This window comes from Suncus etruscus, chromosome 9, assembly GCF_024139225.1.
Source record: "Suncus etruscus isolate mSunEtr1 chromosome 9, mSunEtr1.pri.cur, whole genome shotgun sequence".
Lineage (NCBI taxonomy): Eukaryota > Metazoa > Chordata > Mammalia > Eulipotyphla > Soricidae > Suncus > Suncus etruscus.
Window position 1 is genome coordinate 94,735,128 of NC_064856.1, and position 72,089 is coordinate 94,807,216.

General features: G+C 45.3%; 1 protein-coding gene and 1 pseudogene across 1 annotated transcript; one reads left to right on the forward strand and one right to left on the reverse strand.

Annotated features, from left to right (window-relative positions):
- Positions 1–546: 546 nt before the first annotated feature.
- SYT13 (synaptotagmin 13) lies at positions 547–39,937 on the reverse strand. Its single transcript, XM_049779697.1, has 6 exons — positions 39,680–39,937; positions 15,631–15,856; positions 11,038–11,172; positions 9,895–10,196; positions 4,359–4,488; positions 547–1,141 (listed from the first exon to the last, which is right to left on the reverse strand). Exons 1-6 carry the CDS (start codon positions 39,854–39,856, stop codon positions 837–839), a joined length of 1,275 nt encoding a protein of 424 aa, XP_049635654.1. The 5' UTR covers positions 39,857–39,937; the 3' UTR covers positions 547–836.
- A 14,941-nt stretch (positions 39,938–54,878) lies between these two features.
- Positions 54,879–54,960, forward strand: LOC126019973 (uncharacterized; annotated as a pseudogene).
- The last annotated feature ends 17,129 nt before the right edge of the window (positions 54,961–72,089 follow it).

Sequence of the window (72,089 nt, forward strand, 5' to 3'; positions counted from 1 at the left end):
GTAGCAGAGACACCAATCTAGAGATCCAACAGTATGGTGACTCAGTCAAAGCGCACACTTCAGTTTCAGAATCAGAATCTGAAGCAGTATTGACCGAAATATGAAGCATTAAGAGCCTGAACTGAACAGCAACTGCATATTTTACCCTGGTGGCAGAGGATTAATCCTGCATTAGAACTGGCAGCCTCACTGTGTCAGAAATACCAGCAAGGCTGGTGGCAACATGTCTGGAATGTCAGAGAAGAATTCTAACAAGCGTGATGTCCCTACCTCTAACAATACTACTCAGCCCTTGTTCACCGTATGACTTCAGGCTTTCTGCCAAGGATACAGACCAGGAATGTTTGCAGGCTGATCCAGGAATTGCTGGTGATTCTGCCCGTACTAAGGGTTGAGAACTCTGGGTTACTGGGGGTGTGGAACTGGTCGAAGTGGAATTGAATGCTGGTTGAGCTTTCTTCCCATCCCATGGCTAATTCTCTGAGTTGCTCTGGGTTCCTTCAGGCTCCTTTCATCATTTTGGGTCAATGCTTATTTCTTAAATCTTTTTCTGTTCTAACATCACTCATTCCTCCACATCCTCTGCATCCATCTGGAGACCCTGGCACCATGCTGGGTTGGTTGATTCTGTCACTTTAAAGAATTTAGAGGAGCATATGGTGTTACTCCCTGGGACCGAGACCCCGTGCGTCCCACTTTTTTGCATTTCCCTATCCTGGGATAAGAGAGAAACAAGGGGCTGGCTTCTGCCAAGTCTGTGTTCTGAATGAAGATGGATACGAGGTCGCAGAAGATACCCAGGCTGACTGCCAGGGGGCGCTCCTCCACTGGCATGGTTACTGGTGCAGCTGGTGCCACATGGCGATCTGCCTCCGTGGGTTCTTGAGCATCTCCTCCCAGTGGCTGCGTTCGGAGCCCGAGGTGTGCAGACCCAGGCTGCAGCTGCCCAGGGAGCAGCTCTGCCCTGACTCTTCCTGGCTCAGCACTTCCAGCTCCACACTGGAAGCCCGTAGCAGGTCGTCTGGCAGCTCGAACATGATCATCTCGTTCCACACGGGGTTGATCTTGTGCTTGGCCCGTTTTGTCTGCTTCTTCTTCAGCTTCTGAGCTTGGTGCTTTAAGGTGACCTTGACAGAGACATCTGGAGAGGGGTGTAGGAGAGAGAGAAAAGAGTGAGGGTAAGGGAAAGGAAGAGAGAGAGAGAGAAGTAGGGAGGGAGGAAGAGAGGGAGGGAGGGAGAGAGAGAATGAGAGAGGGAGGAAAAGAGAGGGAGGAAGAGAGACAGCAGAGAGAGAGAGAGAGAGAGAGAGAGAGAGAGAGAGAGAGAGAGAGAGAGAGAGAGAGAGAGAGAGAGAGAGAGAGAGTTAGGCACCAAGCTTCCTTTGGGAACTGGAGACAATTTATTCAAGATTGGGGGTTCCCTCCTATTGCCCTTCTTCTGGGAGAAATGCATTCATTCATTCAATACTAAAGATCTACCCCCCTAGACACTGACCTACACATGGGAAACACAAAATAAATTCCTGCCTCATAGAACTTAAGACTCAAGTGTAGGAAATGACAAAAGCACAGCCTCTGAAGTCAATCTCTGATGGGTTCCTGCTAGAATAACCCTTGGTGTGAGTCCTTCTTAATGCCTTCAAGTCCCACATCCAACCAGGACACCGGCTCAGGGATGCTGCCACTTGATCTTCAGTTGATCAAAACGAAACTGCCCTCATCTTTGCTTCAAAGGTTTTCTCTGTTCTTAGCATGACAGGCCTCTGGCTGTGGGGCTGACTTTTCTCCCGCTCAAAAGCTCCAACTTCCTTTGGGAGGGTAAGAACAGAATGCCAAGGACCCCTGGTGAGTTGAGCACTGAGAGCTGTGCCCAACACTCCTCTCCCCTCATCCTTCTCCCCCAGAAAATCCACCAACATAACATCACAGGACTCGGGATCTCCAGATGTTATCTAGAGTCAAGGCATGCAGCCAGTGTTCCAATCATTGCTTCTCTGGGGCGATGACTCTCATTGGCCACTGGACTTGGTAGGATATTACATGAAAGATATGTAAGTGATAAATGCTGGAACAAATAAGAACCATCCCGATGGAACTGATGGAGCTGTCCTGATAGGAACCACTTAAAATGGTTGCACAAGCAACTGTCCAGAGGGAAGACCAAAACCCCTGAATTCTGAACTTTGATTCCGGAATCAGTGCAGGAAAAACTCCTGATTCTCTTTGCCCAAGATATTTTGATCCAAAACTTTGAAAGCAGTGGCAATTTACTTTTTGCATTCCATTAGAAGAAATAACTCCCTCCCTCCCTTATTCCTTTCCTTTCTCTTTCCTTCCCACTATACTATCTGTCTGGCTCAACAATCTGTTTCTTTTTCTTCTGCTTGGTGCCCAAAGCTCCGTCCTGCTTTTAGACCACTCACAACTGGTACATTTTTGCTATGACAAATATGTCCTCCACTTTGGGGTGGGGTATCCAGAAGGGAAAGCTGAGCCTTCCAGAACATGGAAGAGAGGCCTATTTGGGTATATGGGACACAGATGCTTTCTCTCCTCAGCCCAGACACCCACATACCTTCTGGTATCATTCACACTTAGCTGGTGTGGGGCGGTGGTGGAATGGCAAAGGCTGAGAGGAAAGAAGCTGGTGTGGCACAGAGCATGGCGGGAGATGAGATAGGAGGAGGCACAAACCATGGCTTCCCTGACCCCAAGGCTGGAGAGGACAATCCAGACTGGGTGCAAGGCCAGTCAATTTCCTCAAAAATGAGGAATGTCTGAGACCAGAAATATAGCATGGAGGTAGGGTGACTGCCCTGCATGCAGAAGGACAGTGGTTCGAGTCCCGGCATCCCATATGGTCTCCTGTGCCTGCCAAGGGTGATTTCTGAGTGTAGATCCAGGAATAATCCCTGAGTGCTGCCGGGTGTGACCCAAAAACAAAAACAAAAAAAAATGAGGCTTGTCAACAATTGCCACTTTGACAATGCCTCAGCTTCACTACTAATCTATGACTCTCTGCAGACACCCATCTGACCAAAACTCCAGGTATGCCGATATTTGGGCTAATATCACCAGGACTTTTTTTGGAGTGAGTGTGGGACACCCTCCCCCTGCCTTCTTGTACTTCCAGAAGGCCTGGCAGCCAAAACCATGCCCCACAAAAGCCACAGTATCAGCAATAGTGCATGGAATTCCTGACCCACAACTCCAAAATGTTTAATACTGTCATCCCAATAGAAACATATCAATTTAGATGCTAATGTGTATCTGAAGCCACTTAATGTTCAGAAACAAAAGTAGTAACAGAGTGATCAACTAGCATCAGGAGCTTAGTAAACCTGATTATCACTTAATGACTTCCTTGCAAGATACAACAAACAATTTTCACACTTTTTCTTGTTGCTATACATTTTTATTCCTTTATTCTTTCTTTTCTTTTTTTTTAATAATTTCATTCCCACTTACCTGGAAATAAATGTATTAGGATCAAATATGCCAACTATGTGATACATGGTCTTTTAATAAAGATATATATATAATATATATTTAAAAAGAATGAGGTTAGTCAACTTCATGACAACTAGAAACTCTTTGCAAGGCCATTGGCTTAAGGACCCAAGGTTCAGGCTGATTCTATTCCAGGTCTATCTCTCAGACACCAAGAGCCCTATGGATGGGACTGGCCAGTAAAAAATGAAGGAGGCTTAAATTAATGTATTGATCTGGGGAAGCCATACCTCATTAGTGTTTATGCCTAGTTCTGTGCTTAAGAGTTGTTCTCAGAAGTGCTCAGGGGACTATGAGTGGTGAGGACCAAACCTGTGCCTCTTGGATGCAAAGCAAGTATTTCAGCACAGTAAACTATCTCCCGGCACCCACCTTTTTAATTTTTTTTTTAAAGCTTTGTTCCACACTCAGTGGCAGAGGACTTCTCCTAGCCATGCTTGAGGAACCAAGCAGGCAAATGCTCTACCACTGAACCACGTTCCCTGGTCTGGGAAGACTGTACAGCAGGTGGGTAACTTGCCTTTCATATGGCTGTAGTGAGTTTAATCCTCGGGACCCCATTTGAATCCCTGAGCCCCACGTTGAATGATCCTTGAGGGCACAACTAGGAGTAAGCTCTAAACACTGCCAAGTATAGCTTCCAAACAAACAAAAATATTTTGAAGATACTGAACCATCTTTGGAACCCCTGAAGGTATCTTTGAGGAAGTGAGTGTCTTTCAAACTGGTTTGTGAGTTGCAGGTAGTTGAGTAGATGCCTCCAAAGCAGTCACATAGCTCCCCTGTACCCAACTCATGCATGTTCTTCTACATAGATCTAGGTCAAGGTTTTTCTCCTCTTTACTCACCCTTTCCTAGGAGCTCCTTGGACTGGTTGGCGTGAAGGTTCTTGGCTTTAATCAACACGACCAGCAGGCGATTGGCAGCTGGGAGGTAGCTGATGGACAGCAAGACCTCTCCGGTTCCTGTAGATGGTTCCTGTGATACACAACACATAAGGGACGCAGGAGAGAAGTTACACTTGGGGAGTATTCTGGCCCAATAACTTAGCAGAGCCAAGGGTGGGTTATACTAGTTTTGTTCCCTCCCCTTCCCAGACACCCTCCAAACCCATCAAGGTTATTTTCTTTCCATCTTCACAGAAGGCAGAGAATTCTATCTGCTATGGACTGCATAAGAATTGGTGTCCTGGTGCCAGAGTGACAGCAAAGCAAGTAGGATGTTTTCCTTGCACACAGATTCGATCCCAGCATCCCATTTGGTCCCCTAAGCCTACCAGGAGTCATATCTGAACACAGAGCCAAAACTAACCTCTGAATTATGCCCAATGTGGTCAAAAAAGAAAAGAAAAAGAAAAAAAGAATCTGCATCCTTTCCTTCTTCACTGTCTCTTGCCCTAGACTGAAAGGCAGCTCTGTGGATGTTTAGGGCTCTAGGGAACACAGTCTAAGAACCACTACACCGACAGCTCGTATTTCCAGGGCAGCATGAAATTGTCATTCATCATTCACCACTCTAATTACAAAGAGAGTCCCAGCTCTAAAAGGCTGACAGTTAGGCATGGGATGGCAAGGGCTGGACTGGTTAACAGAGATCAAAGCTGGCTCAGAAAGGCAGGAACTGCCCAGCACAGACATATGTGCTGAGCAGGATATATGGTGACTTCCCAGACTAGAGGCAGCATGTAGAGAGATGGAGAAGGAGCCCAGATGCTGCTCTCTATGTCTGTGCCCAAGCCAGTGGTCTTCCTCGTCAAGCTGGGCATGAAAAGTGATTTGACCACAAGGCACTTGATATTTCCTCCTTTGGTCATACGCAGTGACTGTTTATGAGTACTATAGGATCTGTGAGCCCAGAATAGATCCTAGCATGAACATAATATATGTGTTACATGAGTCAATAGATGGTGGTGGGGGATGATCCCAGCTCCACAGTGTATTACTCTATTATTCTCAGACAAAGAAGTCTTCTTCCTCCCTCCACTCCCTTCCTTCTTTTTCCCCCTTCCTCCTTCCCTCTCTCTCTCCCTTCCTTTCTTCCTTCTTTTGCCCTCCCTCTTTCCCTCTTTCTTCCCTCCTTCTGTCTCTCCCTCCCTCCTTTGTTCCCTCCCTCCCTCTTTCCATTCCTTCCTTCCCTCTCTCTCTCTCTCTCCCTCTCCCTCTCCTTATTTTTCCTTCTTTCCTTCTGACTCAGACCTGATTGTGCTCAGGCTATGCTAAGGATGCTTGAGGGTGCTAACCCAGGGATCTAACACAGGTCAGCCATATGCAAGGCAAGTGCTTTCTCACTTTACTATCTCTCCAATTATTTGAGTTATTTTTTAATTGTATATTTGTATTCCTTTGCAAATATAAATATACATTTTATTTGGTTTGTTTTTCTGGGAGGGCCACACCCAGCGATGCTCTGAAGTTACTCCTGGCTCTGCACTCAAGGATTATTTCTGGCATTGCTCAAGGAACCATAAGGATACTTACTGAGAATCGATCCCAGGCTGGCTGTGTGCAAGGCAAATGCGCTACCTACTGTATTATCTCTCTAACTCCCAAATAGACAATTTGATGCCAGATTTCAAATCCAGGAACTTATCCGTTTGAGAGGGTCCCTCCTGGTCAGTCTTAATCAAGTTACGTCTAAGTTGGGGGATTTGGGGTATGTCAGCTCATTCTTCTAAACCTCTTTATCTTTATTTGTATGGACAATAGGAATAACAATAGGGCCACCTGATGTGGACAAGTTGTTTTTCTCTGATGTGAACATGAAAGGACATTAACACTTAACTACTTAGGGTACTGTTTGCTTCCCTCCCTGCTACTAAGGGTGATGAAATGGTCTTCCTTGATCATGACCCTTAGCTCTCCAAGAAACCCAGTAACTGCCCTTGTGAGGAGTGGAAAAGGTCAGTGCTTATGGGGTGTGGGGTGGGGTGGGGGGTTGAGAGCCAATCTAGGCTTTAAAGGTATAGAGGGTCACACCTTTCATCTAGAACTTTTTTCATATCACCCCAACTTTCCAATTAGCCCCATCCTAGGATGAGATGGAGCTGATGAGAACTTGAACAATGACAAGAATATGGCAATGACATGTCACTTCCAGACAAGGACATTTTCATCAGGTGTCTGCACTGTGTAAACATCACAGACCATGTAAATGTGCACAAATATGCCTAGACCAAAGGTGACAGAGTCACTGGGCATGTGGGGTGGGGTGGGACACTGCTGTGTATCAACAGATCCACACAGCCATGGACCTCATAGCATGGACCCGCTCTGTACAATTCACTTTCTATGCTGAGAGGCCATAACTTCCCCAGAGCCAGCCCTGGCACTCAATGGATGCTGGAGAGAAGAAAGATGGTTACTGAACTCTGAACCCAAGAGTCTGTGGTGAGCAAAAATCTTCATGCCCAAGGCTGCCCTTGCCTTAGATGGGAAACAGATTGACAGAGCCTGGATCGGATATGCCCGGGTGCATTACCTATGTCTTTGTCCTTCCCGGACAGTCACTCTATAAACTCTTCCACTATAAAACCACTGATGCCCAGGAACATGCCCAGTACCTCAAAGGCACAGTAACACTGGGATGGATAAAGCTTTCTGAGTCCCAGAGCTGGCCTAGGTTCTAGAGGGTGAGCAGTTTGGCAATCATGGCTCTTCTGAGTTCAGAGGAGAAGCACCTGGCCCATCAGGCCATAAAAGACTCCATAGTTTAAAGTTCCAAGGATCTCCCAAAGCATCTACTCTGCTGCTCCAGCACTAAAGTATATTACTATCTCCCTGGCCCCCAGGTGGGCTGCCAAAAGCACCTGCTGACAAAAAACACCTTCTTCCTTTCTCCTTCCTCTCCCTCCCTCCATCTCTCTTGGGCTCTCCATGACTCATTCCAGCTGTCCTTGGAATGGGGCACTCTGTGGGCCCTGCTGACGCACATGCCACTTTGGGCTGTTTTCGGGTGAGAACTAGGATGCAGCCAGCACCTCTGTTAACCCTTGCTGGCTGGTAGAGGAGAAACAGCAAGGGGTTTCAGCAAACCAAGGCTCTGTCGGCCTCTTTCTTTTTCATTTATTTATTTTTGTTGTTTGTTTTGTTTTGGAGGCACACCTGGTGTGCTAAGGGATTATTCCTGGTTCTGTAATTATAAATCACTCTTGGCAGGCTTGGGGTACCATATGGGATGCTGGGGGATCAAACCCAAGTCTATCCAGGGTCGGCAGCATGCAAGGCAAACATCCTACTGCTGTGATATCACTCCAGCCCCTGCCTGCCTCTTTAAACAGGCCATGAGCTACCTGGGCTCAGAGATTCCCAGGCCTGACCTTGGGATGCTCTCCAGCCCCATGTCTCCAACAGGGCCTTTTTAAGCTGAGTCCTAACTCCAAGATCACTCAAACCAGCAGAAAACAAGTCCACGTGGGTGTGAGCCTACTTCTGATGATGTAATATGAATGGGAGGGTAGTCATATCTCAGCCTCTAGCACAGAGCGGACACCTGGGTTCTCTGGTCCAGGGGTGGAGATGCAGTGGGGCTTGAAATTCCTCTCAGAAAGAACTGGATGCACCCACAGGACTGGTGCCAAAGCCTCTGTGGTGATAACATTTGTGCCCCAAGCTATCATCAGTTTCCTGAGCATGAAACGAGAGAAGCTGGTGTGTGTGTGTGTGTGTGTGTGTGTGTGTGTGTGTGTGTGTGTGTGTGTGTGTAGATTAAAGGGAACACACAGCAGAACCCCACACCTCAGGCCATGTTCTCCAGGTCCACCTAACAGATCTAGCTTCTGTGATTGTGAAAATGGGTGGGGGAGGGTCATATCATTCAGCCACACTGGGGTATAGTGGGTGTGAGTGAGAATCTAGGTGTGGTTTACACAGGCAAATGTTGGGTGGAAAATGCTGGAACTGAGCCTCACTTCAGCTTTTTATTACTGGCAGGTGAAGGGGAGCTTCTGTAAAGGGTCAGGTGCACAGACATGTTCTTCCATTGTGTGGATTCCCCAGAGTCCAGGTGAGGTGAGAGACTGGCAATCCACAAGATTCCTTTAGGCACCATGAAGACAGGCCCTTTGGGATCCTGGCCAGGTCTGTGCTCCCCTTACTGCCCTCTGGCATTCCCAACTCCTTGCTGTCCTGGCCAATGGTGAATGAAGATGTGTTTGTTCCCCAGAAAACCCCTGTGGCTCTAGGCTCTGAGACAAGTCTCCCCAGCAGCACAGGGCCCAGAACGTCACCAGAGTTGATTTTCACAGGGGACCTGGGCTCATCCTCCTTGTCCATCAGAGCTCAGCCAATACTATCCAATGTTCTAGAACTTTCCTCCACTGCACTTGAGCTCTACCATGCCCAGATGTCAGATGTCGGACAGGTTTTCATTGCTATCTGAATAGTTCTAGAACATTTTGATTTGGTCTGATTTGATAGATTAAATTTGGTCTGATTGATGGAGGTAATCCTCCAACTCCACTCCTCCCCATATCAATGATTGGAGCTTTCCCAGACCCAAATCAGACCAACTAGCAATAGTCTACTCTGGACAGGAAAAAATAGTCCACTTTTACTTATCAGGGGAAACTTCCATCTTCATTTTACCCTTTTCAGTGAATCCCTCTGGGGGTTCATTTGGATTCATCTCCTCTGTGGTGCAAAGTAGGTGAATTTATTTATTAATTGTGAGGCATTGGTTGAATCTATATCTATATCTGTACTCAAAGCTTAGTCCTGGCTCTGTGCTCAGGGGTCAGTCTTGGCAATGCTGGGAGGACCAGATGCAATGCAAGGAAGGACTCTAAGGTGTTTGCTCTCTCTCTCTCTCTCTCTCTCTCTCTCTCTCTCTCTCTCTCTCTCTCTCTCTCTCTCTCTCTCTCTGTCTCTCTCTGTCTCTCTGTCTCTCTCTGTCTCTCTGTCTCTCTCTCTCTCTCTCACACACACACACACACATTCTGGGAAGACTTTATTTTTTGGGGGGAGTCACACCTGGCAGTGCTCAGGGATTACTCCTGCTTTATGCTCAGAAATCGCTCCTGGCGGGCTCAGGGATGCCGGGATTCGAACCACTGTCCTTCTGCATGAAAGGCAAATGCCTTACCTCATGCTATCTCTCCAGCCCCTCTGGGAAGACTTTTAAGGCTTGTTCATATACACACATGCTGGGAAGGTCTCTAAGGTTTATACACACATGTGTACACACTTATACATACCCAGGCTGGGAAGGCCTCTAAGGCTTGCACACACACACACACACACACACACACACACACACACACACACACACACACACACACACACACACACACACACACACACACACAATCGGGTGTAAAAGATTTCTCAGGCTAATTCCAGGAGCTCAGTCTTGCCATCTTACACCCATCCTGGAGAGGCCCCCTACTACCTTTCCCGAAGTCTTCAGCTCGCCCCATTGTGGGGTGCGTAGGGGCACGGAGGCCCCGTCCAGGCCCAGGCGCAGCTCCCCGACCACACTGTGTCGGGAGAAGCGGTCACAGGTGCGCAGGGTCAGCGTCAGGATTGCTGAGGGCAGATCCTCCTCAGCCAGGGGGAGCACCAGGCCTTCCTCCCACACGGTGCGCAGCTGCCGCTTCTTTAGTCCTGTCTGGGCCTCCACAGAGCCTGTCCTGTTGGTCACACTGCCCTGAACATAGCAGTCACAGCCGCCCTCATGGTCACTGGTCACAGCTGTAGCCACAAAGAAAGAGAGGTTTAAGGGGTGGTGTCAGGGACTCGGTTGGGAGAGGCTGGGCCAGATTGGATCATGGTCATACCCTAAGTTTGCTGGTTCCCTGTGGCTGAACACCCTGGCTTGGGGGATGCTTCACAGTGGAATTTTCCCCATTAATTTGCCACTGTGATAACTTTGGGATAGGTTTTTCAGCAATTACTAGAGAATTGGTTGCTGAAGTTTCCCAGGGTGAGTAGATGAGTTTCTGAGGCCCACAGTTTTATAGAAAGAGGCCTTCACTGAGCTTCTAGAAACATGAGGGTAGGCCTGTATCTTAGACAAGTCATTTAATGTTGTTAGAACTCACTTTTCTAATGTGTAAAATGGGGCCATTGTGACAATAGCAAAGTCTTAGCTTTGCTTACGGATAGCAAAGGAACAATCAGGGAGTTTGCCCTTGGAGAGACTCTCTATGGAAACATTCTAGACCATGCAGACCACTCTCTGTGTCCAGCACAAAGCCATTTCATAAACACCAGAGGTAGAGAAGGCTTGTTATTAACCAAAACCTATTTATTTTAGCCTGAACACCTATTAGACTACATTTCCCAGAATTCTCTGTCGTTGAGTCATGTGATCAAGTTCCAGCCAATGGGATGTGAGAAGTGTTAACTATCCCTGAGCCCATCAAGGCTTTGAATGGAATTTCTGTATCTTTTCTCTGTTCTTCCTTCTTCTTCCATTTGTAACTTCAGATACCAAAAAAACTTAACTATAATTAAGTTTACTTGTTATACTTTCCCCAGAGGGGGGGAAATATATATATAGAAGCCTGTAGAAGTGAAATCAGAGATGTACCTTCCAGGCGAGTGACAAACAGTTCTGCCTTCTGCTGGTCATAGTCCAGGCAGTACTGGAGTTTGGGGGCCTGGTTCCAGCTGGCAGCCTTCTCTGGATTCCAGGTCTCCATGACACAGACATCCTCCACCACACCTGTTAGGAGAGGGAAGGCCAACCCTAAGTCCTTCTGGACCTGCTTTCAGGATCATGCTGTTCTGTTCCTTTGCCATGTATGCAGATCCTTAGACTTTATTACAGTGACCACCCCAGGGTCATGTTTACATCTCATGGGACTATCCCAACTCAGTGAGCTCTGTTGTCCTTAACCTTGGACAAGTGACCTGAATTTTCTGAACCTTACTGACTTTAGTGTTCTAATGGGAATGAGGAGAGCTGCCCTGGATGAAATAAAGAGCGCCCTAAACCCAAACTGTTGTGGGCTTTCAGGATGAAGAGCTGCCTCTGCCCAGGATGGGGCAGGATACTCAGGAAAATCCTCCACAACTCGTATCCGACCCTGTCTCTCACACTGAATTCAGTTCCAGCTCCCGAGAGTTCATAGCTAGAGATTAATGTCAGGATGAGTCAGGAAATGCTAGGAGCAAGGTCAGGGTAAGTGAGCTTGACTTTGTATTTGTTCAATAAATGCTTTAAAAAAAAATGAATGATTTCGGGGTGGAGTGTAGTACAGCAGTAGGGCGCTTGCCTTGCATGCTGCTGACCCAGGACAAACCTCGGTTTGATCCCCGGTGTCCCATATGGTCCCCCGAACCAGGAGTAATTTCTGAGCACAGAGCCAGGAGTAACCCCTAAGCATCACTAGGTTTGACCTCCCCACAAAAAAAATGAATGAATTCATGGCCTTACCTCAAATCAGAAGTTCCTAAAACCCCCAAATACTGTTCATTCTGCCTCTCACTTGGGCAGGAAACAAACTGGAAGGATCTCATTAGCCACAATCCAGCAGTGAAAGGATTCAACAGCTGCCTCAGACGCCAATAGATGCAAATTGAAATCCAAACAAATTTTGTTTTAAAAAAAATAACCGAGGGCAAAAATAGAAAGGCTTCCTTAATTTTCAAAATGATTCATGACTATGTTTCTGCAAGTAGTGAAATCTCCCTACTGCATCCAAGCAAGGAGCAGACGATTCAGGATGTGAGTGATATGGGAAGTGACATGCTCTCAGGACCAGGTGACCTCCAAGGACACCACAAGGACAAATGTGGAAGGGGCCAGTCTGACATACACAACCCTCAGCCCCTCAGCTCTCTATCATCAAATTCAAAACCACACCAAGTTGGCAGCAGATGGGAATGCAGACACAGTTCAGCTTCCAGAAAGGAAACCTGAGGGCAGGGTAGATAGCTCAGAAGGCTGGAAAATATGTGTGGCATTCTAAAAAAGTCGGATTTGATTCCCAGAACTTGTAGAGTTACTTGAGCACCTCAGGAAAAGGTCCCTGAGCACTAAGAAAGGAGTAGTGCCTGAGTACCATCAGGTGTGTCACCTTCTGCCCCACAACAAGAAAAGTAAATGAGGTTTTACATGACATTACTATGATCAGGGAAAAACAAATCAAAACAACAATGAGATATCACCTCACATAGGTGAAAATAGCCTATATCAAAATAACAAAAAGCACCAAGTGTTGGTGGGTGAGAAAGAAGCCCTCATTCACTTTTGGTGGGAATGAAAACTGGTTTTTTCTCTATGGAAAATAGTACAAAGACTTCTCAAGGATTTCAGAACTCAATAGTTGCCCATAATTCTATTCCTGGACATATATCCAAGAACACAACAGAATTCATTAGAAAAGGTATTTGCATTACTATGTTCACTGCAGTTCTATTTACAATAGCCAAGATCTGGAAACAACCCAAGCTGTCCACAGGTGCATGGATAGACACTGTGGTCTAACGACACAATGGCATACTACTCAGCTCTCAGAAAAGATGAAGTCTTGGGGGTTAGGAATGATAATACAGTAGAAGGCTGCTTGCCTTGCAGGTGGCCAAATTCACATGGTGCCCCTGAGATCACTAGAAGTGATCCCTAAGTGAAGAGTCAGGAGTAGTCCGTGAGAACCTCTTACTCAAAAAAAAAAAACAACAACAGATGAAGTCTTGCAATTCACTATCACTTGGAAGGAATCAGAGAAGATCATGCTAAGCAAAGTGAGTCAAAAGGAGAAAGACAAGCACCAAGATTTCATTCCTGTACGGGAGAGCAACCAAAGGCTCACAATCCCTAAAGCTTAGACAATAGAATAATGATTATCAAACAGTAGGAGAAATTGAAGGGAAGGTTGTTTGAATTTGGTGGAGACATAGTGGCATTTTGGTGGTGCTGTGGTATGGTAACATTATAGTCTTAAAATAAATAGAATTTGGTGCTGAGGCAATAGAACAGTAGGTAGAACCTTTGCCTTGCAAGCGGTAGACCGGGTGTGATCCCCAGCATCCCATATGGTCCCCGAGCCTGCTAGGAGTAATTTCTGAGGGTAAAGCCAGGAATAACCACTGAAAACCAAATATGGCCCCCAAAACAAATATAAATGTCATATTTGTATTTGTAACATATGTATTCTTGTAAACCAATGATACTTCAAGAGGTCATAGAGATAGCGCAAAGGGTGGTGTTTGCTTTGCACATAGCAACCTGAGTTCAATCCTTGGCGCTCTGTATTACTCTAGGAGTAATCTCAGAATGCAAAAACAAGAGAAAAAATTAGCATCACTATATGTGGTTCCCCAAACCAAAAATAATAATAAAATCTAATATATATGTATAATCTAATATATATGTATAATCTAATATATATGTATATGTGTGTATATATACATACATATATACATACATATATGTATATATATAGAGAGAGAGAAGAGAGAGAGAGAGAGAGAGAGAGAGAGAGAGAGAGAGAGAGAGAGAGAGAGAGAGAGAGAGAGAGAGAGAGAGAGAAATGGGGCTTTGAATGCCACAAGGTGCTGGTGAAGATATACATGGGAATGGCCCTGATCTCAGCTCCTGGGAACATGCCCTTCCTCTCACCCCCATCCTTACTGCTGAACCAATCAACTTTGAACAGATTTCTGTAGCCTCTGAGGTAATGCCTCCTGGGACTAGGAAAGGAATGAGGAAGCCTGAGAAGGAGAGAAGGAATTACTGGGTTTTAGAGACTTCATAATTCTAGTCTGGAATTTGCTCTCCTACTTGTCTTGGTGGAGGGTCCAATCCTGGTTTTCTTTGGGTGTTGAGAAATTGGGGGCATCTTAAGGAACTCTTTGGGTCTGCAACATGTAGCCTGCATTTCATGATTATAATAATTCCTACAGGAATCCTCATGCAAATTGTTATCTGTCCGCCACCTTTTTTTTGGGGGGGCCCACACCCGGCGGTGCTCAGGGGTTACTCCTGGCTGTCTGCTCAGAAATAGCTCCTGGCAGGCACGGGGGACCATATGGGATACCGGGATTCGAACCAACCATCTTAGGTCCTGGATTGGCTGCTTGCAAGGCAAACACCACTGTGTTATCTCTCCGGGCCCTGTCCTCCACTTTAAACTCTTAAATATCCAATGGACCTATTTGAAATCTATTATCTATATCAGTATTTTTCAACCTTTTTGTGCAAAGCACACTTTTCATGGAAAAAAATCACGAGGCACACCACCATTAGAAAATGTTAAAATTTGGGGCCGGGGAGATAGCATGGAAGTAGGGAGTTTGCCTTTCATGCAGAAGGTCATTGGTTCGAATCCCGGCATCCCATATGGTTCCCTGAGTCTGCCAGGAGCTATTTCTGAGCATGGAGCCAGGAGTAACCCCTGAGCGCTGTCGGGTGTGACCCCCCCAAAAAAGAAAAGAAAATTTTAAAATTTTCAACTCTATTTCTATATTGATTATATATAAAGTAATTCTATTAAATAGAAATCAAATAAACACAAAGGAATTATTTTATAGTTACTTTATTGTGAAATAATAAATGATGATAATGATTTGGTCTATTTGTGAACCAAAGCCGCATGTTACAGATGAAATTGGAATTTTTTCCACAGCACACCAGACAATATCTTACAACACACTAGTGTGCTGCAGCATAGTTGAAAAACTCTTATCTATATATCTATTTATTGATATATCAATATCTCTATCAATGTATCTTGAGGGATCTCCTAAGATATGCTCAGGTGACCTGGAGTTCATTCTAATGACACTTGGCCAACCAGGCCAGACCCTGTAGTACTTAGTGTACTAGGGGCCACCAAGGCCTGTTCCAGCAGTGTTCAGGGATCCATGCAGTGCTAGGGAATAAACTGAGGTTGTCTACATACAAGGCAAATACCTTAACCTCTGTACTATCTCCCTGGCCTATGTCCAGAATTTTCAACCTGACTCTATGCTCCTCTCTAATTACACACACATCTTGAAGGAATGTCCCGTTCCCCATGGATAGGTCCTTTGGATAAGTGAGGCGCCATGTGAGCAGTAATAAAGGCCACATGCCATGCCCCATGCCTGCCTTCTTGCCCAGTATCAGATGTCATGCACATTGAGGTCCCGCCTCTACCATTCCCCCAATGGGAAAGTGAGGATAGGAGGTCCCTACCGTTCTGAGGAAGAATGAACAGCTCCTCTGTGACCTGCCTCTTAAGACGACTGTCACAAGGGGCTGGGGGACTGGTGGGTGCTGCAGGCTCCTCTGTGGTCCGCAGTGCATAGTCTGCATAGTTGATCACTTCTGGGGCAGTCACGGCTGGTCTGGGACCATAGACATCCGGGAACTGGAGGAGGGTACGGGGTTGCACAGGCTCGGTGGACTTTTTCACATTGAACTGCAAATATAAATCACATAGATTAGTCCCTATGAGGACCATGCAGGGCAAAGCCTTTGACTGAACGATCCCGTTCACCAAGGCAGCTTTGGTTATCTCCCAAATCCATTAGAACCCACACCATATGGGGTGTGCAAGACTTACTGAGAGTTGGTTTTGTTTATACATCCAAAGCATCATCCAAGGCACCAAGGCAGGGGGCTGGCAGGACAGGGAGTGGACAGCGATAACTTTACTCTAGAAACAAAAGTCTGGGGTCCACGCAAGAGATGCACAGACAGAAACTGAAGAATGAGACTTTCAATGATGCCACCCCTGCCCCCAGCATCTCACATGGAGGCAACTCATCTGGCCTCACACTGTGTCCTTCTCACTATCCAGAATCTTTTCAGAGTAAATATCCAGGGCTTTGGAGCTGGTTTCATTATGGAGTTTGTGTGGCCACCTCGGTGGTGATGGTGGTGGGACTATAGGGCCATACCCAGTAGTGCTGGGGTTAGAACTTGGCTTGTTAGAACTTGGCTGCTTTGTACCCCTCACCACATTCCTGCTCTGGGAGCAAAGCTTACTGTGTCATTCAATGACTCTCTAATGCCCAGGGCCACATTTATTCCCAACTTCAGTTTGTGGGTCCTTGAGAAGCTTTGGGAGCTAACACAAGAGCTTTTGGGAGCTTCACATGATGCCCCCAAGCGGCAGGCTGAGGGTGCTATGGTTTATCTTTCAGCCACCCATAGCTTTTGCTTTTTTGCCTTTCTTTCACAGCCTCAGGTTTTTCAGTTCCTCCATTCTCTAGGCAGGAAGGAATTCTGTCTGGTCTCAACCCCCACATACACAGTTCCTAGCATTATCAGAGTTGGCCCCTGGGTCCTGGGATGCCCATATAGAAAGGGAGTGCATTGCTCTACTCCCTGTTGGGCAGGAAGTGGTGGCTCTGTCTTGTGACTGCAAGGTGAATCAAGCTGACGTCAGAGGCAAAGATGTGGGGGGGCTGGTGTAGGAGGGTGCAGAGAGGAGAGGAAAGAAAGGGAAGGAAGGGAAGGAAGGGAAGAAAGGGAAGGAAGGGAAGGAAGGGAAGAAAGGAAGGAAGGGAAGGAAGGAAGGAAGGAAGGAAGGAAGGAAGGAAGGAAGGAAGGAAGGAAGGAAGGAAGGAAGGAAAGAGAAGGAGGAAAGAGAAGGAAGGAAGGAAGGAAGGAAGGAAGGAAGGAAGGAAGGAAGGAAGGAAGGAAGGAAGGAAGGAAGGAAGGAAGGAAGGAAGGAAGGAAAGGGAAGGAGGGAAGGAAGGACGGAAAGAAGGAAGGAAGGAAGGAAAGGAGAAAGGAAAGAAGGGAAAGGAGAGAATGGAAGGAAAGGAAGGAAATGGAGAGAAGGAAGGGAAAGGAGAGAAGGAAAGGAAGTAAGGGAGGGAAGGATGGAAAACAAGCCCTATCTCTGATAAAGGGATCCTGAAGTCACTGCATCAGGCAAGCCTGAAATGCCCTCTGTCTCTGCACCTAAGGAAAGCAATTTACTGTCCTAGTTGTTGAAGCCACTCTAAAGTGAGGTCTGTGTGACTCACAGCTCAGAGCAACCCAAGCCAATGTTCTGCGTTCTCCACTGGAGGCCCTGGACACTGGGGTCAGGCAAGAGGAAAAAGTCCTCCTGTAAGTCATGCCCTGCCCCATCCATGACATGACCACGCCCACGCTTAAATAGCCACGCCCCTTCACCCGCCTCCCTCCATCAGTCTGTGACTCAGGCATCCTTCGGGGCTCCTAGTCCTTGTCAACACCACAGTATTTTCCTTTAGGAGGAAATAATCTATTGCCTTTGACCAGGCCAACGCTTGTCTGATAGTATCTATGTGCCTTTCCTTGTACCACCACATCCCTCAAATACATTTGTATGTCAACAGCTCCAGCATCTCTTCCCAAGGTGCAGAAAGGTTTGGCAATGAAGGGTAAGGAGGCTGAGAAAGGGTGAAAGGTGTCGCAGAAGAGTACCTGGGAAGAAGGAGGGGGTGCAGGGAAGTCAACAGCTAAAGAAGCACATCCCCCCCCCCACTCAGAATACCTGGGGAGAAACAGGGGAGGGGACTGGAGGCAGGATTTCTTAGAGATGCTTCTGAATCCTGGAAATAAAACATGGGGAATAGAGACTGGATGGACGAGGAGGGGGGATGAGGGGAGGGGGGACGAGGCTACTGGGGCTGGCACTGAGAGAATCAGGGAGTCCAGTTGGTTCATGTCTCCACGCGCTGAGGGATCATGAGTTACCCCTAAATGTGACTCTTTGTATTTCCCCATTTTACCTGTTCTGAGGCCTTTGGCCACTGGCTCCTCCCCTGGGTGCCCAGAATTGCCCAGATTCTGTCTGGCTTTCCAGGGTACAGCACCAGAGTATCTCCAACCCTCATCTCCTGGGGCTTCTCAGCGGAAGCGTGAGACAACCAGACTCTTTACCTCTGTGAAAAACTGATGTACAAGAGTGAGGCTAGGAAGATAGCTATAGGGTCGAGGTTGCAGACCCTGAAAAGCAAGGCCCCAAGTTTGATAACAGGATGCACATAAAGCTGAAGCACTGTCAGATGTGGCTGTGGTGGTCCAAACATCCTTGGACTTCATGTTTGGGTGAATGGACTGCTACACCCCCTGTCCCCACTCCCCTGCAATAGGCACCCGAACTTGATGAGAGAATCAACCACACAAGCCAGTCTCCTGACACTGAGTTTTTGCTTCCTGTTACAGAGCTTTTGGTGGTGGTTATTTTTTGTTTTGTTTTAACCCAGAGGTACTCAAGGCTTACTTCCAGCTCTCAGGGATCCCTTCTGGTAGGGATATGAGGTATTGGGGATTGAACCAGGGTCAGTTATGTGCAAGGCAAGTGCCTACCTAAAGTGCTATCACTCTGGTCCTCACCACAGTGCTTCTGGGAAGAGAACCCAGAGAGGAGGAGTTTTCCCAGGGATCCCCATCTCCCACCCTGTCTCTCTGGTTTGCCTACCTGGTGGAGAGGGGAACAGAGGCCTGGGACAGCCCCAACTTCCTACCATCCATGCAAAGACAGATGGTGCATAGTGGGGGGGGAAGCGCTGCCATGGCCTGAACAAATATTTACAAAGCCCTTTAACAGGTCCGGTCCTGCTTGGCACATCAGAAACTCAGAAGGGAGGGACTGACGCAGGACAAACAGAAATTAATTATGTAGCTAACAGGCTACACAAAAAACAGTTTAACCTTATCACAGATGTGAAGCCACATGTTTAATGACGTGATTAATCTTTGCACCAAGGACTATTTATTCATTTTCATTTTGAGGACACAGGAATTGATGTGGGGAACAGGCCTGTAGGGAGAGGGGCAGATGGCTTTGTCCCTTTGATTTGAGTCAAGATTAACAGGAGCAAGATTTGGGCAGAGTCTGGCTCCTGCCAAATCAGGAGCAGGTCCCATGAGAGTGGACCCCCAATGACTTCTATCACGTGCAGGTCCATGGGGGTCACACTGTGTCTTGGGGAGTTGGGTCAATCCTCATGGGGCTCAGGGGCTTTTCCTGGCTCTGTGTGAGATGCCTTCCTGCAGCCTGTGAACAGTCCAGAAAACTCAGTTGCATGCCAATAACCAAGAGCAACTTCCTGGGGAAGGTAAGTCTGGAGCATTATGGTAGAACACTAACCTGGGGACAATCTGGATGAAGCCACAGATAATTCATGTATCTGGGAGAATCATCCAAGAAGGTGTGAAACACTAGAGGTAACATGGGCCAGAGAGGTAAGACAGGGGCTAAGTCACTTGCCTCCATGCAGCCAATCTGGGTTCAATCCCAGCATAATATATGGATGGACCCTGAGCCCCACTAGGAATGATCCCTGAGCACAGCCAAGTGTGGTCCCCAAAACAAAGAAAAAAAATCCAACTATAGACTTCAAAATGGCTAAAATTAAGGGTGAGGATGTGTCCTGGGTAAGTCCCTGCCTCACATACCCAAGTTCCTGGGTATGATCCCCAGCACTACTAGAAGTAAATAATAAAAAAGACAAAAATGAAATAGGACACCAACAGGTGTTGGCAAGACTGTGACATATTGAGGACTTTCAGGTGTGGCCAACAAAAGGTAAACTAGAAACTTTCTTTGGATAACTGGAAGTTTCTTCCAAGTTGGGCCCCTATGTTTCCTCTCACCCAGTGATGCCACTGCTTGGTATTTATCCAAGAGCAGGAATCTATCTGTCTACAGTAGGAATCTCTTATCTTTGAATCCTGAGAGTAACTTTATTCATCAAACCCAGGTAGCTGCCAACAGGCAGGAGGACGAGTCCCTCTGGTAGGTCCTTACAGAGAACCCAAGACCAACTAGGAGGAGCAAAGTCAGGGTCACCTACAGCCACATGTGGCTCTTTACACTTTTAATGTGGCTCTTCTGTGTGCTGGGCAGCCGCTCCAGGAGTCAGGACTCTGCTCCTAGCCTCTGTCAGTGCGCGCCCTGTGTGGCTCTCAAAATAAATTTCAGTCGTGGTTTTGGCAAGATTTGGCTCAGTTGAAAAAAAAGGTTGCCGACCACTGGCCTAGGGCATAAGTACTTTTAGAGCTGATCAAGTTGTCAAAACACAATATGTGCATTTCCATGGATGGCATGAGCACACACACACACACAAACACACACACACACACACACTTTCTCAGATACACTTATTCTCTCCCTCACACTTTCACACACTCATTCTCTCACACATATTCTCAGACACACACACTTTCTTACACATTCAGATACACTCATTCTCTCTCTCTCTCTCTCTCTCTCTCTCTCTCTCTCTCACACACACACACACACACACACACACACACTTTCTGGCAATCATTCTCTCACACATACTCTCAGACAATCTCATTCTCTCTCTCACACTCTCTCTGACATATTCATTGTCTCTCTCTCATATTCAGTCTCTCACACACTCAGCCATACACTCAAATATACTCTCAGACATAGACACTATCATATACACTCACACATACTCGGTCTCTCATACTCATTCTCAAACACAGGCACTCATTTACCACACTCCCACTTACCACACTCATGCATATTTTTCCCCTACCTCGTCTGTACACAGTTAGGATTCTCTCTTCCTATGACTGAGCCACATGAGGCCAAGCTAGAATTTAGCATAAAGGACCACCGTTGGCCTCTAGAAAAGGATCCTCCTACAGACAGAATTTTGGCAGGAGTAGGCTAGGTCTAGATTTTCCCTCTCACCACACACACAGATTCTCTTGGACAGAATTTGAGGTGGAGCTTAAGCCCATTTGTCCCAGCCCTGCCACCAGTCTGCCCTGTAGGTTTTTGCATCAAAGGAGCAGGATTTAAGTGTAAGTCTCTATACAAGAGTGCTCAGGGGCTATTCCTAGTTCTGTACTCAGAAGGAATCAGGGGTGAAACTTAGGGGTACATGCAGTATAGGGAACAGGCAGATTTAAACAGAATCGGCCACAAACAAATCAAGTGACTTAACTCCTGTACAATGTCTCTGCCCGGCCCTTTTGAAGTGTTGGATCTTCCCCTGGGGGAAGGTGACACTGGCATTTCCAGACTCCTCCCCCTGCAGATGGTTGTCTCAGAAATTTCAAGAAATCTCTGGGTGATAGCTGAGGAATCTTCAGATCTATGAATTTCCCCTGTGATGTGATGAGGTTCCTGGGGAAGACCCCAGGAAGGCAGGTCGGGCCCTTGGAGAAATGGCTTCTTGTGTGACAAACTGCTCAGAGGTATCTTCAACTCTTTGGGTTCCCAACCAAATGGCAATTGAGTCTGATGGAACTCCAGTTCCCAGGGGTGCTCCAGAGACCAGGATCTCTACTCCTGGGATGCCTCTGGGTCAGTCCACCAGGTGAGGCCCCTCTCAAGGGAGGGCAGCTTTAAATCTGTAACTCCGAAATTGACTTTGAAGCTGTAGGAGCTCAGCTTCCGGTCCAGGAGCCATGCGGTGTTTCCATGGCAACTCAACCAGACACCTTACACTATCTTTCATTATCCCTTCCCACACCTCCTCTTCTGTTTATAACAAGCTGGTGCCTTCATCCTTTCTCAAATCCCCTTCCCTCAGAAGCACCTCCTGCCAGGTTCTTTCCTCTTCTGTTTGTAGTGGACCCCACAAACTCCCCACCCACTCTCTCCCAGCAATGGAACAGACAAGGTGTGTCAATAGATTTGCTGCTGTGAGTTGGGGAAATGCTTCTCCCAGCCTGGCAAGAATAAGACATAGTAGCTGGCACCTATGCAAACACTTTCTTTGCTGACAGTTAGTTACTCTTTCAGTCCCTTTGGTGGAGGGGGCACAGTCAGAAATGCTCAAAGTATACTTTTTATTCATAGGTTACTGTTGGTGGGTCTTGGGGGACCATATGGGATGCTGGAGATCAAAATAGGAAGGCCAGGCCACATGCAAGACAAGCATCTTGCCCATTGTACTATATTGTTCTAGCTCTGTGGCTTACTTTTGGCTCTGTGCTCAAAAATCGCTCCTGGAGGTGCTCAGGGGACCCTTTGCAGTTACAGAAATGAAACCAGGGTTGGCTTTGTGCAAAGTAAGTGCCTTAACATCTAGGCGATCTCCACTGTCCCTCATTTCATTCTTGTTTAACATTGATAACATCTCTGAGGGCTGATCAGCTTTGGAACTCCATATTTCATTGTTTCCTTTATAGAATGAGCATTTCCAGTGGGGCAGAGAAAAGGAAGCAGGGAGAGGGAAGGGATTTTACACACAAGTCAATTATGGATAAGAATAGAATTTTTGGGGCCAGAGCGAAAGTACAGCAGGGAGGGTGCTTGCTGTGCACATAGCTGATTTGGGTTTGATCTCTGGAACTACACCTGGTCCTCCTAGTCCACAGCCAGGAATGATCCCTGAGCACAGTCATGTGTGTGTGCCCTAAAAAGAAACAAATAAAAAAATGAAGAATGAAAGGATCAGGAAGGTATATTTACTAAGAAGTTAAGGGTAAAAAAAGGCTTCCTGGGGCCGGTGAGGTGGCGCTAGAGGTAAGGGGTCTGCCTTGCAAGCGCTAGCCAAGGAAGGACCGTGGTTCGATCCCCCGGCATCCCATATGGTCCCCCCAAGCCAGGGGTGATTTCTGAGCGCTTAGCCAGGAGTAACCCCTGAGCATCAAATGGGTGTGGCCCCCAAAAAACAAAACAAACAAACAAACAAAAAAGGCTTCCTGAGCCAAAATTGGGTGGTGATGGTAGTATTTAGCATTGATCACATGTGGATACAGGTGAAAACAGATGGCCATTAGTCTCCAATTCCTGTATGCTAGTCTCCCTTTAGAGAGGACACTGAAGTGTTCAAATGATAGTATAGGGTTTATGGCCCTTGCCTTGCACCCCATCCACCCTATGTTTAATCCCTGACACTGCACACAGTCCCCTGAGCTTTAACAGGGGTCATTTCTAAATACAAAGATAAGAGCCTCTATGGAAAGCGATATGGAGATTCCTCCAAAAACTGGAAATTGAGCTCCCATTCAACCCAGCTATTCTACTTCCTAGGGATATACCCTAGAAACACAAGAATACAATACAAAAACCCCTTCCTCACACCTATATTTATTGCAGCACTATTCACAGTAGCCAGGCTCTGAAAACAACCAAGATGCCCTTCAACAGATGAATGGCTAGCCTCTAAAGAAACTGTGGTACATATACAGAATGGAATATTATGTAGCCGTCAGAAGAGATGAAGTCATGAAATTTTCCTATACATAGATGTACATGGAATCTATCATGCTGAGTGAAATAAGTCAGAGGAAGAGAGAGACGCAGAATAGTCTCACTCATCTATGGGTTTTAAGAAAAATAGAAGTCATTTTTGCAACAATCCTGAGACAATGAGAGGAGGGTTGGAACTTCCAGCTCACTTCATGAAGCTCACCACAAAGAGTGGTGAGTGCAGTTATAGAAATAACTACACTGAGAACTACCATAACCATGTGAATGAATTAGGGAACTGGAAAGCCTGTCTAGAGTACAGGTGGGGGTGGGATGGGATGGAGGAAGATTTGGGACACTGGTGGTGGGAATGTTGCACTGGTGAAGGGGGGTGTTCGTTACATGATTAAAACCTAATCACAATCATATTTGTAATAAAGATGCTTAAATAAAGATATTATAAATAAAAAAAGAAGTCGCTAGTTCCTTGTTTCAATCAAAATAGCCAATTATGAGATAGGAAATGGAAAGGGTAAAAAAAAAAAAAAAGAAATAGATAGCCCTTGAACATTATAAGTGTAACTCCCTTCAAAAACAAACTCCCAGAACAAACAGGGAGAGATGTGCAGAAAAATCCAGAGACTGATCTTTGATTGAATACCACTCAGAACTTGGGCAGCAGACTGACAGAAAGGAAGGTGCCACCTCTGGGCCTAGGTGATAATGTAAAAATCTGTGACATTCAGGGCACAGTGGGTACAACTCAAGTTTGAAGTCCCGTGATAAGGGGAGGGACATTGGTGCTGCCACTCTCCTAGTGTTTATGGCATAAATAGGATATTAGAAAAGATTTAAAAAATAAAAACAGACAAACCAAGAGTCCTGCCTGGACTCTCCAGTCACATACAGAGCCTTGAAGGAACAAAATGGCTGCCACCATATACCACTTCCTGTTTTCTAGATGTGGGGCTTCACACTCAGATTGGATCGTATTTAATCTTACACAACCCTAGATGAGAGGCTAGTATTTAACTATATACCCTAATGCAGGTGTTCTCAAACTTTTTAAACAGGTGGTCAGTTCACTGTCACTCACATTGTTGGAAGGCTGGACTATAGTTTAAAAAAAATTATGAACAATAGTGGCCCATGGGCCATAGTTTGAGAACCCCTGCCAGAGACTGAGAGGAGGAATCAAGTGACAGGGAGAAGAAGAGTGCGGTACACAACACACATGCGCACTGCAGGCCTGGGAAGAATCAGCTGCTAAGCAAGACAGGCAGCAGCGGCAAAAAAAAAAAAAAAAAAAAACAAGAAAAAAACAAAAACAAAAACAAAAACTATGGGCCAGAAAAACATCCTTGGTGGGCTGCATGTGGCCTGCAGGATGTAATTTGAGGACCCCTGCCCTAATGTGAGCAACTGAAAAGAAAGCAATTCTTTCTCCACAGAAAAGGAAATAGCAACTTAAAAAGTTTTAAAGTTTGTCCAAGATCCCACAGCTTGGGATATTGGGATCTTGTAGAGTATGCTACACTTGGGACCTAAGTTCACCCCCACAGTCACTGCTGCTGACCACAACATTCCAGCACAGCTTCCTGACACATTAGCAAATCTATTCACAGGTAAAAACGGAAAGGTCCAAAATCACACTTTGCAATTTGCTGGCACATGTGAGCTAAATGGTCTGCTACCTTCTCCAGCCTTGTTAATGAATTACTGGAGGTCTAGGCATTGCTTGGTGAGTATTCTCAGTTGTGATGTGGCCTTGACATTCTTTGGACAGAAATGTGTTTCCCTTGTGCCCTGACCCAAGGCAATGTCAAAATGGCATCATCATCTCCTGAACACCTTCAACACTCCTCAAACAAAGTCATAATTGTTTCAAAGCTGGGATGATTTCACAGATCACAAATAGCACTGGCTGTTGGTTGGAGCTGACACACAACCTTCCTACTCCATTCTCCTCCCCATCCTTATCTCCCTGCCCAATCACCGTAGCTAGAACTTGGTAGTGGGTTTCATCTCAGAGGAGTTTTGAACTTCCTAAATTTCTTAGCATGTCTTGATCTTTCGACTCTTTCAATGGGCAACCCTTGTGCTGACTATGGACTTAGAAATCTTTCAGTCAGCATCTGAGTGTCAGAGGTCTCAGAACTATCTAATCAGTAGCCTTTGTAAGAAGAGAAACATATATTCCTTATCAGCCTCTTGTGGGTATAACAGCAACATTCACTTGAATACTCCAGACTTCTCTCCTCTGTTTCTTATTGATGGGGATTATTTTTAATTACATAATTAATTTTGCTTTGGGGCCATACAGCTGTACTCAATCAGGGCTTACTCCTGGTTCTACACCACTCTTGGTGGTGCTCAGGGAATCATAAATGATGCTAATCAGGTCAGCTTCATGCAAGAAAAGCACCTTTCCTGCAGCATTCTCTCACAAGTCCCAGGATACTATGTGTTTTGTTCATTTGTTTTGGAGCCATACCTGGCAGTACTCTGGCCTTACTCCTGGCTCTGTACTCAGAGATCCTTCCTGGTGGAGCACAAGGGATCATACATGGTGCCAGAGGTCAAACCTGGATCAGCCATGTGCAAGAAAAACATTGACCTGCTGTTCTTGGAAGTTACATTTTTTATGGAGTATTGGAGACTGAAAATTCTGGTTATATATCTCCATTTTTTTTTTGTTTTTGGGCCACACCCATTTGACGCTCAGGGGTTACTCCTGGCTATGCGCTCAGAAGTCGCTCCTGGCTTGGGGGACCATATGGGACGCCGGGGGATCGAACCGCGGTCTGTCCTAGGCTAGCGCAGGCAAGGCAGGCACCTTACCTCTAGTGCCACCGCCCGGCCCCGTATATCTCCATTTTCTTAGCACTAAATTCGCATCATTTTCTAGAATTCTATACACTATTTTAATTCTATGAAACTTAGATGAAACCATTGACAAAATCAATACATCAACCTTTATTATAAACAATAAAGTACTGAAATAAAATCCCTTAAAATTCAATTTAAAAATAATTGATGAGAAAATATTCAGTGTGATTCTTCAAATCACACATTTGTTCTTCTTTTACACATTTGCATTCTGAGAAACTTTTCTGAGTGGGAGAGAAGGTTCTTTAGAACCCTTTGGAGCATGGAAGCATCATCCTTCCCAGGTGACACAGAGTGGAAAACAGTGCAGTTACACAAATCAAAGACATCCGTCCACTCTGTGCAGATGCTGGCAAGCATCTGAAAGCACTAGAATGATAGTACAATGGGTAGGATGCTTGCCTGGCATGCTGCTGACCCAGATTTGATCCCCAGAATCCCACATTGATTTCTTTCCTGGAAGCATCACAACAGCAAAGCTGTAAACTATGACTTCAGAACAGGCTTGTGACTTTGATCAGCTTCTTCCTTCATTTGGGTTTTAGGTCCAAACAAGCCTATTAAACATTTATCAAATTCTAGCAAATCAAAAATTAAATTGGCATATATTTGATGTTTATCTACTAGGTACACAACCTTCATTCAAGCAACAGGAGAACAGAAGATGCACTTGCTTATAGAAAGTTTCCTGTCAAATGATGAGATAAGACCATGGCTACATAGCAAACAGAAAGTACTGGTGCACCAACTCTCCTTCTTGGTGCCCATGACAGGCATGAAAAATCAATCAAAGCATTCTTTTCTGCTTTTTCAGGAAAAGGCCATTTGTTCATCTCAAGGAAACCAGTACCCATGAATAATAAGTCATGTGCAAAAAACAAGCTATTTGCTTTTTGTACAGGTGTATACAAAGAGGAAGAAGTTGAGAAGGTAACTTGAAATTGTCTAGTATATGTATTACAAGAGACCAATCATCAAGGACATCAGAACCTGCTTCCTAAAGAGGCCTGTTAGCTCAATAGTCAAGGAAATGTACTGATGGGAGAGACAAAAGGATCTCCAGAGTCCTGGAATGGGTACATAGGATAGCATGCCTTGGACATGGTGCAGCTAGTGACGCATCTAGGGTGAATGGAGGAAATGGGGGAGGTGGGGAGAGGCCTCAGAAGAAGGCTTCCAAGTTGCTGGTCATGAACATGGAAAGATTTTTAACTGAGAGTGGAAGCAGGGTACTTCTTGGAACTTGCAGTACATCCAGCTGCTAGGTACATGGCAGGGAGCTGGAGGGGCAGTTGCCAATTGAAAAGAGATGAAGAACTAGCCTGGGGGTCAGGGTAGTAGATGAAACTCAAGATTAACAGTGAGGGCTAGAATGATAGTACAGTGTAGGTAGGGTGCTTGACTGGCATGTTGCTGACTCAGATTCGAAACCCAACATCCCATATCATCTCCCAAGCCCATCAGGAGTGATCCCTGAACACAGAACAAGGATTAAGCTCTAAGTATAACCAGGTATGTCCCCCCTGCAAATAAAACCCTAAAAATTAACAATGAAAGTGGTCACTTAAAGTATCTTAGGAAAAATGGACAACTAATTGGCCAAGAATTGGTTGGGAAAAAGAACCCAGGAGTGTAACCTCCAGGGAAAAGCAGCTCCTTTACTTCCTCTCTGATCTTCTCTTCTGAGATAACAGATGTGTGGGTACAGACTGGCAATTCTGCGACACTTTGAAGTAACAAGAAATTTTAGGGGACACTCAAGTGCTGTCCCTAGCCTCCCCCTTCGTGCTGCTAGTCGGGTGGACTAGGTTAGAGAGCAGCACATGGCATGTGGGGTGGAGGGTCCTTCTCAAAGGGGTACAGACCTCGCTTCCCTTCTGTCTACTAAATGTCACCAAATAGGATTTGATGACACGCTATTGGTCAGAGCAGCTTGTTCACTCCAAATTCACTATCATGCCAACTAGTTTTCTCAGCTCATGGTTTTGTGCAAAAAAAAAAAAAAAAAAAAACCCAGACTGTTCAACCTGCAGGGATGTCTGGTGAGCACAGACAGACAGCAGGCAACAGACAAACAGCAGGAGGTACAAGCCCTGTGCTAGTGGCTGGGTCAAATGGAAAACTGGAAAGGGTTTCTAAACCTGCCAAGAAAGCCTTAAACTGCACCACAAACACTCTCAGTTCTGCTCGTCCCTGTTAATGATTAGGGTTGGTTATGCTAACCAATGATTGAGTGTTTACTAATAGGAGGATTTGGCAGGAGCAGATGGTCCATTAGGTGGCTCAGCCAGCAGGTATTTACAAAGACTGGGAGGGACAGAAAACTGACACACAACAACAGAGAGTGTGTGGAGTAGAACTGCTTGGACAGAAACTTTTCCTAGACCTGGATTCTGGTACCAACACCTGGGGGATAAAAATGTCTGCAGTTCCTGGTTAGGAGGGGCAGGGAGACACAAGAAAGGTGAACAGGATGGTTTGGTTTGATTCTGGAGCCACAAGGGGTCATTTCCAGTCCCTGCATAGGTTCTGGACACTGCCTATCTGGATCACTCCCATAGCAGTTGAGTGAGGTTTGTCAGTTCAGACAACAGATGGGCACAGGGAGGCTCAGAGAGGTTCAGCCACCAGCCTGAAGCCCAGAGCCAGCAAATGGATTTAGTGTCATCCCTGCCATTTTTCTAGTCCATAAAATCAAATAATTTAAAACAACTGCTTTAAGGACAGCTTAACCATCAGCATTATTAATGACCCCACCACTGAGCTACTGAGCTCTGGCAATTAGCACACTCCCCCGAAGACTCTGTGGTATCCACAGGCACTCAAGGTTTATCCACAGTTGTCCTCTGTGTGTTTCTGGAGTGTGTGAGGTCCCCACTGGGTCCCTCTGGGATGATCAAAATTGCGTGGCCAATAGGACAAGGGAGCTGAGAGCATACCTGTGGCACCCCATCCCTGCTCCCCAACCCCTGGGACCACTGGACATAATTGACGGCAGAACTTCTGCTGGCTATGAGAACTCACTGACCACCCACCTTGCCTGCCTTGGTACCTTTGATCTCAGTGGCATCTGGTTCTCAAATGCTTACAGCCACAGCTATCTTCTTATGGGAAATCTTGGTCAGCTCATCTCCCCCCTACAAGGAATCTTGAGGACAGGGACCCCTCTTATTGGATTTACCAGGTGACACCCCACTCAGTATACTTGATACTCATTGGTTAGAAACAACTTTGAATGTAGCACCTTGGATTGGTGTTTAGACCACTTGTTCTTCACCCCAGGGTGTGGTTTGTTTCATCCTAATAAATATCCTGGGTCTCAGGAAAACGCTCTCTTGCATTTCCGGTTTTTCCTACTGAGCTTCCTACTTCTTAGAAGTGGAAGACTTGCGTGTTGTATTCCTGAATCCATGTGGATAATTTCCTTCATCGGCATTTGCTTCTAGACCCAGTGTCCTGGTTTTGGAGCTTGAGGATTGAATTCTCACTCTCCCATTCTATTCTTTTCTGCAAAATGCAACCTTCTCCATCTACTCATGATCTGGTGCTTCAACAAAGCTCTTTTAGAGACTAAAGTCCCTTCCCCGCTGCTCTCCTCTCTGTCCTGTCCCAAGGCAGGTGGTATAAATGCCCTCGCCGGTTGTCCCTATGCAACCTTGATGCCAGCATGCAGGCCCTGCCATTTGAAATTTACTCTGAAGGGTAGAAGCCACAGGACACAATCACAAATACCAGGCTCCACAGGATCAGCCCTGCCTGGTGACCCAGCTCCTGAGATCTCCTTCCTAGTGCTAAAGAAAGGGAGGCCCTTAGCTTACAGACTTACAAACCTGTCTTCACATTTGGTCCTGTTTCCTATCAGGGCCTGCAGCAGGCAGATCTTTCTCTGCAGTCCTCAAAACCAGTTTTCCCCACCAGACATTGCACCCCAGTCCATGGAGGTCACCTCACTTGCTCAGTTCGCTCTACTGCTCCAGTTCTTATATGTTTGACTTTTTCCTCCCCGACTGGTGCTTTCCTATCAGAATGTCTAGTTGCATCCCTAATCATCACCATCTCTCCACAGACTTGCCTGCACTTGGTGCTAAATTCTTTCTCTCATGTGCCGTTCTACCACCCACTTCCACAGGCCTGCCAGTGTTCAAGGACCTACCTGGTCTCATTTCCAAGGTCTTCTGTTTGTTTTGGGGGCATACCTGGCTTCCTCGGGGTGCTCAGAAGTACCATGGCTTGTGTTGTGAATTGAACCTGGGTTGGCTGCATGTAAGGCAAGTGCCCTTCCTGCTGTAACTATCTCTCTGCCTCCAATTCTCTTCCTTTTAAAGCTTTTTCTCATACTAATTGGTTTTTCAAAGGGCATTAAGGTAGTGTCATTAAGTGTTCGTGTCCACCAGGCCTTGTTTCTTCTTTGTCTATGTGTGAGGGTCTTTAGTCTAACACCCTCATCTCAACATCTCAATCATGATCAAACCAATACTTTCATTCTTGAGGAGTCACAGATTTAGGCTGTGTACAAGGTGTACAACGTGAAGGGGTGACAAATGGTACCCTGACTCCTGTTCATTCCCTTCCTCTGTCTGTTTTCTGGGGAACCTAGTGGGCTAGTTAAAGACTTAGCTCCCCTTGGGGCTGGGATGACCATACAGTGGGAGGAATGTTTACTTGCCTTCTACTCAGCAGACCCAGAGTCAATCCCCAGCATCATGTATGATCTCCTGAACCCACCAGGAGAAATCCCTGAGTGTAGAGCCAGTAGTATGCCCTGTATACTGTGGGATGTTGTGCTACCCCTCCAAAAACACCTCAGATCCTCTTCCCCCATGAGCACCAGCTCACCCAAAAGTGCACTTACAAGGATATGCCAATACCCATCACATGCTCTGGGGTTTTATCTCCTGACACCCCCTTACTCCCACCATTACTTTTGCTGCCTCTCTCTTGCCTCTTCTTTGTAAAGCACAGTGCTGTGACCCAAGATACCTTTTATGAAGCAAAGTAGAAGCCTGGAGAGCTAAAACATGAGTAGGGCACTTGCTTTGCATGTTGGCCAACCTGGCTTCAATCTCTAGCACCCATATGGTTTCCAGCATCACCAAACACAGCCCTAGAGTCCCCTGAGCAGTTCTGAGGTTGTCTGGGTAACCTCTGGCACATCAGAACTATGGTAGCATCCACCACACCACATCCTTGGGCCCTGGGTCATCACATTGAGCTACCAGCTCAGTAACTTAAAAATTGATGGGAGGGGGCCCTGGACCCTTGAAGAACTGCTTAAAAAACTATGAGTCCAGAGCACAGCTAGATAGGGGGTTTGCCTTATATTCATCCAATCCAGGTTTGATTCCCCAGCATCCCATATGGTCTCCTGAGCTTGCCAGGAGTGATTTCTTAGAACAGAGCCAGAAGTAAGTTCCTGAGTACTGCCAGGTGTGGCCCCTAAACAAACAAACAAAAATATGTGAGGTGGTGCCCTGTGTGATTGACATCAACTATGAATCCCAGGAACCTGGAGTTCTTGGCCAGCTCATCAGCAATTCTCATGGTCCCCTTTCCCAACTCTTCCCTTCCTCCCTTCCTGTCCAACACCACCCCCTTCTCCCCATTTGCTTTAGCTCCAGACTAGGCTTTGTGCTTCTCAGTGTCACTATCTTGGGCCTTTGTTCCTGGCTTTGCAGTAGAAAGGATTAAGGCAACCTCCCAGGTAGCCATGGACCAACAGTGATCCAAAGGACAGAAAACAGAGGACAAGGGGAGCATCTGTGTATACACACTGACTACTCCATGGTTCAGTCATCAGTCCCCACCCCTGTCTTCCTGTTCCCCAGGAAAAGATATCTTGGATGCAAGCAGAGATTGACACCCCAGGAATCCCTCTCCCAACCCCTGACTCAAGAGCCATTCAACATTTCTGCTCTTTGTCTTGCATTTGCCCAGCCCAGTTCCATTCTTCTATGAAAGAAAGTGGAGTCTTGGGTTTAATAAATGGAGGACAAAAAAACTAACTAGCTCTGTCACCCCCACAACCCACCCCCATACCAGACCTCAGTTTTCCAAAATTCCCAGAGGCCTCCCCTCCAATTTTTTTTTATTCATCATCAGAACTGCAACCCCGTTTCATTCCCAGACTCTTCAATCTGTCCACACTAGGGCTGCCAAGTGAATAGCAAAGAGAAGCCTCCATGCTGTACCATTATTTTTATTTATTAATTTGGGGGTCTTGGGGGGGTCATACATGAAGGTAATCAGAGCTTACTCCTGGCTCTGCACTCATGAAGATACTCAGAGCTTACCCCTGGCTCTGCACTCAAGAATCATTCTTGGTGGGGCTCAGGGGACCCTATAGTGATGACAGGGATTGAACCCAGGTGGACATGAACAAGGCGAGTGCCCTACCTGTTATTCTACCATTCTGCCCCCTAAGTATGTGGATTCTGACATGCACATGAGAAAATGTTTTGATCTTAAAATCTAGAGTGCTTGGAGCCATTGTCAAAGCACAGTGGGTAGGGTATTTCCTTTGCATGTAGCCAACCTAGGTTTGATCCCTAATATCCCACATGGTCTCTCAAGCCCCCCAGGAGTGGTCCCTAAGCACACAAATGGGTTTAAGCCCTGAGCATTGCTGGGTGTGCCCCTAAAGGAAAAATATAACAAAAGCAAACTAATACCCTAGAGCTCAGTCTTGTCTTCCTTAGAGCAGACTTTCCTGGGGTAATGAGTCACTGGGTCTGAGGTCATGAATACAGAGATCGAATCCTCAGGGAGAAGTGGGGGTAGCTAGAGTGAGAGAAGTCAAAGGGCATGACTAGGTCAAGGCTCACCCTCAGAATGCTGGCTCCTCTGGATTCCAGATCTGAGAAGGTTTCCTCTTGTCTGCTGTCCCCCATCCACAGTGATCTCCCCTTCCCTCCCTTCTTTGTCCTTCTGATTTGGACTTTCCCACCAGGTGTCTCTGCCTGAGTAATCCTATTGTGCCTCTCCCTGTACCCCAGGGATGTGAGGATGGCAACCCTGTCACTCTCTGAAAAGAGGAACATGCCCCAGGCCATCAGGCTTTTCTGCTACAGGTAACAAAAGGTGCCAGAGAACCATCCTCAGATGGACAAGAACCATACTTAGGACATACCCATGCTGAATCAGAGAAACTAGGGGAGCTGCGCCAAGTCCCGGATGTGCTGCCGGAAAGACACAGCCCAGCTCAGGGAGCCAGGTAGTGAGCAAATAAAAGGCTCAGAACTGCCAATGGGTGTATGATCATCTCCCTGAAATAATCTACACTCAATTCCTGAGGAAAAATTCACACCACCTCCATGTTGCTAAGTAACTAGCCCAAACAAGCTTGCTGCATCCAATTTCTCTGCAGGGCCCCAGGCAGTAGCCAGGGCAGCAAGCAGATAGGAAATAGAAAGGATGGTGCAAGTAGCCTCACGCTGCTCTACAGGCAAAGTTTGCAGAGGTAAGTGCAAAGATGTCTGTGTATCTGGGGAGACACAGTGACTCACGAGGTTTTGCCTAGTTTTTCATTGAAAGTTTTCCAGTGGCAGTGGAAGCAGAAGTGGATGCTTGGGGGCAGCCCAGGCTAAGTGCATTTTTTTTGCTCTGGCTCTGAACTTGTGACTCCTGGGCTCTTCAGTGCTTGTCTGCTGAGTGGAACAGGTCAGGGTTATTGGGAAGCAAAAACAAATGTAGCTGTATAAGCTTGAGAGAGGACAGACACTTAGAGAGACTGACAGATATCAGCTCTGCTATGACTATCCATGGCTTGAAGGAAATGAAAGGAAATACTTTTTTTTTTTTTTTTTGGTTTTTGTTTTGTTTTGTTTTTCCAGCGGTGCTCAGGAGTTACTCCTGGCTCTATGCTCAGAAATCACTCCTGGCAGGCTCGGGGGACCATATGGGATGCTGGGATTCGAACTACCATCCTTCAGCATGCAAAGCAAATGCCCCACCTCCATGCTATCTCTCCAGTCTGAAAATAAATCTTTGAGGCTTTTGCTTATGTGATCAGGAGCATCATCAGTAATGAAGCCTTTTATTGTGGGGGAGGCTGTACATGGATTTCTTAGGGTTCTGAGAAAAAGGGTAACTCCTAGCAACTTGGGGGCCCCTTTGGGGTGCAAGGGATTGAAGCTGTGTCAGATGCATGTAAGACCAATGCCCTATTCTTGCTCTGACCCAGCAATTAAGCCTTTTAAAGAATCCCTTGATTCTGTAGAGAGCCACCTTCAAGGCATCATGAAGTCCAGATTATTCCAGGAATAAGTGGGGTTAGAAATTAGGGAGGTGGGGATGACCTGTAATCATCTATTCTAAGTGGTAAGGGGAAGACGTGTATAGACAGTGAAAAGTGAAGTGGAAAGCTCTATTGCAGGCTTTAGGTAAGTCTCCCATTTCTCCTCTTCCACCCTCTCACCCTGCCTTTCTGTACACTCTACAGCACCTAGAGGACCCTGAGCCCTTCTCCCCTGATCATGGGACATGTGTCTGTCTTGTCTTTGCTGTTCAGTGCCTGGAACATGCCCAGTGACCTTCAGTGAATGACCTGATCAGAGAAGAAAAGATGCTTCTGCTCCAGAGAGTAAAGACACAGAGAAGGTGTGGGGCTCAGGGGATCACAGTCGTCCCCAGTGGACTCCAGTTTCTCCGAGGACATGGGCGAAGAAGCAGAGGCTGTGGCCTCTAAAGCAGAGTGTCAGTCTCTTGACTCCTGTGTCTACAGAAATCTGAAGCAGAAACCCACAGTCTTCCCGATAATGAAAATAGGGACTTAGTGGATACCATTGATGTTTGTAATCAGGGGTTATAATGTTTAATCAAACCTCTCCTGGGAGGTTCTCAAAGGGCCAGAGCTTTGAACGCTGCAGTCAAAGCTGGGAGAAAACTGAACCACACTGTGAGAGGTTTTGAAAAAGGCATCTGTGAGAGGACCCAGAAAAGGGTGAGAGCCCTGGATCACGTTCACAGTCTCACACAGATTCCTTCTGCCTCAGCTCCTGTCCTCTTTCTAATCTCTGGTCACCCAGGAACAAGTCTCCCCATGCTGGGCTGAGACCCCAGCCCAGCCCAGGAGGTACCAGGTACCCCTTGCAGACCAGCAGTTGGAGATGGAAAGGGACAGAACCCCAGAGTCCCTCCAAACCAGCTCAGTGTGAAGGAAGAAAAGGGAATGTTCCAGAAGCTCAGTACATGGTCCAGGATGCATTTAGGCAAAGAAAGAAGAAAACAAATGAATGCCAGAGGGAGCAAGATATGGAAAGAAATGGGGTGATTGGGGAGCACCTGTTCCCCCTCTTACTTGGCTAAATTCTTGCCATTGTTTATGCCCTGGCACCCTGCCCCCTCAGGAGATTTGAAAATGCAGGAATAAAGGATGTGTGGCACTGGGAAGGAACCTCTACTAGTAATCATCCTGTGTGGGAGGTGGCTGAGTGCCTCCTGTTCATGCATTTGTTCATTCATTAATTCAATCATTCATTCATAGGTTGACAGATCAGTCTCAAAATTGCAATGCCCACAGCTGGCACAGTTTGGGCCAAGGCTGCGGAATTGGTGCCTGGAACCCATCAGGGACAAAGTCTCAAACTTTGGTGTGAATTTCCAGGGCTTGTTATTTATTGTCCACTGATGGGGACTGTTGTTTCAGTTGTTTCAGATTCATGAGGAAGCAGACAGTAGTATTTTCTCACCGTGACCACAAACTCCTTCATTTCTACCTATAGGGAAGTCTGGATCACAGAGGAAGAACCCCTAGGAAAACATGAAGGATTTTTTTGTCTTTGTTTGTTTTGGTTTTGGGCCCACATCCATTGGCGCTCAGGGGTTACTCTTGTGTCTGTGCTTAGAAATCATTCCTGGCACAGTGGACCATATGGGATGCCGGTAATCAAACCCAGGTGAGTCCTGGGTCTGCTGTGTGCAAGGCAAATGCCCTACTTTTGTGCTATCTCTCCTGCCCCAAACATGAAGGTTTTTTTTTAAAGCAAGATGAGCTTCGCCTCTGTCCATGACCAGGGCCTGAAATCAGGCTCTGATGATTTCCCTCTGATTCCCTCCAAATCAGCCACCACCAGCAACTTAAAGGGACATGGACACCCCTGCTGCAGACACCCAGTTTTCACGGGTGACAGGAAGCCAGAGCCCCATCTCTAAATCCCCCAGGCACTTTTACTCTTCCAGGAACATCTACAAAGAGCCTTCCCACCTCCTGATAACATGTGCCTTTACTGTCATACTGTTGCTACCTGCCACCCCTAACAACACCTCCTTTCCTGCCTTAGAAATGTCCATTGTGTCTCTATTCATTTTATCTGGGTCATCGATAGATGGGGCCAAGTTGAGTGCCTCAGCAGCCACCAATTCTGGCAGAACTCAGCCTTACCACAGCCTGCTGAGAGGCTTGGGTCACTCAGATGCTGGCCACCAAGTGTGTACCTCCCATTCAGCCCTGACAGCATCCATGTTTAAAGAAACTGCTCAGTCAGGGCCAGAGAAATAGTACAGGGGTTAAGCCTTGTATGTAGCTGATCCCATTTTGATCCATCCCCGGCACTCCATGTGGTCCTCCAAGTTCTAGCAGGAGTGATCCCTGAGTACAGAGCCAGGAGTAAGTCCTTGGAAGAGCCAGGCCTAAAACAAACTAACTAGCTCAGGCAATAAGCCAAGTGTCTGGACACTGGGGTATCTTCATTTGTCTCCAATTTCTCAACTGAAACCTAGCAGATTACAGTCACTCCTGGGCACTACAGGTAAATATTACACAAGTAAGCACATGGGAAAAATCATGCCCACTTGTAACCAGGGCTGACTGTTAAAGAATGTGGACAAGGGCCTATGAGATACTTCAAAGGGCCAGAGCACATGCTTTGTAAGCAGAAGTCCTGGGTTCTCATATTCCAAGCACCACAGGCTCCTATAAGCACTGCATGGGAGGGGGGGGGCCCTTGAGCACCAGTGGTCATGGACCCCCAAAACAAACAAAATCACTGGAAGTATAGAGATGGGTGAGTGTGATGGGGGAGCTGCAGAAGGAGACTGGATCCCAGGGGTTATAGACAGATTCCTTCCCAAGAAGGTGCAATTTAAATGCAAGAATTCTCCTTAGGGGGCCAGAGAGATAGCACGGAGGTAGGGATTTTGCCTTGCATGCAGAAGGATATGGTTCGAATCCCGGCATCCCATGAGGTGCCCTGAGCCTGCCAGGAGCGATTTCTGAGAGTAGAGGCAGGAGTAACCCCTGAGAGCTTCAAGGTGTGACCCCCCCCTCAAAAAAATGGATTCTCCTCAGGAATTAGAAGGTGGCCCCAGGATGGAACAGGAGTGTCAGTGCCTCCAAGAAGCTCAGGGCCCAGAGACATAGTACCAGTGCCAAGGTATTGACCTTGGTTCCATCCCCAGCACCACATATAGTCCCCTGAACACTGCAAGGGATCACTTATGCATTCAAAGCTAGAAATGACCACTGAGCATTACTAAATGCAACCCCAATACTCTTTCCAAAAGGAAGCTCATCATTTACAGGAGGAGGAGGTGGCCTTGAAGAGAAGAGCTGCCAGGCTTAGGGCAGAGAGGCAGACACCTGCCTAGCAAACAGGGATAGGAATGGAGCGGTGAGGGTAATAGAGGCTACAACACCCAGACCAGCTTGGCTAGAACCTGGCAGCTCTAAAACATCTCTTGCTATGTGTGGCTTTGGACAAGTCACAAGCTTTCCCATCATTCAGTTGGCAGCATCACACCAGTCCTTCACTTGGTTGCTAAAAACGTTCTGTGCAAAGCAGCTGGAGTGGCGCCTGACGTGAATATGGACACCAAATAAGGCTTTGCTATGCTGGGTCCCTCCCCAGTTTTGCAAGAAGTTGAAGGCAGGAGATGGTGTCTTTGAATCCAAGAGGCTGTGCTGTGTGTGGATCAGGGCTGTCACTAGGGCAGAGCTGGATGGAGGCCCAGTGTCAGTCGCCCCAACACCTCACCCAACACCCAGGATCTCTCCAAGCCAGGGTAAGCCTTAAGAACCAGAGCAGCTGCTGCTGGAGAGTGCTGGGAGCTGGAAAGGACTCGAGTTGACAGCTGGTCCCTGCAGAGGGCTGATGGACCTCAGGGCCAGTGGGGAGCTCAACGCACCCCTTTCCAGATGGCTCCAGACCCCGCCTCCGCAGCCCTTCTGGAGGGCTCCTGCCAGCCTCACTGTCACTTGTTTGGACTGTGAACGCCTCAAGGACAGCAGGCATGTCCTCGCCACCTCGATCCAGTGACAACTGGCAAATTGGGGCTCAGGGCTGGTGAATAACTGGAGAAAGGAGGGTGGGCCGGATCTAGGGTGACCCTTAGGGAGGATTCCAACCCATCACTCACAGTCTTCCTGCTCCCTCTTAACCCCTTTTTGATAGAGGGGGACATTTTATACTTCCACTTGGGGAGCACAGCTGGGGTTCACAGCCTATGGGGTGTGGTCTTTCCAACCCTCTCCCACAGACCCTTTCTGCTGTGCTATACAGTGGGGGGGGGGGAAATCACATCAAAGGGGGCCTGGGGACCAGATAAAATCAATCATGTCTTCAGGGCATTTGGGGGCAACCCACATCAGCCTCTGGATGGTGGGTGAAGAATGTTGGGGAGGCATCAGGGTCCTTCATGTCCCCCTCCCCAATATTACCAGCTCTCCCCAGCTTTCACTCATGGTCTCCGGCTTCCAGGGAGCAGCAGTCACCTCCTCTCCCATTTTGGGGATGAATCTCTCCCATCCTGAACAATGCCACTGCTCTCTCCACACAACCCCAACCCGCCCTCTCTTCCCTCTCCTGCAAGCTTCCCATCCTGCAAGGGCCTTCACTGGTCTCCCATGCTTCACAAGAGGGGGGGGTCTCACACCTCCTCCCTCTGCCTGTTCAGTCTCCTCCACATTCCCCTCTAAGTGCCCTTTGCACCTAGAGCCCCCCAACCTCCTGCTCCTCCCAACCCCCCAATTCCATCCCACCCCATTCCCGCCCACACTCTCCCCTTGAGCGCCCTCATCCCTACTTCAGCCTCCCTCCATGAGCCCCCCAAAAAAACCTTCCTCTAGATGCCTCAGTGATGGGTGCGCCCCCTTCCCTTCCTTGCTTCCTCTTTGCCAGGCTCTGCCAGGCAAAGAACCGTCACGTATCACCCCGCCACCCCACCTCAGCTTGGCAGACCCTCCCTCCCAGCCCCGATAGTAGCCCCTGGAAGCATAGACAACTGGCCCCATCCCCACCCCTCACCCCTGCTCACCTGTTGGGCTGACCGGAGCACACCGGCCTTCTCGGGATCCGGCTCTCGCTCCCGCTGCAGCAGCCCCTTTTTGGGGTGCATGTGCCGACACAGGCAGGTGACCCCGCAGAGCGCGAGGATGCTGGTGGCCGTGCCCAGGGTGGCGCCCAGCGCGATCACTGGCACCGAGAGCACCATGGTGGCCGCTCCCCGCCGCCAGCTCCCGCACCCCGGGACCGGGAACCAGGCGCGCCCGCAGCTGTCAGCGAGCGGGCCCGCTGGAGCACGTCAGCACCCCCGCCCTTGGCGCCCCCTCCCCGTCCACGTCACGGCTTGCGCCCCGCCCCGCCGGGTCTGGCAGGTGGGGAGAAGCTGGGATAGTCTCGGGTCTTCACCCCGCTTTCCCCTCCCCTAGGGAATCCCGGGTCACACTGGGTTTTAGGAGGAGCATCCCAGCAGCAGGCTCCATCTGGGGAGGGTCTTTTGGCTCCTAGCCTGGACCCCCCTCCACCCTTGGCTGCCTCCTGAGTTCTGGGGACACACAGAGCTGAGGGGGTGGGGTGTCACCTAGCTTCAGAACCTGCCAGGTGTTTACCCCAGAAATGGCTATAGATATGGCTGGGGAAGGAATGGAGGCAAGTACCCTGGTTTGGATGGTGACCAAATGAATTCAGATTCTGTAGGAAGCCACCAGAGCTTGGCTCACAAGGAATTGGCGTTTATCTCCTAATTTTTTTTTTGGGGGGGGGTCCACACTCGCTGACCCTCAGGTTACTCCTGGCTATGTGCTCAGAAATCGCTCCTGGCTTGGAGGACACCCAGGAATAGAACCGCGGTCTGTCCTAGGTCAGCACATGCAAAGCAAATGCCCTACCACCTCTGCGGCTCCAGTATTTTCTAATTTCTTTTATGGGGTGGAAACATACCCTGTAGTACTCGGGATCACTCTTGGAGGACTTCTGAGACCAGATGGGTTGCCCAGGAACGAACCCACATTGTCCCTGGGGTTCAAGGCAAGTGTTCTACCCGATGTACTATATTTCTCTGGGCCTTTCTCTGAACTGCAGAAATTCTCACCGTTATTTACAGAAAAGGAAGAGGCCGCTCAGAGAGGGGCTGGTGCAGTGGCAACATCCTATCCCTCTGAACTCAAGCTCAAATTTGCAGAGTCCCTGCCCATGGGCAGCTTTCTGAGATAGGGTCCACTGGGGTTGCTTAGCAGAATAAAGACAGCAGGGGTGGGTGGGGGGGGGGCAGGACAGTTCACTCTTGGTGAAGAGAAATCAGGGAGTAGTTGGTTCTTTTGTTTCGGTTCTCTTCACTAAGTGATTTCTGACTGGGTGTCTTCTAGGCCTGCTGTCCACTGGGCTTGACTGGCCCTGAGGGAGTACCCCATGGCCAACATGTGGTGACAAATTGAGCAGGTCCCCTGCGTGTGACTCGCTTTTTACAGAAGGACTGGCTGGCTTTCATGAGGCAGGAAGCAGAAGTGGCTTCTTCTAAGGCTTCAGAAATTACAGAACGTCCATTCTTCAATTCTTTGGTCAAAGCCATCGCCCACCCCCTCTCTTTTATCCTTTCCCTGTAGAACATAAATAAAGATGGTTTCTGTGATGCAAAGCCTGATGCTATCTCTCACAGGCCTAAATGCCTACTTACAAGATTCTCCAGGGAGAAATCAAGAACCCCTACTTGGATTCAAAGCCCTTTGTGATATGATCCCCTCCAGGTCTCTTAGAGCTCCCTTTCCTCACTTGTCCTTATGTCCTTGAGCGAGAGCCAGCCATACATGAGAGCTCAAGACTCGTTCTGCAAAGGATCAAGCTTCAAATGCTTTGTCCTGCCATGGATGAACTTACAATGTGTAAGTGGCTAAGACAATGCTGATAGCCTAGAATTGCATTTGATCTATCAGGTCTATCAGGCTATCTTGTTTATTTGTTTGTTGGGGAGCTAAATCTGACAGTGTTCAGGGCTTACTCCTGGCTCTGTACTCAGAAATTACTCCTAGAGGATTCAGGGGGCCATATAGGATGCCGGGGATGGAACCTGGGCCCGTCACATGCAAGGCAAGCTTCCTACTGTTGTACTATCTGAGCAGCCCCTATAGGACTATCTTGCCTCTTCCACAAGTCTTTATTTTGTACCTTCTGTATGCCATGCACAATTTCTTACTGAGCTTGGTTTTCTGCCTACTGTTGTGCTCAAGTGTGGAAGTCCCCAGAAGTAACTTTATCATTCTCTGACAATATCGTTTGCTGGGGGGAGACTTTATCTTGCCTTCTGGTTCTGGGAATGCTAATGTTATGGGAATGGGGGAATAGGAGTTTAATTAATGCTTTCAGTCTAGATCTCTCATTCCCCATCTGCTCCCCTGAGGGATCCTCAGCACCCCTGGCAGAACTGGGTGGAGGGGAGGGGACAGAGAATATCTGGTTTGTATCAGACATTGTCTGGTACTGTGCAGATCAGATGCCCATCATATGATCTATTGCTACCTTGGTTACCTACCCAAATGTCAGCCAGCTGATGCAGGAAGAGCTTGAGGACATAGGATCCTGGCTAGGCATCAGGACCATGGACCATCTTTGCAATATCACATCCAAGAGGCTACTTTTGGGGTATTAGGTATCCAGGCAGAAGTCTTTAATGGCAACTAAGGAAAGGCACGAATGGCTCTTTGCAAAAGGAGATCAGCTGAGGTGGTCGGAGGATGAAACACACAAGTAATGGCACACAAGTAATGGCGCTCATCCAGACTGCTCAGTTTCTGGAAGACCTTGCAATTTTCGGAAGACCTCATAGGCTCCTCAGACTTGCAGTCAAATGTTACTGTTGTTACTCTGATCACTTTTTCCTTGTTGGGTATTCAGATGTTCTCAGCAATTATTTTCTATTCCAGGGTACTCACAAGCTTTTGATCTGGGGAAAAGGACCTGAAATGTGTAAGGTGCATGGTGCCGGCATATGGTACAAGACAGAGAGGAGGCAAAGAAACTGGCAGAATGACTGAAGGTGAAGAACAAACAATTTCAGAGATCACTAAGCAGAATCCTTTCATTTTACCATTAGGGAAACTGGGGCCCAAAGAGACTGGAGCTTGTCCAATGATAGAAAAGAATGTGTTAAAGCTAGAGCTTGGTCCAAGCAAAGGAAAGATTCAAGGTGATGGAGTTTGGCTTGATAAGACACTCAGGAAGGCTTCTTGGAGAAGGTGGACATTGGACCGAGATCCCCTGGAAAAAAGGTCAGCTCAGAGAAGAAAAGTATTGTAGGCTGAGGGACAGCCTGCAGAAGCTGGTGTGTGGGCCAAGCAGCTCTTTGGGAAGTGAAGATTGCAGGGAATGTTGAGCTTTTGTTGATGTCTCTGGCATCCATACTCTAGCTCCGTCAATTTCCAGCAACCCACCACTTCCTAAGGATTTATGATTTTTTTTTTTGCTATTGTTTTCAGTTATTTGGCCACAACTGATGATGCTCAGAGGTTACTTCTGGTTCTGAGCTCAGGAATCACTCCTGGCAATGCTCAGGAGAACATATGGGATGCAGAAGATCAAACCCAAGTAGGAGGTATGCAAAGCAAGTGCCCCTTACCTGTTGTACTATTGCTCTGACTTCTGCTTCACAGATTGGCTGTGGGGGCTGTTCTGAATCTTCAGAACTGAGTCTGCAGGGAGAGGCAGATCCAGGCTCCAGGGTATGTGACCCTCCAGGGTCTTTGAGATCTCTGCAGAACCCCTGGGTAGGGACATTTTCAAGTCACGTTAAGCATGAATAGTTGACTGTAACTTTACCTTGTCCTCTTTCTTTGCATCTTTTGTTCTCATAATTCAAAATAAAAATATTAAAAAAAAAGCATAAATAGTTGGATTAGTGTTTCACAAAGATCCCTTTGGCTGCAGCATTGAGAACAGGAGAGAAAGTCACCATGTGAGTAGACAGGCCTCCTTGGGGCTAGCAAGTTGGATGGATGGTTAGCAGAGGAATTGATGGCTAGATGGTGAATGTGTGGGTGGTGGGTGAACAGATGGGTGATGAGGATGATTGGATGGTGGATGCATGAATACAGGGTGGATGGATAATGGATAGTGCAGGGGTCTAAAACTCGCGGCCCACAGGCCGTTTGTGGCCCTCCACACAACATTTTGTGGCCCACGGCTGGCCTTCAAATATCGCAGTATTCACGATTATTCGCTTACCGAATAATCGCCATAAAAATCGCATTAGTAAGAAAAATCGCATTAAACATTCGCATACCCCAAGCAGTTCCGTTCGAGGTATGCAAATGTTTAATGCAATTTTTGAGATTTTTTTCTTACTAATGCGATATTTTATGGCGAATATTCGGTAAGCAAATAATTGCTAATACTTTGTGCCTAGTGCAGACGTCATTTCCGCTGCTCCTGCCTGCTGTCCCTTGCATTATTGGAGGCCTAAGGGAGAGAAGGGAGAGAAGTTTATTACAGAATTAGATTTTGTCATACCTTCATCATGACTTCATCAAAGCCTGCAGTGAAGAGAAATTTGCTCAGAGAAAGTTGCAGTGCGGGGCCGGGTGGTGGCGCCAAAGGTAAGGTGCCTGCCTTGCCTGCGCTAGCCTCGGACGGACCGCGGTTCGATCCCCCGGCGTCCCATATGGTCCCCCAAGCCAGGAGCGACTTCTGAGCGCATAGCCAGGAGTAACCCCTGAGCGTCACCGGGTGTGGCCCAAAAACCAAAAAAAAAAAAGAAAGTTGCAGTGCACAAGGAATACAACTTAAAATGCCATTAGTCAACTAAACATGCTGAGGAATGTGCAAAATATCAAGGAAATGAGAGAGCCAACCGGGTTGCCAGTCTTAAAACATGTCCAATGAGGCAACAAGATTTCTTCAAGAAAGCAACCAAAGAGAATGTTGCATCAGTCGAAGTTAGTTACATGATTAGTGAGATGATTGCTAAGGCAAGGAAACCATTCACAGAAGGAGAATTTGTTAAAAAATGCATGTTACAGGCTGCAAGTATTATCTGTCTGGAAGAGAAAGGTCAGTTTAGCAAAATCAGCCTTTCTGCCAACACTGTGGCAAAGTGCATTTCTGACATGTCAAGTGACATTTATCATCAACTGTGTGAGAAAGCCAAATGTTTTGATGCATACTCAGTTGCTCTTGATGAGAGCACAGATATAACAGACACTGCACAGCTCACAATTTATGTCTGTGGTGTTGATTGAAATTTTGAATTGACAGAGGAGCTGCTCACAATAATTCCAATGCATGGCCAGACCATCGCTAATGAGATATTTCGGCATCTGTGTGATGCCATTGAGAATGCAGGTTTGCCATGGAAGAGGTTTGTTGGAATAATAACCAATGGAGCGTCATCGATGACAGGGAGGAAAAATGGACTGGTGGCACTTGTTCAAAAAACTTTAAGAGGGGGTGTAGAGAAAGCCATTGCTCTTCACTGCATTATCCATCAGCAGGTCCTTTACAGTAAATGCCTGCCGTGTGACAATGTGATGTATGTTGTTGTGAAATGCATCAACCAAATCAGATCCAGGGACTTAAAGCACAGGAGGTTCCATGCTTTTTTAGAGGAAATGGAGTCAGAATATGGAGATGTGCTCTATTTCACCGAGGTACATTGGCTCAGCAGGGGAAATGTCCTGAAAAGACTTTTTGAGTTGAGAGAAGAAGTGAAAGCCTTCATGGAGAAGGATGGGAATGCTGTTTCTGAGTTGAGTGATCACAAAAGGCTCATGGACTTAGCTTTTCTTGTTGACATCACACATAAGCTAAAGGGACTAAACAAGATGCTACAAAGCCCTGGGCAGCTTATCAGTGCTGCCTATGACAACGTGAGAGTATTCTCCACAAAACTTGTGTTATGGAAATCTCAGCTCTCTCAGACAAACCTTTGCCATTTCTCAGCATGCAAGGAACTTGTGGATGCAAGCATACCATTCAGTGGTGAGAAATATGTTGATGCTGTTTTTAAGCTAGAGAAGGAATTTGATCATAGATTTGCAGACTTCAAAAAGCACAGAGCCACTTTCCAAATTTTTGTGGACCCCTTTTCCTTTGATGTGCAAGATGCCCCTCCTATGCTTCAAATGGGGCCCATTGACCTGCAATGCAACTCTGATCTCAAAGCCAAGTTCAGGGAGATTAGTGGAAAAGCAGACATGCATGGGCAATATTTGAGAGAATTGCCCCCCAGCTTCCCTGAGCTTTCCTGAATGTTCAAGCGCAGCCTGTGCCTTTTTGGGAGCACATATTTGTGTGAAAAGTTATTCTCCACATTGAACTTCAATAAGTCAAAGTACAGGTCTAGACTGAATGAGGATCATCTTCAAGCCATACTGAGGGTCTCAACTGCTTCCTCTCTAAAGCCAAATGTGGTTCAGAATTGTGAGAAGAAGCGCTGTCAAGTCTCTGGCAGCAAGGAATAGGCAAAAGATGCCATGTTCAGAAGAGCTGTTCATGATCTTCACTCAATGTTCTATTCATGTTCAGAAGAAATAGTTAAAACTGTTAATAATGACGTTTGAGGACTTTTTTTGTGAAATCCCTTATGTGGCCCTGCCTCACCCTGACTTTGCCTCCTGCGGCCCCCAGGTAAATTGAGTTTGAGACCCCTGGTCTAGTGGTACCCTAAGCCAGTGTTTTACACCCATTTTTCTAGTCAAAGCCCCTTCTGAGCTCACTCCTTCCTGCAGCTTTCCTGCCCAACAATTTGCCCAGGTCTGGCATCCTGGCTTTTGTTTGTGCAGTTTTCACCTGTAGCCCCTTGAAAATGTCCTGGAAGATCCTTCCGGGTTAAATAACTACTCTAGAAAAGCTACTCTAAGCTGCATCCGTGCTCATAGGAAGGGTCCCCAGTCCTACACAAGTGGAAGAAGCAGAGATCCTGGGCTCCTGGGCTCCTCAGGAGGGTGAGACATAAGCCAAAAAGCAGAGACTGTAGTGGTAGAGGAGATGAGGTAAGTCAGTCTAGGTGAGTTGTGAGAGCAGTTCAGGGGTCTCTGATGATGTTGAAGTTACAGTCTCTAGTAGAAAGAGATAGAGGGTGAGGTCCAGGGGTATATCAAAGATGGAGGTGCAATTCCAAGAGAAGAACCAATTGCAGAGTCACTTACTAGCTATTACCTACCATCTGCTGGGTGGATCATTTTCAAGCTCAGATTTATTTGCTCCTAATTTTATTTTAAGGTAAGATGAAGAACAGTGGTGTCCTTCTCAGAGCCTGGCTCTGCATGTCTGTCCCTCATCCTGGGAGCTGGCCTGATACCTTCTGTCTCTCTGAGAGCTTCTGAAACACACAACAATCTGATAATTGGCTTGAGGGTTCCTTCTCCCAAGTTATAGGAAGATAAGCCTCATGCAGAAATGTGAAACAACTTTGTGGGGGAAGGGGAAATGCATGAAATCCTAATGCAGTGAATAAAAGCAATTTCTAGGGATCAGAGAGATAGTATAGGGTTTAAGGCACTGAGCCAGTTCAAATTTCCAGTACTTCATGGTCCCCTGCGTGTCACAGGGATCACTTGAGCACAGAGGCAGAAATAGCTCCTTAACACCAAGTGAGGCCCAATTCGCACACCCTCAACAAGAAAAAAAAAAAAATTCTGTCTTTGAAAAATGCTTGTGTGCAATATAGGAAAATTGACACATATTCCTAAATTGCTTAAGAACTGTGCGATGGACTCCCCAAAATCATGTATGCAGAGCAGCTTAGCCGAAGCCTTGTCCACAAAGTGTTGACAAATAGGGCTGATCGTAATTTTGGAGTCCCAAAGGCAGTCTTACCAAGACTCCTGGCATTTCTGGGTGGCCCATTTCATGATCACACAAGATTCACTCTTGTGGACCCAAACTTTTTTTTTTTGGTGAACCCCAACTCTTTATTTGTTTTTTTTTGTTTGTTTTTGTTTTTGTTTTGGGACCACACCCATTGACGTTCACAGGTTACTCCTGGCTATGCGTTCAGAAATCGCTCCTGGCTTGCGGGGACCATAGGAGACGCTGGGGGATCGAACCGAGGTCTGTCCTAGGCGAACGCTTGCAAGGCAGAGACGTCTTAACTCTAGCGCCACCACTTCGGCCCCGGACGCCAACTCTTAAGAAAAGATCAGCAAGGGCCAGTGAGATGATGCAGTGGGTCAGTTTACAGGCTTTGCAGAGAAATGTTCGAGTTCATTCTTCAGCATTGCAGGATCCCCAGTCCCCTGAGTACTGAGCTAGAAATAGTCCATGAGCACTGCCAGATGTGGCCCCAAGGCTGAAGGATCGGGAAGTAAATATATTTTTGGATCTTTCCTTTAGATGGCCAGGCCAGGATCCTCAACAATAAGGCAAGAATAGAGAGATCAGAGGGCTGTGGGATGGGGGTCTTTGTACCCAACTCGCACCCTACAAACATGCATTTGGCCCTTGGTCTCTACTGATAGTCAGTGCACTCAAAGTCACAGCTGGTAGGGCCTAGAGAATGAAGCTAATGGCTTAGAGGAAAGGAAGATGCTTGGGGGGACATGCCATGTCATACTTCTGGTTTGTTGTTATTTTGTTTGGGGGCCACCATCAGCAGTGGTCAGGACTAACTCTTTACTGTGTTCAGGGATCACTCCTGACAGGGCTAGGGGACCACATGGGATGCTGGGCATGGAACCTGGGTTGTCGTGTGCAAGGCAAACACCTTATCTGCTATGCTATCGCTTTGTCCTATGTCCTATGTCACACTTCTAATGGAAGGGAGTGTAGCAGATAGGACAGGTGGGGACAGCTTCATGGAATTCCACTGGGTTTTACTCTGTTCAGCGGCTACATGAAGAGTCAGAATATTCATGCTCTGGGAATTCTCTCTCTCTCTCTCTCTCTTAGACAAGGGACAGAACCCCATCAACCTCCTGCGTGACAAGTGCCTTACCCACTGTAGTGTGGCTCCAGGCCCCCACCCCAGGAGTTCTTTATGCATTGAGTTTTAGGGTTCCCCCTATTTAACCATCACTTTTAGATGGTTTTCGTAGCTCTGGTTTCTATGGCTTTAAACTTAAACTAGATGTGTGTGTGTGTGTGTGTGTGTGTGTGTGTGTGTGTGTGTGTGTGTGTGTGTGTTTCTCTCCAGCTCAACCAATTACATTACCCACATTCTCTTATGCCACATATGGAAGGATGCTGCTATCTAGTGGAAATATGGAGTAATGGTACCTTCTCCTATCTCTTACCCCTTGATTTAACCGGCAGCTCAGCTAGGAGGCATCTTTGCCTTCATGTTTATCTAAAACATGAAGAGCTCTCTCTCTCTCTCTCTCTCTCTCTCTCTCTCTCTCTCTCTCTCTCTCTCTCTCTCTCTCTCCACCTTTCTCCCCCTCTTTCCCATACTTTCCTGCATCCTTTCTTGTCTTATTCTGTAGATTATCTAGAGTACATGCTTTATCTGACCTGTCTTGTTTGCTCTGTTGATGGCACTAGTCTCCTTTATAGAGAATCCAGGGCCCGGAGAGATAGCACAGCGGCGTTTGCCTTGCAAGCAGCCGATCAGGACCAAAGGTGGTTGGTTCGAATTCCGGTGTCCCATATGGTACCCCGTGCCTGCCAGGAGCTGTTTCTGAGCAGACAGCCAGGAGAAACCCCTGAGCAACGCCGGGTGTGGCCCAAAAACAAAAGAGAGAGAGAGAGAGAGAGAGAGAGAGAGAGAGAGAGAGAGAGAGAGAGAGAGAGAGAGAGAGAGAGAGAGAATCCAGACCTTAAACTGGTGAATGAGTTTGACATGCACAATTATAGACACATCTACCCCCAGTCTCAAGAACCTGCCTTGGCATCTTAATAAGTATTGCCAGTGGAAAGCCATGAGTCTTGGTCCTGCCCCTTGCACTCTTCCCCCACTGTACCCACACCTGTTTCTCTTCTAAGCCTGATTTTGATGAGACAGTTCCTGGGCTGGAGAGCATAGGGGGACCACAAGGCCTTTGATATGTGTCTTAGGTGAGGGAGGCAGCACTGCAGGTGGTTAGGCCAAAGAGGGGGAGGAAGGGCAAAGGGAAGAACAGATCCCCAGGAAGTCAGCCTGAAGGGGTGGTAGGGGGAAGGGTAGGGAGAGTGTTGAGGAACTTCAACTGAGCACTTTACCTAGGAGAATCTCCATTTGGCCAGAATGATGTGATACAATGGGGTACAGAGGCAGTACACCTTGTGCAGCACTTGCCTTGCATTCGGCTGATCCGAATTTGATCCCTGGCATCCCATAGTTCCCTTGAGCCCTGCAGTGTTTCCTGAGCACAGAGCCAGGAGTAAGCCCTGAGCACTGCTGGCACGTGCTTTTGCTGGAAGGTGGAGATTATTGCTGTTATTATAAAACGTTAGGACTGAAAGAAAACTAGTGGCCTGAAAGTGTATTTTAAAACAAAATAGGTCTCCCCTAGTTTTAGGTACAAATTTGAAATGTCAACCAAGAGGGGTTGCTTGTTTCACTGAAAGTCATAGAACAGAGGAGAAGAGGAACTTGTCCAGTTTGTTCACACCGTCTATGGGGAAGAGGAGCCCCTCCTAACCCTTCTTGGATTCCTTTTCCAAGGGTTCTTATTAGGGATGAGCTCACCCCAGCTAAGTCGAGCAGCATGTCTGTGGAGGAAAGGTACAAGGAGCTGTTTGGGACAGAGATTTAGTAACATGCTAGAGTGCTGTATATGAAAACATTTCCATAAGATTATTCTTTGCCTGTTGTCCCTCCTTGACCTTCCAGGTGGGGGCGCTGTTGAGAGCCAAATAAATAGTTGAGGAGCGAGGTGTTCAGGGTCTTTTGGCAGAGTTTACCGGCTGGTGCCAGGTGTTTTTTGGAGCTGGTAGTAGGCTGACAAAAGGACTCTCTGCACCCAACCTTTTTACCCCATTTGCCTTCCTGTCTGTGTGGATTATTTGCTGCAGATAAATATTACCAAGATCTTCCCCCACAAGGGGGAAAGGGAATGGGAATCAATTTCTCATTCTGGGAGCTCTTTGAGGATACACAAATAATCAATAAAGGAGTAAACGGGACCCAACAGATTCAGAAACAAGAAACAACCTGGAGGAGAAAGGTCCCTCCATCCCTCCATCTCTATCCACCACCATCTAGCCCCATTCAAGGGCTTTTATTCTGCACTGGAGAAGCAGTCTCAGAGGTCAAAACCAGGAGGTGAACTTTCAAAACTCCTCAGGGTTGATGCAGGGTCATCAACAAAGGACAAAAGGGGTTGGAGGTGGTTCTGTGAGAAGAGAATCTAATCACTAGTGAAAAGTACACTGGAGATACCTAAGTGCTCAATAATGACAGGACGCTTATTGCCATCAATATCACCATTATACTTTCTATTAATCAACAAGCTTGCAAGAGATTCCAATTAGGAAGAGAAGAATTAATTAAAGATGAAGTTAATTGATGCTAAAACTGTATGAAATTGCCAGTTTCTGGTTTCTACATCCAAGCCTCTGTCTCTTCTCCTCTTCTCACTGTTCATTGGTAATGACCGTCTTATTATCTGCTCCTGCCCTGTTAGAGAATTAATATTATAATTAAGATTGATGGATTGTTACACTTCTGACCCTGGTTTGATCCCCAACACTGCATCAGGTCTCCTGGGCACTGCCAGAAGTGATCCCTTAGCACAGAGCCAGGAGCAAGCCCTCTGAACTGCCAGGTGTGGCCCACCCATTCCCCCCGCCCAAATAGTGTTGGTTTGAGTGTTTATAATACTAATTACATCTCAGGCCTCATTCATAAAATGTGGAGAGTTCATCAAGAACAAAGCTTCTTGGAAGGAAGGAGGGCAATGCCCTCATCTCAGTAATCACCATCAGAGGAAAGCTTTCTTTGCAGAAATTCTTTTGCAAAATTGAGAACTCGCAGGAAATATCCATTTGGGGCTGGAGCAATAAATCGTACAGTGGGAAAGGTGCTTGTCTTGCATATGGTCAACCTTGGTTCAATCGCTGGATGCCCATATGCTCCTCTGAACACCTCCTAGTGTAAGTCCTAAGTACAGAGCCAGGAGTAACCCCTGAGCATTGTTGGGCCTGAAATCTAACAAATAAAAGAGAAAAGAAACCATTCATTTGATACTGGAATGACAGCACAGTGGATAAGATAGTTGTCTTCATGCAAGTCAACCCAGGTTTGACCTTTGCCATCCATACTGTCCTCCATGCACTCCCAAGGTGATTTCTGAGTGCAGAGCCAGGATTAAGCCCTGAGCACTGCTAGGTGTGGCCCCAAAACCAAAAGAAAAAGAAAAATCCATTTGGTTCTATGCCATCTTGGAGCTGGAGGTAAGGGGGCTAAGGTGGATGCAGTCAGTAAGCCCCAGAGATGTCCACCAATTCACCTTCTGCCTGGGCCTCTGGGGATGTCTTTAATGCTCCTCTGGGACTTCCTAGAAGGCCAAGAATATGATGAGGTTACAGTAAAAACCCGTTGTGGCAGCTCACATGACTGCTTGGTAAGTGAGTCTGGTTGAGCTTTCAGATGACAACATTCCTGCCACCCTACACATCAGTGTCCAATTGACCACTCAGGTCTGCCAGCTGGACTTGGTGAGCCAGAGGCACAAGAAATGGGCCTGAATTGTGGGGAGGTTGGCACCCTAGATTCGAGATGATCTATTATCAGAACACATCAACCCATGAGAACCAGGTACCACTTTGCTCAGCACTTCTGAGTCTTATCCATAGAAGTCTATCATTTAAACAAGAGGAGGGATCATTTTTATTGTTATTTGTTGGAGAGTTTGGGGCCATGCCCAGTGAAGCTTAGGGCCTACTCCTGGCTCTCTGCTTAAGAATCACTACTGGTTTGGGGCTGGAGTGGTAGCACAGTGGTAGGTCATTTGCCTTGCACGCTGACCCAGGACAGACGTGGATTCGATCCCCAGCATCCCATATGGTCCCCTGAGCCAGGAGCAATTTCTAAGCAGAGAACCAGGAGTAACCCCTGTCTGAGCACCACTGGGTATGACCCAAAACAAAACAAAACAAAACAAAACTAAAGAATCACTGCTAGGGACTGGAACAATAGCACAGTGGATAGGGACTTGCCTTACATGTGACTAATTTGGGTTCAATCTTTGGCATCCTATATAATCCTTGAGCCTGCCAGGAGTAATGATTTCTAAGCCCAGAACCAGGAGTAACCCCTAAGTGTCAGCAGGTATGGACCAAAAAGCAACCAATCAAACAAAACAGAAGTATCACTTCTGATGGTGCTGGAGGGACCATATAAGGATGCCAGAAATTGAACTAGAGTTTTGGTAAGGTAAGCACCTTAACTTCTGTTCTCTTTCCTTTTTTTCTCTCAGTCTTTGTCTCTCCCTCTCCACAACCTCCTAAATTAAAAACAAAATTTTTAAATGTAGTTTAGGTAATATGGCTACAATAGAGTCAAACTTTATGATCCAGATGTACAAAGTTACAACACTTTCACCACCTCCAAAGAACCTTCAACCAGGGTTCTTTGGTTTTGTCTTTAGTACTTGTGTGCGGCTCCCTTCTGCCTACAAACAAAAGAACCTTTATGTTTTGGGCCATACCTGGTATTGCTCAGGGCTAACTTCTGGCTTTCTGCTCAGGGATGACTCCTGGTAGAGCTTAGGGAACCAGAGGTCAAACTCAAGTCTGGTTAGATCCTTTGCATGCAAGGCAAGCACTGTGCCCACTGTACTATCACTCAAACAAAAGGATCTTTTAAAAATCCCAAGATATTAGAGATCCTTGTCAGGTCCCATAAAACTGATCTGTAGAGAAAAGCCTGTAATTTGGGTCCTGCACCTCTCTGCTAACATCTCTATGCTAACACAGAAGAAGGTTGTGAGGACGTGAGGAGTACATGGGATGGGCGAGGTACAGTGTGCCAACAAAGGACATATCTATCCTGGTCCTCTGGGGTCCTGCTAACAAGCACTGGGGCTCAGGACTGCTCTGAGACTGCCTGCAGAGGGTCCCTTATTTCAAATCTATCAACAGGGCTATGTTTCCCCCATTTTTGTGGTTCTCAGATGAGGACAATTTTGTCCTTCAGGGAAATATATGGGAACTTTAGATCGACCTGTTTGGAGAGAGAACTTTGTGCTGTTATCTAGTTGGGAAAGCATGAAGGTGCTGCCAACACATACACCCAGTTTACGGGATGGCACACACTTGCCAACAAGCTTCTCCACTCTAGCCCTGAGGTTACAGAGTTGACAACCTTATCTTGGTTGGAATAGAATCAGGAAGCCAGGGTCTGTCTCTTCCAGTTCCCAGAAACTTATATTTTTACCTTTTGATTGGGCTTTGAATTCTGGCAATGTTTTACATCTTAAGAGTTTTTTGTTTTTCTAGTTTCATAGCAACTCTGTTTTTTTTTCTTTTTTTTTTAAATTTTGGACCACACCCAATGATGCTCAGGAGTTACTCCTGGCTATGCACTCAGAAATTGCTCCTGGCTTGGCAACCATATGGGATGCCAGGGGATCAAACGAAGGTCTATCCTGGGTCAGCAGCATGCAAGGCCAATGCCCTACTGCTGTGCCATTGCTCCAGCCTCAACTCTGGGTTTTCTTGCATGTTGTATCTTCTCAAGGTTTTCTTTTTTTAAAAAATTAATTTATTTATTTTTAATTATGTGAACAATGATGCAAAGAAAGAGGACAAGGTAAAGTTACAGCGAAAGGGCAATCACCCAAAAACAGAGTTCTCAGAAGAAATCCCCCTGCTGACACCTTAATTTTGATCTTACAGTCAAGGAACATTAAGAAAAATAAAACCAAACCCCTGTACAAATACTTTGTCCCTCAAGTCCCCAGATTGTAGTACATTATAACATTTCTTAGCGATATACCAAGCAATCTAAAGCCATAAAATTTATGTAACTCCTTAAACTTGAAGGCATAGTAGTTTTTTAGATTTCCATGCACATGTATATTAGTTTAAGTTAACCTCAAAAGTTTAAGTCCAAGGCTTTTACTTCCCATGCCTGCCATATTTTGGTGGGCCTATGCAAATGATAATTGCCACTCTAACACTGGTTTTTACTGTGCTCCTTTGACTCGAAACCTTAAAAAAAAAGCCACTTAAACTTCTCAAGGTTTTCTACCAAAGTCTTTTTGTTTGTTTGTTTGTTTTGGCCACACCTGGAGGCACTCAAGGGTTACTCCTGGATCTGTGCTCATAAATCGCTCCAGACAGACTAGGGGGACCATATGGATTGCTGGGAATCGAACCTGGATCTGGTGCTCTCTTCAGCAGCACATATACTAAAATTGGAATGACACAGAGAAGATTAGCATGGCTCTTGTGCAAGGATGACATGAACCTGGATCTGACTCAGGTCGGCCACATGCAAGGCTAACTAATGCCCTACCACCGTGCTATTGCTCCAGTCCCTCTACCAAAGTCTTAAAAATAACTGCTAATTGTAAGGACTAGGGTGGTGGGTGGGAAACTGGGGGCACTGGTGAAGGGAAGGTTACAATGGTGGTGGGCTTAGTGTTTGAATATTTAATGCATGGAACAACTGTATTATGAGTAGCTTGGTGAATCACAATACTATAATAATATTTTTAGTAGTTCATTACTGCTTGCACTAACTCCATTGTGGGGAGCTGTGTTTGGTGCCACACCTGGCAGTGATTAGGGTTTACTCCTGACTCTGTGCTCCAGGATCACTCCTGAAAGTACTCAGAGACATAAAGGGTGTTGGCGATTGAACCAGGATCAGCTGCATACAGGTTAGGTGCCTTTCTGGCTGTACTATCTCTTACGCTCATACCTAAATAGTTTTATTTTGGGCGTGGTAGGTTTTGCCAAATACTTGTTTTGACTTTCCTCTTTCATGTTGCAAGTTGTTCACTTTGCTCCCTGGCAGTTCTCATTACGTAGGATGGATTAGATTTAATTGATTGATTTTATCAGGAAATCATCACTGCAGAGCTCCATGTCTGTTATTGACTGGCATGCCTGATCTCATGCTCATGGAACAAGATGCTGGGATTTTCTGAATGCCACACTGCAGAGGAAACCAAGCATAGACTGGGATATTCAGCAACTCCATCCCCTTGATCATCATTCAACATGGGCACTTGGCCCAAAGTAACTCAGTTCTAGGGCTTTACTGGAACAAGGGGTAGACAGTTTTTCCTTCTGGAGCTGAGGCTGTGTGATGAGTGCAGACCTTGGACTTGCCAAGCCTTCAGGTAGAAAAGGGCTATCTGAGACACAGAATGCAGAGGGAAGTAGATCCCAAAGGAAGTAGAATCCACCAATCCCTCAGCTCAGCTATTCGTAAAGGGGCCCACCCTTTGGTGGTCTGAGTTGCTGCATTTCCTTCTCCTGATCTATCCAGTTGGAAAACCATCTCAGCAGCTTACAACCAAAAGATGCTCAATGACACAAGTAGTTGCCCACTGGCCTTCAGCAGTTCCTTCTAGAGAATGGACTTTTTTTCCTGGTAAAAGCATTTATTTTTTACTTTTTATTTTAATAATATTTTATTTAAACACCTTGGTTACAAACATGATTGTGGTTGGGTTTCAGTCATATAAGAGGACACCACCCCATCACCAATGTAACATTCCCACCACCAATGTCCCAAATATACCTCCTTCCCACCCCCCACCCCCCTGTACTCTAGACAGGCTTTCTATTTCCCTCATACATTCAGAGACTGGACTTCTAATGTCTTTGTCTTTTGAGGGGAGAGTCCTTGGTATTTGGGGAGCAGTGATGAGGACCAGTGAGTTGTGATCCCTTTTAAACTATTGTTGTGACCAGAATTCTGAACAAAAAGGGACACCATTTTGTAAAAGCCACATGGCAGGCTTCTTCTCAGGTTCTGAGCAGTAAGAGACACTGTTTTGTAAGAACCACATGGTGTAAGTCACATGTTAGGTCTTCACAAGCCTATTTTCATTGACCCCACCCCAAACTACCTGGTCATACCAGATAGTCTATCAGGGAAGGACAAGGGAGCAATAGGAAGGTACCCATAGACAATAACCAATCATTTTAAGGATCATCAGAAAGCTGGAACCTCCCTATATCTTTTCCCTATATAATCTTCCTCATAACCTTGGGTAGGACTCAACTCCTTTGGGAAATAACGCTGGCTGGCCAGAGTGGGGGTCTTGTTGGCAGACAGATTAAAGTATTAAACTTTATTCCAGTTGTATGGTCTCATCCTTCTACTCTGGACCTGAGCACTATAAAGATGCTGAAGTGGAAGCGATGGTAAGGAGCCTTTTGGGGGAAGGCAAGCATACCTGGCAGTGTGCAGGACCCCTCCTGGCTTGGTACTAGCTTTGTGTTTGTGTTTATGTGTGTGTGTGTGTGTGTGTGTGTGTGTGTGTGTGTTGGATTTGGGGGGGGGTAACACAGGTGGTAATCAGAGGCTACACCTACTTCTGTGCTCAGGAGTAACAATGATCCAATCAAGGTTAGCTACATGCAAGGCAAGTGTGTTATTTCCTGCAGTATCTCTTCTCTGGCACCTCATGCATGTGTGTGTATGCACAACCACATGTGTGAGCATATGTGTGTATGTGTATTTGTGCCCAAACAAAACTCAACTAAACCAGCTAACTTGCGCTCTTTCCTGCTTGCTTTGGAAAGCAGAGGTTTGAGTTTCGAGTGCTTGGTGGAACCTCATCTGAATTCCACTTAAACGAGTTAGCCAGAAGGCACACTAAGAGGGGGAGTGTTTAATGCTTTTGAGCTAGTAAAGGGTCATGGGGCCCAATCTGAGCTTAATTATTACTGATGTTTAGTGAGTCATAAAAGCCCCATATCCTGCCTGCACCCCCCAGCCATAAAACAATAATTTGTTATAGCCTATAAACACCCCTAGGTGACTGGGTTTCACTGGGTGACTTTGAGTCAAGAGCTTAAAGTTTGAGTTAAACTTAGAGTTTGAGTCAAGAGCTTAATGCTGAGTACCACCGCCTCATTCCCCCTTGGAAGGTCTTTCTCTCTTGCTTCTCTCACTGGGGCTTGGCAGGTATAGTTTTTCCTCTGAGCAGACTCTCACTACCCAGTCCATCAGGAAAGGCTCAGAGTCATTATTCCTTCTGGACTCAGAGTCATATCTTTGTATTTTGCTTTGTGTTTGGGCCACCCTTGGCAGTGATCAGAATTTACTCCTGGCTTGTGCTCAGGGACCACTTATGATGGGACTCAGTGGAACCAAAGGGGATATCAAGGTAGGGTGCTCTACTCACTCTACTATCTCTCCAGCTCCAAGGAGAGTCATGTCTTCAGAGTCTTGCACATTTTGTCTTTGAGGTTTGGTCCCTTATCAAGTGCGTTTTCCAGGGAAAGGAAGACACCAATGACCAAAATCCCCAAATAAATTCTTACCCCACTGAGTAAGCCTCACTGAGGTTTCTGGAAAAACATGCTGGGGTGTAAATTCTAGAGGGTTGGGTTACAGCCCTCTCCCCTCTGAGGTCCCATTCTTCTGCCAGTGAAGTTCCCATAATCCTGATACTTCCATGGACTTCCCCAGGCACCTCACCCAAGGGGAGGGAGGGTGTTGGTGTACCTATCTGAGACCCTGGATTTGGGTGTAGCTACCTAAAACCCCGCCCATTCCTGGGAGGGGTCTTGGAATAGGTAGATAACCCTGGAGCCAGGGGATTAGGGTGGCTGCCCTGCTGCGCTCGCTGGCTTTAGGTTCTTTGCCTCTTTTGGTTTTGGACCAGGATGGAGGCCAAAGGGAAGATGGCTGAAAGAAGTTGAGATGCAGGGCCAAGAATAACTAGTGCTTGAAAGGTTATGAGTAGGCCACACACATGTGGTGAATAGGGCATGAATAAAGCTGATGGTTCCTGATGCCTGCCTGTGAGTGAGTTTGATTTCGCCTTTCACCTGGGCCTGGGACCCGCCGGCTGGATGGGGTTGCTGAGCCACATGGCCTGGGATGGCAGAGAGAAAAATCCATCGCCATCCACCGCCATCCAGCCCCATCGTTAATTATTTAATGCAACAGGAGGGTGCATCCTAAAAACAAATAACAACAACGAAAAAAAAAAGACAAACAGTTACCATGTCTACACCTAGCTATCTCTGGACTTATTCTGCTTTCAAAGAGGTATAACCCAAACCATAAAATATCATGGGTGCACTGACCACACAGCAGAAATCTGGCAATCTCAGGAGGAGAGGGTAGGTCAAGTCCCCACCCTGCAGAAGCCACACCTGCTGCACTCATCACCCACAATGGCCATTTCACCAATGGCCCTGCTTCACCACTCCTCTTCAGCTCTCTGTAGAGACACCAATGTGATCAAAACTCTTGGTATGCTGGTATTTGGGCTGACATCACTAGGGCATTTTTTTTTTTTTGAGTAAATGTGGGCACCTTTTCTCTACACCTTCTTGCACTTCTGAAAGCCCTGGTAGTCAAAAACATGCCTCACAAAAGCCACATTATCAACAGTCGTGCTTAGAATTTCTGGACTGCGAATTTGCAGCTTTGTGACAACTCCAATGTTTTTAATATTGTCACCCCCAATTTATCACGAATATCTGAAGTCACCTAATGTTCATAAACAAATGAAGTAACAGAATGTTTAACTAGCAACAGGATCTTAGGAAACCTGACAATTCCTTAATGATCTCATTGTGGAATACAATAATTTTCACAAATTTTCTGGTTTCTGTTATCTTTCTTTTCTTTCTTCTTTTCTTTTATTAAATGATTTCACTCTCACTTATCTCGAAACTAATATATTATTATCAACTATGTCAGCTATGTGATACAGGCTTTTTAAATAAAGTAACTTAAACAATAAAAACTAAAATGATCATTCTGGCCCTGCCTTTATTTGAGATGAGTGGGTAAGCTAATGGTTTTTCTGATTGGGTTAAGATGGATTTTGAACTCTTTTCTCTTTGAATAAAAGAGCATTCACTGTTAAACACAGTTCAGTTCACATTGAGGGACATTCCTCCTCAGGCTGGAAAGAGCCAGAATTAGTTCCCCCACCCTTTCATTCCCTTTAATGGTTAGACCACAAACCCATGGGGGAGTTTATGTGTTTGGTTGCATCTAATTTTATGTTTTCCATTCAGTTCATTGATTGATTGACTAGCTCATCTTTTCCTATTGATTTGCAGTACTACCTGGGGCCATTTTGATACAGGCTTTCCAAATCTGTTTCTGGTTTTGCTATTTTGTCCAATTGATCCACATTACTAACCTTGTGCACATAACCTGATATCTTAGCTATAGATTAAGTCTTTCTATTAAGTCTCTATGTAACAATAATATATTAAAGCTTAATGTCCTTTAGGACAAACTCTGCTAACTTTAACACTGTCTTGGCTATTCTTGCTCTTTCGTATTTATTTTTAGAATCCATTTGTCAAGTTCAGTGGCAGACCTTTCTGAGATTTTTATTGGAATTGAATTGAATTTAGAAAATAATTTAGAGGAAATTGACATATTTATGATGTTGAATCTTACCATCTCTGAATAAAGTTTATCGCTCCATTATTGTGACCTTCTTTCATGTTTTTAAATTAAATCTTACTGTATGCCACATAGAGCTCTTATAAGTCTTTTGTTAGGCTTATTTTCGTTTATCTTTTGGGGTTGTTATTATAAAAGGAATCTTTGTTTGAAGATGACCTTTTCTAGCGCTATGGTGCCGGGACATATAAATGCATTTTATTTCTGCTCATTGATTTTTATATATGGCAATCTCGGCCAAACTCTTACTTCTAATAATTTGTCTGTAGATTCTCTTGGGTTTTCATACAGGCAATTTTATTTCTTCCTGTTCAATACTTATTTTATCTCTTTGTCTTTATTATTGTGTGGCTACAACTTTCCAATTCAATATTGAAGTGTAGGAAGGAATATCATGTAGTCTTCTCTTTTGATGCAGTTTCTTTTAGGGTAATTATTATCAGAGGTTTATTTGGATTTCTTGTTCCATTTTTCTTCCTTTTTTTTTTTACACACTTTCTGTACTGGTTAGTGATACTTTCATTTTTATTATTGTTTAGAAAAATTCCAAGCTTCTGTAAGTCTCCATGAGAACCCATGCATTTATTCATAAACATTTACTAACAATATTTCTTCTCTGGCCCATCTCATTAAACACCTATATACTCCCTTTTTTCCAACCCCTGTAAAAATTAGCTATAGACATAATGGTCTCCACCCTTCAGTGCATTAATAATCATCTTCCAAGAATAGATTTTGCCCTTTATAGCCTTATAAATTTAACCACATCTGAGAGCATTGACATTAATTCAATAACTTTTCCCAACTTGAGGTTCATATTCAAGTTTTTCTAATTAGCCTCGACACATATTATATGACTTTAAAAATAACTGGAACTTGGGCCAGAGGGTACAGTGGTTAAGGCACTGGATTTGCACATGGCCAATCCTACTTTGACCCCTGATGATGATGATGATGATATATATATATATAGTCTTCCAAGCACAGAGCCAGGAGTAAGCCCTGAGTACTACAGGGCATGATTTCAAAATAAAGAAGTTAAAGAAAGAAAAGCATTATAAAACAAAGCAAACACAAACATCAAAGCAAAGCTGGAACTAAATCAAATTTTACCTGCTATATTTGACTAACATGTTTATTTAGCTTCATCTATCTAGAACAATGTACTAATAAAAAACAATAGTATTTTTTACTCAGCTTATTATGAGGAGGGAGAGAGTGGGTGGTTTTGGACCATACTTTGTGCTCAGGATTTATCCATAGCTCTAAGCTCAGGATTGACCTCATGGTGGTAGATTCTTCCAGATCCATAGGTGATGTCAGGGATCTAAACTGATTTACCTTTATATAAGGCAAGCACCTTATTCTCTGTATTATTTCTCCAATACTTGTACTATTTCTTGAAACACCAATCTCTTCACTGGTGTTCTCTTCCTTCCACCAAAGACCCTCCCCACTCACATACCCATTTGCTTCCCATTCACCAGTCTGCTTCTATGAGAGGTGAGAGGGTGAGAGGTGCTATTCTTGTTATAAGTTTTTTCTCTGTGGTTTACAGTGCTGTTGCTGATAGGATTTTATCCATAACACTAACACTTTTCAGCTTCACTTTCTCTTCCTGGCTGAGAGCTTCCCTCCACCATACACATTTTCCCCCTCCTTGTCCTACCTCCCCAAACCCTCAGGTGGCATGTTTCCTTCTGAATACCAGTTTCCATATTCTTTTTTTCCATTGTCTTTGTGCATTTGTTATACCATCATTGTATTTCTTTATATCCTGCATATGAAAGATCATTCTGTCTGTCTCTCCCACTGACCAACTTCACTCAGCATTTTAGTCTCCAGGTCCTTTCATGTAGTAGCAGATTGCATAACTTTATCTTTTCTTATGGCCAAGTAATGTTTCATTGTGCACTTTTGTTTCTTTATTCGGTCATCTATTCATGGGCCCTTGGGTGGTTTCCGGAGTTTGGCCATTGTGGACAGTGCTTCAAGGAACATTGGGGTGCAAGTGTCTTTTCTCCATTTTGATTTGGGATCTTTAGGTTATATTCCAAAAAGTGGAGTTATTGCGTCAAATGCAAGCTCAATTCCTACATTTTAAAGGAATATTTCAAAAACACTGAACCATTGACATTCCAACAATAATGAATGAGAGTCCCTTTCTCCATGCATTTATGCCAGTGCTGGCTGTCCTTGTTCTTTTTGATGTGTGCTAGTCTCTGTAGTGTGAGATGATATTGTTGTTTTTGGTTTGCATCTTTCTGTTGATCAGTGATGCAGAGTATTTGTTTCTTGTGCCTTTTGTCCATTTGTAGTTCTTCTTTGGAGTGACTTGACTTCTTTTTTTTTTTTTTTTTTGGTTTTGTTTTTTGTTTTTGGGCCACACCCGGTGGTGCTCAGGGGTTAGTCCTGGTTATCTGCTCAGAAATAGCTCCTGGCAGGCACGGGTGACCATATGGGATGCCGGATTCCAACCAACCACCTTAGGTCCTGGATCGGCTGCTTGCAAGGCAAACACTGCTGTGCTATCTCTATGGGCCCAACTTGATTTCTTTTAGAGCTATGGATCTCATCATCTATCTCTTGGTGCATGTGGCAAGAATTAATTCATCTTATTGCTGAGCAACATTCCACAGGGCTTGAATATTCACAATTCATTTTCTCATTCTAATGGTGGGCAGATGGGAAATGGAAAGAGTATCACTCTCATTAGTAGTTTTGTCGATAAGCTTCTGGTCTAGGACTCTTGGTGCATATACACACATGTCTAAGAATAGAGTTGCTGGTTTGATTTAAATAAATGTTTATTTGGTTTAAATAAATATTGTTCAAATATTGTTCAAATTGCTCTACCTATCTATGCTCACTCCCAGAACTAGGAAAATGTCCTGCTCAGCTGGGCCATGCTGTTTACCTTTCAAATGTGCCTCTCAAATTCTGAAGAGTCATGATTTCTTGATTTCATTTTAACAATAGGCAATGGCTTCCATATAGAGGTTTTTCCTCCTTTGAACTCATTTATTTCTAGATAATTTATGTTTTATGGTCCTATTTCAAAATATTTCACTTTAAAATGTTTAATTTCTATGTTTTACTGGTACATGGAAATATACTAAAGTTTTCCTATTGATTTAAAATACAATGTCTCTGTTAAAGGCAAAACTAATTCTCATAGTTATTTACAGGCTTGGGATGGGATTGTGTTTGGGCCATATCTGGAGGGCCTCAAAGAATACTCCCAGTGAGCTGTTTGGGCATCATTTTCCAAGGTTGTTTAGGGGACCTTGAGGTGCTGGGGATTATACACAGGTCTCTTGCATGCAATATGTGCAATAGCCCTTTGAACCAGCTTCCTGTCCCCCATTTCTATATCTTGTTCTACACATGCAATCTTATTTTTATATTAATGCATTTATTCATTTCCAGTTCATTGTTTGCTTTGTTTCCTGACCTTATAAGATGATTTTTATGTTGAACGTGCATGGTTTTGAATAGCACAGAGCTTCACATCTTATTTCAGAAGGGAAGCTTTTCAAGAATTCAACATTAAATAGAATGTTCCCTGAAGATACTGTGGCAAGTTTCATCAGATGAAGGCCATTTCTTCCCATTTCTAGTTTGCTGAGGATTTAAGTTTTATAAGAAATAGGGGCCGGCGTGGTGGCGCTAGAGATAAGGTGCCTGCCTTGCCTGCGCTAGCCTAGGATGGACTGCAGTTTGATCCCCCGGGCATCTCATATGGTATCCTAAGCCAGGCGCAATTTCTGAGCTCATAGCCAGGAGTAACCCCTGAGCGTTACCGAGTGTGGCCCAAAAATCCAAAAAGAAAAAAAAAAGAAAAAAGAAACGGGCATGAATTGCGGGGGGAGCCTCCCAAGTGGTGCTCAGGAGTTTTGAAGACCCCATGAGTAAGTGATTCTCAGCTTATCAGGCTGGTAAGGCAATGCATGATGTTTCAATCAAATGATGCTGCTCAAGTCCTGTGATACTGAGGATATTTGTACATCCCAATAGTACTAGGAACTTTTAGGGTCATACCTGGAGGTGCTCAGTGGTCTCTAGGACTGTATTTGGTAGTTTGCTGCAAGGGCTTGAACCCAGGTCAGGCAGATATGCCCTATGCATTGTACTATCTCCCAGCTATTTACCAAAAACAAACAAACAAAAAACTCCCCAAACCAACATCAAATTGTTTCATTTGTTTATTACTTTAAATTTTGGAGATACCCATGGAGGTATTCAGTGTTTATTTCTGGATATGTGCTCATGAGTGACCCCTGGTGGTGTTCAAGGGATGCTATGTGATGCCAAGGATTTGAACTTGGGTCAGCCACCTGTAAGGCAAGTGCTTTGTCCTCTGCACTATCTCTCTAGCCCTAATTATTTCAAATGTATCTATAAACCGGCTATGTTCTATCCTACTTTGGTATATGGGATATTTTCATTTGCTTTTTTTAATTTTTCTATATTCACCCCCACTTTTGTTATTTTAAAAATATTTAAATTCTACTTCCCCCATTTCCCACTCAGCTCCTTAGGGAGGGTCTGGGTGGGACTCTGAACTTCGGGCCTCCCAGCTTCTTGAAGGATCTCTTTCCTTCCCGGGAGCCAGGAGTCTCTAGCAGCATGGGGTTCGGCAGGCCCCCGCCATGCCAGAGGCCTTCTTAACCAGGCCTAGGTGGAGTGCGGGACTTGGGTGACCCCAGCACCCCTCTACCACCTTGCTTCAGATCTCCAGGGCTTCCTGGGCCACATGCCTGGGCAAGCCAGCGAGGTGGGTCCCTTGGCGGAGCTTGAAGGTATCCTAGGCTTTCCCCCATTGCTCACTCGGCTCCTTAGGAAGGGTCTGGGTGGGGGCTCTGAACTTCCAGCCTCCCAGCTTCTTGAAGCAGTCACTGGTAATCTCTTACCAGTCTATATTTTCAAAACTGCACTAGCCCCCGTGGGCACAAGATACATTAATAGTACTCACTATCATTGAATTATGTTTTTATGTATGCAGAATGTCCATTTTGTACTCTGCCCTTTCACACACCCCTACAAAAGATCATTTTCCTCTTTAACTCTCTTACCCCCTATATCATTACTCCACATTTACCCTTTTTAACTTAAATACTATAGATTCCTAAGTCACATACCAAAGTGGTGCCCTGGAGTTAACACCATCCAACTATTCCAAAAGGCATAAGAAGGACACATATGTCTTTTCAACATTTTACGTGTGTTTTCTTTGACGGCTATAACTTTTGCTGAATATTTTCTTATACAGTGACGATCCCCCCCCCTTTTATCTTTTCTTCTCTTTGTAAACTGTTCAATAGGGAATTTGGTGTGAAAGAATCCCTCAATTTAATGCTTATGTTTGAACCAAGTCATGGGTATTGTTGGACATGTTCTTATGCCCCCGTATACTCTGATAACACCACGTGGCTTTATTTCTTGTTTGCATAGGCACACTAAAATGAAAAAATACTATACATACAAATAAGTTCTTATCTAATAGAGATGGGAACACACAAATCTTGTAGTGCAATGGGACCTTACACCTTGAACATTGACATAAATACCTGGCACAGACCTCAGAAGAATGGGCATTCTCCATTCACCCCTGATCTAGGGAAGACATCTACGAAACATCCAAGGTTGTCTATAACATCACCTGGAGGCAATCCTCTACCAGGGAAGACCCTACTGCTGCTCTGACATCGACCTACTCAAAAGAGACTTCCCTTAACACTGAGAAGACTTAACAACAACCTGCTTACTGGACAGGGCTTTCTGTATTGCCCCTTAATTGTGAGGTGAAACTAGAGGATACTCCACACCAGCCTGACTTCAATGTAGGATGTGCAGATTCCAGGATCTTTAATACAGAAAGCTGATGCCAACAATAGAGACTGTGTGAAAAATAAAACTGTATTGGCACTACAGACAATGACTTGGATTGAATAAACTAGTTTGCCTGGAGCCTAGAGTTGGTCTTATGCCAGGAAACTTCAGGGGTAGGGTCTCCTTGTATTTAGACCAAGGCTTTTCCTTTCCATGTCCCTCATATTTTGGTGGGCCTATGCAAACAATATTTGCCACTCTAACACAGTTTTTACTGTGCTTTTTTGACTAACCCTAAAAAAAAAACCTCTTAAACTTTTGATGTTAACTTAAACTAATATGCATGTGCATGAAAATATAAAAAAATACAATGCCTTCAATGTTTAAGGAGTCACATAAAACTCATGGCTTTAGATTGCTTTGTGTACTACTAAGAAATGTTATAATGTACTACAATCTGGGGACTTGTGGACAAAGTAACTGTACATGGGTTCTGCCTTATTTTTCTTAATGTTCTTTGACTGTAAGTTCAATTTTTTTTTTTTTTTGGTTTTTGGGCCACACCCAGTGGTGCTCAGGGGTTACTCCTGGCTGTTTGCTCAGAAATAGCTCCTGGCAGGCACGGGGGACCATATGGGACACCGGGATTTGAACCAACCACCTTAGGTCCTGGATCGGCTGCTTGCAAGGCAAGCTATCTCTCCGGGCCCTGTAAGTTCAATATTTAGGCATCAGCAAGGGTATTTCTTCTGAGAACTCTGTTTATGGGTGATTGTCCTTTCACTGTAACTTTACCTTGTCCTCTTTGCATCATTGTTCTCATAATTAAAAATAAAAATTAATTAAAAATAAAATAAAAGAAAATATTTAAAATAAAGATAAAAGTTACCTAATTAAAATACTTAAATTCTATTTTATGATTAATTTTTTGTTGTGGTTTTGGTTTTGTTTTGGTTTGTTTTGGTTTGGTTTTGGTTTTTGGATCACACATGGCAGCGCTCAGGGTTTACTCTTGGTTCTACTCTCAGAAATTGCTTCTGGCAGGCTCGGGGACCATATGGGATGCCGGGATTCGAACCACCATTCTTCTGCATGCAAGGCAAACACCTTACTTACCTCCATGCTATCTCTGCGGCCCATGATTAATTTTTTAATATTAAACTTACCTTACAATCCCAGATTAAGCATACCCTATGTATTTTCATTCCTTTTTTTTTTTTTTTTTTTGGTTTTTGGGCCACACCCAGTAACGCTCAGGGGTTACTCCTGGCTATGCGTTTAGAAGACACTCCTGGCTTGGGGGACCATATGGGATGCTGGGGGATCGAACCGAGGTTCATCCTAGGCTAGCGCAGGCCAGGCAGACACCTTACCTCTAGCGCCACTGCGCTGTCCCCTCATTCTGTTTTTTTTTTAAACATACCCAAGGTATTACTCTTTTTCTGCATTTCTGTTTTTTATACTAAGTGAGGATTTTTGTTTGCACATTTATGAAAAAATGCTTTTCCTTGCTATAATGTTCTTTTCAGGTTTTTGTATCCTTTTTTGTTGGTCTCATAAAATGAATTGTAAAGTGCCCCTTTATTTTTCACTCTTTGGAACATTTTCCAAGATTCGTTGAGTCCTTCTGTAAACAATCAAGAGACTCCTCCAGGAGTCCATCTGGGTCTGGATTTTCTTTCTGGGAGGATTTTTATAAACAGATTCAATTTACTTAGCAGACACAAGATAAACTCAAAATTTCTATCTGTTCCTTTGGTCATTTAACCAGCTTATTTTCTTTGAAAATGCCATGTCTAGTTCACTGAAATTTAAAAAATGGATTCAAATAAAATGGTTTCTAATGCCTTTGTGTATTTTCAAGGTCTTAAAGGCCACAATAATGCCGTCCTCACATTAGTCATTTGTTTTTTATGTTTTCTCACTTTTTCCTGGACACATTTTTATTAATTATTTGGAACAAGTCAGGCATTGATTGATTCTTTCTATTGCATTGACTTTTGGTTTAGTCTTTATTATTTCCTTCCTGTTCTCATTGGGTTTAACTAAACTTAGCCCATTTGGTTTATTATGATTTTTGGTAGCTATATTGAAGGTTGTATATTTTCTAATAAGGATTTGGTTTTTGCTCACACATTTTTTATGCCTTAGCTTCATTGCATTTGTATTAGTAATAGTTCTCCAGAAAAACATAATGGGTAGGGTGTGTGTGCAAGAAACACACATACAAGAAATGTTTCTCTATGTATGTATGTATGTATGTATGTATGTATGTATGTATGTATGTATGTATGTATACAAGATGTAGTTATGTGTGTATATATGCCTGGGATTAAACCAGAGTCATCAGGATGCAAGGCAAGTGAATGATAAACTTCTATCAAAAGCTAGCTTGGGTTTGGGCTCATTCTGTCTAGTTCTATATCCCTGGTTGCCTTCACCCAAGAGAAGTTTCCCTAAACTCTAAACACCACTAGACTATATCACCAGTCCTTCTGCTGGAAGACTCCTTCATAGAGTTGGATAGCAGTTCCTTCCATCTGACACATTTTGCAAATAATTTCTCCCAGTCTGTGGCTTCTATTTCCATCAACAGTGATTCAAGTGTTCATGTTCACAGAACAGTTTCAGGAAACACAGACATTCTCATTTGTGTCTGCACCATAATAGCACATTCTCTCAGCACAGTACGACAGAGTCCCACAGCCCACGGGGTCTAAACAATTGCCAGGCTGTTCCTGTACAGAAAAATGTCCCATTGCCTCACTCAGGACATCTTCTTCTACCCAATGTGCCTGCCATTGCATCCAAAAGTGAATCTCATAGGCCACAGGATTGAACTATAAACCCCTTTCTGGATTCCTTCCAGGAGTATCTGTGTGTGTGAGTTGAACAATGGTTGAACCTCTCACATCTCACCTGCAAGATAATACAACTCTTTCTGAGCCACATCACTGGCCCTGAGAGTTTTTCTTTAAGGAATTGACTTCTGCAATTATGAAAACCCAAGACCAGATGATGTTCTTTCAAGTCCAAAGACATCAGCTGGCAGAGTCCCATCAGTCTTGGTTCAGTGTTGTTCCGGTAGAACTTCCTTCCTCTATTAAAGAAAGAGTAGCATCCCAGGGAATTAATGTACCCCATTTTCTCCAGCCCTCACCATGTCCTTTCTGTTATTCTTGTGATAATTGGGAGGTCACACACTTCAGTTGAGCTTCCTGAACACAGTTGGTTCTGTGCATCAAAACCAGGGATCACAGTGGTGCCAGGATCACACTCAGCAGATGGGGAGGTGCCAGATATCAAACCTGTGGCCTCAGTTCAGTCCTGCTAGAAAGAGACCAGCTACCGAGCTCTCCCTGGGTCCCTGTGATGTCACATTTCCCCTTTCAGTTCTTTCATCTGTGGATTCTTAAGTTTCTTCTATGTCTCAGCTCCTGTGAAAAAGGTCAGTGAGTCTGAGGGAAAAGATATCCCTTTGAGATCCTGAAATCTTGTTTTTTTCCTTGGGAGGAACCACACTCATCTGTGCTCAGGGCTTACTCCTGATTATGCATTTAGGGATTACTCCTGGTTGGGTTTGAAGACCCTATGTGGTGCCAGGAATGGACCTGGGTTGACTTCTTGCAAAGAATGTGCCCTGCCCGCTGTACCTGCCCGAAGACCCTGAATTTTGTTCTTTGTCTCCATGCCTATATGAGTAAACACAGTTTTTAAAGAAAATAATTTAAAAGGGGGGAGAACTAACATACATGTATTCATGGGTGTGTCAAGTGATCAAGTGCAGGACCTCAGAGCCAATATCCTTTTTCCCACCCTTTCTCCCTGGAACTGTCAGGGGAGCTGCAGGTGACTGCACACGTAACTGGGAGGAGGATTTTGTGTAAGGAGACTGAAGCATGCAGTATCTCTGGAATTCAGTATTAATCTCAACAAGTTGACATTAGAGTCGGTGGATTTATTTAAGTTGGATGTAGTTCTAAAACTGATACACTTTTGTTTCTAATCAAGCATTCTTCTAAGAGACAAGAGCCAGTTATGTGAACATGGATACATATAAGGAAAATTATTTAAGTTCTTTGTTCAGTCATAGGAAAGTTTTCTTTAGTGGTCAAATAAACATCGCAACAGTTGTCATTATAATCTTTTAAAATATGTAGTTCTGGGGCCAGAAAGAGCAAGCACAGAAAGTTGGGTGTTTGCCTTGCATGTGGCTGACCTGGGTTGAATTCCTGGCATCCCATATGGTTCCTGGGCACTGCCAAGAGCCAGGAGTAATCCCTGGGAACTTCCAGGTCTGTTCCAAACACCAAAATCAAACCAAATAATAAACATAGTTCATTGGCATTAAGTCCATTCATAATGTTGTGTAACCATCAAAACTCCCTAGTTCCAGAATTTTCTTTCCTAGAAAGAAAACACTAGACAGTCTCTCCCTTCTTTCCCCACCTCTCATCAACACGCACTAGCATGTTTTCTGCCCATAAGAAAGTTCTTATACACAAAATCAGGAAGTAAGTGAAAATTTGGCTCTGGTTCTTTCCTGTAACACTTAGATCCACAATGTATGTTTGAATCAGCACTTTGTGTATTTTATGCAGCATAATTTTGCATTCATCGATTGCCAATGTATTTTTCATTCATTCACCAGTTGATGGATATTTGCATTGTTGTCATGTTTTGGCTGCTATGAACAGTGTTGGGAAATTTGTACATTTATTAGAGCATCTCTGACCATTTTGGATATTGTTGGTTCACATGATAATTCTATATTGAACTTACTGTGGTACTATGAAAGGTTTTCCACAGAGCATTAGTTAGAATGTCACCAGTTGGGAATATGTAAGTGCACTGATTCTTCTACATTCTACAACACTTTTTATTGTGTGATTTATCGATGCAAGTTATCCTAGTGGGTGTGAGTGATGTCATGCAGTCATTTTCATATATTTATTTCTCAGATGATTGAAATCTGGTGCATCTTTTCATGTAGCTGTGGATCTTTACATTTTTCTTTTTTGTTTACATTTTTTGTTTTTGTGTTTTTGTTTGGAATCACACTCAGCGAAATGCTCAAGATTCACTCCTGGTGGTACTCCAGGGCTCTATGAAGATCCCATATGGTCCCTGAGCAACACCAAGAGTGATTCCTGAGTACAGAGCCAGGAGTACTCCCTGGGCACTGCCAGATCTGTTTCAAAAACCAAAACCAAAACAAACAATAAACATATAGTTCATTGGCATTAAGTCCATGATGGATGCTTGCATTGTTGTCACCTTTTGGCTGCTATGACCAGTGCTGGGAAATTTGTACATTTATTAGAGCATCTCTGATCATTTTGGATATTTGAGCTGGAGATCAAATCAGGATTGACTTTTACAAGAAAAGTACTCTACCCACTGTACTAACTTACCTACCCTGTTTAAACTTCTTGGGGGTAGTGTTTATTCAAAACTTTTGCCCATTTTGTAGTTGGTTTGTCATTTTTTGGAAGGGGTAGTGGTTCTAAGAGTTACTAATATGCCCTGGTTCAACTCTCTCAAATAGAAAACTGTAAATGCTTTTCCTCTTCTGGATATTATTTTCTCACATTGTTGATGGAATCACTTGGTACATAGATATCATCCTTATAACTCTACTTGGTTCATTTGAATAAAGTTCTTTATGTGGTATGATTAATAGTCATATCTCCTCACATCTGACTTGTCAGTTGTCTCAGCACCATTTATTGAAAAGACTATTCTTTTCTTTTATTAGGTAGTCAGTATCCCTGTGGAAGATAAATTTACCATGTTGGTTTCCTGTTAGACTCTCAGTTCTATTCCATTAATCTCTACATCTATCCTTATGTCAATACCACACTGCCTTTGATATTGTAGCTTTGCTGTACATTTTGAAATTAGAAAATAAGATTGCTCTATTATTACTTTTCAATATAATTTGGCTATTTGGGGAAGTCTTAAAAATTCCATTTAAATTTTAGGATGAGCTTTTCCATTTCCCCACAAATATGAGAGCTGTGATTTGGATCAGAGTTGCTTTGAATCTGTAATTTTGGAATTTGGAATTTTTAACTTTGGAATTTCTGCCATTTTAACAATATTTTCAATTTATGACTATACGATATTATAGCTGCCTGGG

Excerpts from the sequence above, each read along its gene's own strand:
- SYT13 (XM_049779697.1), bottom strand. The coding sequence starts at position 39,856 with ATGGTGCTCTCGGTGCCAGTGATCGCGCTGGGCGCCACCCTGGGCACG. Across the intron at positions 15,857-39,679 it reads TGCTCCGGTCAGCCCAACAG|TTCAATGTGAAAAAGTCCAC; the intron begins GTGAGCAGGGGT and ends TTATATTTGCAG. Across the intron at positions 10,197-11,037 it reads GTTTGTCACTCGCCTGGAAG|CTGTGACCAGTGACCATGAG; the intron begins GTACATCTCTGA and ends TTGTGGCTACAG.